This window comes from Symphalangus syndactylus, chromosome 4 (genome assembly GCF_028878055.3).
Source record: "Symphalangus syndactylus isolate Jambi chromosome 4, NHGRI_mSymSyn1-v2.1_pri, whole genome shotgun sequence".
Taxonomy (NCBI): domain Eukaryota; kingdom Metazoa; phylum Chordata; class Mammalia; order Primates; family Hylobatidae; genus Symphalangus; species Symphalangus syndactylus.
The window spans coordinates 80,007,071-80,069,874 of NC_072426.2; the positions used below are offsets into that span (position 1 = coordinate 80,007,071).

At 54.6% G+C, this 62,804-nt stretch overlaps 1 protein-coding gene across 15 annotated transcripts; it reads left to right on the plus strand.

The window, feature by feature from the left end:
• Positions 1–2,097: 2,097 nt before the first annotated feature.
• Positions 2,098–55,472, plus strand: RET (ret proto-oncogene). 15 transcript variants are annotated; one of them, XM_055275219.2, is made up of 20 exons: positions 2,098–2,370; positions 25,523–25,786; positions 27,422–27,709; positions 29,981–30,222; positions 31,432–31,627; positions 34,071–34,270; positions 36,250–36,508; positions 37,195–37,320; positions 37,948–38,058; positions 38,654–38,773; positions 39,578–39,834; positions 41,678–41,825; positions 43,455–43,562; positions 44,608–44,822; positions 45,158–45,280; positions 47,045–47,115; positions 48,831–48,968; positions 50,043–50,142; positions 51,727–51,814; positions 53,222–55,472. In XM_055275219.2, the coding sequence occupies exons 1-20, from the start codon at positions 2,298–2,300 to the stop codon at positions 53,377–53,379; spliced, it is 3,285 nt and encodes a 1,094-aa protein (XP_055131194.1). In that variant the 5' UTR covers positions 2,098–2,297; the 3' UTR covers positions 53,380–55,472. The 15 variants fall into 15 exon arrangements, with proteins under 15 accessions (XP_055131194.1, XP_055131202.1, XP_055131196.1 ...); XM_055275221.2 differs by having other exon boundaries at positions 2,099–2,370; positions 39,713–39,834; positions 51,727–51,874; XM_055275216.2 differs by having other exon boundaries at positions 2,100–2,370; positions 51,727–51,874.
• Positions 55,473–62,804: the final 7,332 nt, after the last annotated feature.

Here is a 62,804-nt window from a genome sequence, read left to right on the forward strand (position 1 = left end):
AGGGGGTGGCCTCGCTTCCCCTCTGCTGGGCGAGGAGCTCCTTCCTGCTGCCTGATGTTCTGGATACTGAGCCTACACCCAGCAGGGCTGAATCTCCTCTCCGCGCAGTCCCTGAGGCCAGCAGGCTCTGGGCCTCACATCTGTCCTCTGCTGAGCGACCCTTTGGTCAGATCCCTGGGCGTACACATGGCAGGGAGGTATGCATCTGTGTGCGTGTGTGTCCACGTATGGGAACACAGGTGTCTGCATGTATGCATGTGTATGGGGTACACCCATGCGAGGGCCCCCCAGACCTTTTTCCAAGGAGTAAATGACACCCTCTCATGGTGTCAGGTGTTCACTCAGGACCCCCAAGGGTGAGGGTGGAGCAAGAGGGTGGAAAGGCCTAAGGTAGGCTAGGCATGAGCACAGCCCCAGATGGCCCCTTAAGATGGCCACACAGAGCCCAGCCAGACATCAATGTCGGCCAAGGGCTGGCCAGGGTGGTCCCCGGGAGGTGCGGGGGTGGGGCTGTTTAAGCCTACCCACTTCTGTCTTCATTCACCTCGGAGGCAATCACAGGAGCTTGTTTGTAGCCAAAAGATGCCCCCAGCCCCTCCCTACCTATCAGGTCCCTTCCCTGGGCACAAGCCTGAGTGTGTAGCCTAGGTAGCCACTGGCACCAGAGATGGAACCTGTCTGCACCCAAGGGAGCCCCTTGTGGCCAACTCCAGCTCCATAAACTGGAAGGGTGTGGCAGGCAGCCGGAGTCCAGTGGCCCAGAGTGGCTCTCCTGGGCTGGCAGGCCTGTGCCCCAGCCACCTACCCCTCAGCAAGCCAGGTCTGGACATCACGGTTGGCTGAGTGCAAGCCAGCCTCTGTCTTGGCAGCTCCCCTTCCTGCCTGTGAGGGTGACTTCACTTTGACTTCATATCTGCAGTGATGTGCAGATCACTTACTCAGCCCTGAGCTCAGCCAGGCAAGAGGGCGGGGTTCTGCACACAGCAAGCAAGGGAGCGGCTGGCTCAAGTGTGCCCTGGGCCCAGGTTCCCAGGCTCTTCCTCCTCAAGGGCCCATGGGCTTCCCTTCTTCCATCCCTCTGCGCCTAGGTGCAGGCCAGACCTCAAAAAGCAGCGGGGGATGGGGCGAGAACAGAGAACTTCCCCACTGAGCCCACATCCAACCTCACCCAGAACCCCTTCTCAGATCCAGTTGCTGCTCCCTATTAGGGGTAAATGTGTTTATGCGCATCATTTCCATCATTTCTTTGGGGGAAAATTGGATTATTTCCTCCTCCTCGCTACTCGCTCTCCGACTCTGCCAGCCCACCTCCTGAGAGTTCTCCTGTGTAAGGGATGCAAGGGCCACCAGCACCAAGTCTCTGAAAGGCGGCCGGAGCCAGTTTCCGGTTTCCAACGGTTGGACCAGTACCGTTGGGGGGAATCACAAACTGCCCTTCCAGGACCTTACCCTCTCTACCACCCCAGGATGTTGAAAAAGGCTATTCTGCCTCTCTTCCCCTGCTCAGCTCTTCCCCGCCTCCTGCCTCGGGCCCCAGCAGAGGCCGCGCTCCCACGGCGCCTCCCGCCTCTGAGAAATGGCGCAGCAAGCGCTCCGCGGAGAGCCTGGAGGCGGGGCGCCCTTCTCTGAGTCCGCGGGGTCGCACCCCGAGCCAGTCGGCCAGACCTGCATCCTGCGTAAAATCCCTGCCCTCTCTGTGCAGCTGAAAGGGCAAAACGGAGGGACTGCAAGCGGGCGCGCACCGGGTAGGAAGAGCGGCTCTGCGTAGGTGCGCGGACCCCGGCTCCTGGCTTCCATCCGCACCGCGTACCTCGGGGTCCGCACCCGGCTCCTGCCGGGCCTTTTTCGGCCGCACCCCGCTCCCGCACCCCGCTCCTCCTCAAGCCCCACCCGGCCCGCGCCGCGCGTCCCGCACTGAGCTCCTACACGCGCCGCGCCCCGGCCGCACCCCGCGCAGCCAGAGCTAAGCACTGGAGCCCCGCCCCTGCCCGCACCCCGCCCGCCTCCGGCCCCGCCTGGCCCACCCCTGGACCGCCCCCGCCCCGCCCCGCCCCGCCCCGCCCCGCCCCTACCCGCTCCTCCGGCGCAGCCGGCGCTTGCCTCGCTTCAGTCCCGCGACCGAAGCAGGGCGCGCAGCAGGGCTGAGTGCCCCGGACGTGCGCCGCGCCCTCAGTGTCAGTCGTGTCCGCCGCGCCCCGGGCGGGGATGGGGCGGCCAGACTGACCGCCGCACCCGCCACCCAGACCCGCTGGCCCCAGCCGCCGTCCCTCCAGCCGCGGCCCCAGCGCGCACGGGCGATGGCGAAGGCGACGTCCGGTGCCGCGGGGCTGCGGTTGCTGTTGCTGCTGCTGCTGCCGCTGCTAGGCAAAGGTGAGTCCTGCTGGCCGCCGGCTCCCGCAGCGGCCAGGGCGAAGTTGGCGCCGAGCAGCGGAGCGGGCGCGTTCAGAAGCGCCTTTCTGTTTGCCGTGGGCAGCGGGCTGTGCGGTCGCCGGCCACCCGGCCTCGGCTGGGAGCGCAGTGGCTGCGGCGGGCGGCGGGCAGGGCGCCTTGGGCTGGGGCTGGGCGGATCTCGGGCGGGAGCGGAGCGCGGGCCGGGCGGCGGGGGTCAGTGCTCAGAACCCTAGTCATCGCTGCAGGTCTCAATCTGGCCGCGCCCTGCGCCAAAGCCGCGTCTTGGAGCAAATGGCACAGCCGTTTCGGGGCCGGCGTGGCAGACGGGTCAGGGAGCTCCGAAAGCCCGCGATTCGTGCGGAGAGTTCTGTTTCGGCAGGAGACGGCTCGGTCCTGGTTTCCTTTTCCCGCTCAGCGTCCGTGCGTTCCTCCCCCAGCTCTGCCGTCCTGGCCAGCCGAGGGATTCGGAGGCTCTTTTGAAAAGATCGCTTTTCCCTCGTGCGTTTTTGCCGCCCTGGTTTTTAAACACCTAAAAACCGTGATTTCTGGGGTGGCTCCCCCCGAGGGGACGCCGTGATTGGCGTCCCACCGGCAGCCCTGGAGTCGTGTGGCGCTGGCTGGCAGAGATGCTGAAGATGCGGCCATAGGAGGCCCACGGCTTGGGGTGGGGAAGGGGTTTGCGCCGCCAGCCAGCGTCGGTGCTGGGCCTGGTGAAACCGCAGGTGCCTTAGGATCCCAGCATTAGGTGTGGCCTTGCAAAGATGGTCATCGACCCCACCCAAACTCTGGCAGAGTGAGCCGCAAGGCTGTAGAATCTTTGACCCCTTGGCGCGCGTTTTGGTGTCCCTCAAACTGGCCCTGACTTGATCCCCTCCAAGTGCTTGTGTATGAACCAAGTTTCCCTCTAAGAGGGAAGGAGCCCTGGCCATCCTCCCTCACTCCTTACAAAGGGCTTTCTCCATAGCCTTTGGGAACAGAAGAAGCCATGGCCCCAGGCCCTGTACAGACTGAGTTTCCAGGCCTGCCTGAGACTTCATGTGTGTGACCTGCGCCTCAGCTCAGCATATGCTGAGGCCAGAGTGGGTCCCCAGTCCACCTAGCGAGGGACAGGGGAGAAGCCCTTGTCCTCCTATCTATTCTGCGTATTAGGACTTTGGGGTCCCAGTGCTGCAGGGGGAAGACACGGGGCAGAAGCAAACAAGGCGCTCTGACGCTGTCTTGGGATTCTGGGCTGTGGCTTTGGCTTTGAGGTTGTGGGCAGGGGGTCAGGTGTGAACAGCTGCTGGTGTGCTGGGCAGGGGACTTCCCCACACCCTTCCACCGCCTTGCGTTTAGTTGGGGTGGCCAGTGAGGCTCTGGGGGCCGGCTTTTGGCACTCAGCAGGCATGCAGGTAGCTTTCCGTGCCCAGACCCCTGGCCCACAGACAACTTCCCCAATCCAGAGATCGTGAGCCCCTAGCCGCTGGGATAACCCGGACACCACAGTTGGTGGCACTGGGAGTGGAGAGGCAGCCCCACTCCCTGGAGTAGACAGCTGGGGCCTTTGAAGAGGCCTGCGGGGCTCCTTCCCAGGAGCCACAGCTCTGGAGGTTCTAGCCGCACTCTTGGAGCTACCAAGGACCGCCCCAGTGAGCCCTGCCGTGCTCCCCAACCACCCCACGGGGACAGCTCGGCCTCAAGCGCCCTCTTGCGGACGCTGCACTTTAGTGGCTGGGCCTGATGACAGGCACAGACCGGGTCTCTAGAGGATGAGAGTCCTTCCCCAGCTCACACACTCACACTCACACTGGATCACCATCAAGACACACTGCTGCCCCTTCTCACAGCACTTGCCCCCAAGGCTGTGAACATGCACAGCGTGGTTCGTTCACACCCTGCCTCACCCAGGTCCACACAGGGACCCCAGCCCCTCTCATCACTCATACACACAGGGACCCCACGTGTGTATATAGGGGCACACACCTCATACCTGCAGGGCATAGCCTGTCAGCCCCAGCTACGCTGGAACCAGAGTGAGAGAACCTCCATCTAAAAGTTACATTCATTTAAAAGTTGCTCTTAAAGGTTTCTGGCATTTCACTGCTCAACACAGATATGGCTGTCCCCGTTGCTTGGATGAGGAAACTGAGTCTCAGCTTCTGGGGTTCCCCCCAGGTCCCAGGCTGACCCTGCACCTCGACCTCCCACAGCTCCTAAGCAAGCCTCTTGTCTCTCATCTTCCTGGCCTGGCCTCTTGGGTCCTGTTTTGCAGCAAGGAAGGACATTTCCTCTCTGCCCCTGGGCCCCGGGGCCTTCTGCTCCCAGCATGGAAGAGCTGGGCACTGTGACTTGGCAGGGCCCCGATCCAAGCTGCCAGACCACCCTCTACAGAGGGCCTAGGCAGCCCACCTCTGCCTGAACCACCAGGTATCAGCGTGGGCAGCTCAGGCCAGGGGTACAGCTCCCCCTGCTTCATCCTTTTCCTCCTCCCCTTTCTCTGGCCAGAGGCTTCACCAGGTTCACCTGGGCCTGGCCTGCTTTCTCCTCCACTCCAGCTCACTGACCCTGTCTGACCTCCAGGAGCTGCCTGCAGCCCTCACTGGTGGGCTGGGCCTGCTGGGGGCCTGCAAGCAGAGAGCAAATGGGGAAGTGCATTGAGCTGATTCACTAAATTGCCTTTATTCTGCAGAATCACTTTAGGGACAGGCTGAGGAAATCACTGTTTCCTTGGTGGTGTGAAGAAAATGGGATGCGTTCACCTAGTGGGGAGCTAATAGCCTTTTAGCCAGGGGAGGAGAAAACCAATTAAAAATTGCGATATCTGTTAAAATGGAACCTGGGGTGCTAAGGGGAAGGGAAGGCCCTGAAGCTGCCATCTCCCCTGAGACCTTCCCCCTCTGCAGCCTGGCCAAGGACCCTCTAGGTCCCCTCCTCTTAACTGGATAAGGCTAATACCAGCAGTAGCACCCCATGGGGGCTCACAGTGCACTGCCCCTGTGCTGTGCCTACTCACTTCATCTTTTCCAACAAGTCTGCAAGGGTCATGGCCTTGGCCCATTTCACAGGTGAGGAAACTGAGGTTCTCATAGCCTATGGACTCGAACCAGTAGAGAGGATGCAGGAGCTCCCCAGCCCTGGCCCTCTGGCTTGCTCCAGCCCGTTCTCTGGGCCAGTGGTGTGGGTCCAGGGTGGGGCTAAGGAGGGCTTCCAGGGAGGTTGCCCTGAGCCTGTCCACCCACTGGTGAGGCCCCCCACCTCGGGCTCCAGGTGCCCTCAGGACATCCCAGCCCAGATCCCAGAGTAATGTGTGGCACCATGCACAGACGCTGAGACACTCTCTGGGTCTCGTCACCTTTAGTTGATGTCTGGGAGTCCTATGGGTCTGGGGACAAGCACCAGGCATGGCTGTGCCAGCAGAAGGGTCGACTGTGTGTGCTCCGTGGATGGCAGGAAGGCATCTTGCTGCCAGTGGCGGTGCAGATGTTCAGCTGGGACACCAGGCTGTGGCCCTTGCAACCAACATATGCCTGAGGCCCTGGCATCGGATGGAAGCTACTGCGCTGAAGACAAGGGTGCAGGGATGGGGGTTGGGCATCGGGGGGGGTACAGCTGTGTTTCCTCATGCAGGACAGGGCCTTCCTCCTCATCTTTCCCATCCTCCACGACAGCCTGGGAGAAGAAAGCCAGGGAATAGGGGCAAAGCGGGGCGCAGCCCCCCCGGCTCCCTGCTCCCCTCCTCCCCTCCTACAGAGGCACTTCCTTTCCACTTCGGGAGCCCCTCCCTGAGAAGTGGGCCCCCTGCCCCCCTCCCTGCTTCAGAGGCTGCTTCCTGGTGCCAGGTTATGCTCCCTCCCCGTTCTCTGCTGTGCCCTCTATCTCTCCACTCCTCTGCAATTATTTTTCAGCAGAGCGACTTAATAGTAACAATAATAGTAACGGTAACAGTAACAATAATAGTAACAACAGCAGCCTGGGAGCACTCCTGAGGGAGCCTGGGCTCCTGCCCTGCTGCTCTAGGGCTGGGGACTCTCCGGAGCTGTCTCATGGCAGGGAGAGACCGTAGTCAAGGAGACCCTGTGTAGTGACTTCCACATGCGTGTGTGGCAGGGGGCGGGGACTGGGCAGTGACCACCAGGCAGGGAGCACACCTCAGTCATGGTCACAGAGAAGGTGATGGCACCGGGGCCGTCTCTCCCTGCCCGTCTGCACCTGGGCCTGCCAGAGCTGTCTTCTGTGCTCCATGGGGTAAGGGAGCACCCCATGGCTCCTGGGAGGCTGCCAGTCAGTAGGACTATGGGGTCAAGTGGGGAGGTCTCTTGGGGTCCATGACCCAGGCACTGCACCCCTCAGGGCTGGAAGGGGAGAAGGCCCCAGGTCCACTAGAGCCCCTCTGGCTCCCCCACTAGAACAGCAGCCAGGGCTGGCTCAGGGATGGAGGCAAAGCCTTGGGGATTGATTCTTTGCCCCTGTGAGGCAGGCTCTACCTCTCATAGGAGAACTTTGGTGGACGGGCCCTCTCCTGACCAAGGCTCTGGGACACTTGGCGGCCCCTGAGGTCCTGCCTTACCTCTCTGCCTCGTCCCCCCTTCCCTGAGCTCTGGGGCCAGGCCTGGGCACATGGATGGGCGCTGAAACAATGAGGCCTGGACCTCCATGGAGCTCTGGTCCCACAGCTGTGTGATTATGGGGGCCTCAGGGACCCCGCTCCCCACCATTCCCCAAGCCTAGAGGCCATGAAGCCCGTGGGTCCCTGAACTGTCCACCCTGAGACCCCAGGCAGGGCAAGGCTGGGCAAGAGCAGGCAGCGAGGCGTCCTTGTTCCCACAGCTCCTCTTGGCTTGGCTCCTGGCCCCTGAAAAGCCTGGGGCAGGGAGACGGTGCCAGCAGGACCTTAAGGACAGCAGTTCAGGTAGCACCTGGCCCTGGAGGGAGCAGGTGGCCAGCTCCGAGCAAACACCTCTGTTTGCTTTTGCCTCAAGGGTGGCTCCACAAAGTACAGCAGCCCAGGCACCACCACAGAAAGGTCACCGCTGCACCTGGAGAGGTGTGCGCCCACCTGGTGGACCAGCGGGCGTAGGCTTTCCTCCCTGATACCAGGGAGGGCCTGGTGCTGGGGCTCTGTGCTCAGGGGAGAGCCTGTGGCCCTACAGCCCCAGGTCCTAGACCCCCTCCCAGATTCGGGTGCCGCAGCTGCGCTTCCACTCCTGGCCCTTGCTCCTCTGTGCTGCTGCTCTCTGTGCCCTGCAGGAGCCAGGGTTCCAGGGAAGCACCTGAGGGGCAGTGTGGCCCTGGGGCAGGAGCAGGACAGTGGCCACCAAGCTGTTTCCAGTTCCTTTGTGTGCCTGTGACTCCAAAGGATTCTTGCCCTTGTGTTCCTGAGAGGGAAAAAGGAAACATGTAATTTCCTAGAATTTAAGTAATGATGGGGGAGATGTGTGCTCTGGGTGCCAGGACGAGGGTGGGTGAGCTGGGGGTGCAGCATGAGTTGGTGCAGCTCCGGAGGGAGGGAGAGGGCTCACTGGGTTTCTTCCTCATACTACTTGCCAGTGCAACCGGCACAGACCCGGCAGCTGTTGCTGGGCTAGGGGCCAGGGGCTTCCTCCTGCTCTGTTCCCCTTCCTGCTCAACCACTATTGCCTGTAGGGCATCTGTCACCCCCGGGAAGCCTAACATTTAGCCCAAGTGGGGCCTGGCCTGGCCCTCTTCACCCAGGGAAACAACGGGGCTCATAGGCACTTGGTGACATGGGCACATTGCTCTGCCATCGTGAGGGGCCAGCCTGGCTATGGGACCCAGCACCAGTGGGCAGCCCACAGGTTGTCTCTGCAGGAGACTCCTCTGGCAGGTCACATACAGGACGTCCCACAGCACCTTGAAAACTTGTGACCCAGGAAAGCCTCAAATTGTCTTTGCTCCCCTAGCCTCCCCACCACCTATATCTGCAGGGGCAGGTGCGACTGTACTTGGTGACAGGAACACCCCCAGTCTCAGGGGCTTAACACCATCTACGTGTTCTGCTTGTGGCATAGCCTGGCATGGCCCTTACCCACTGGGTGGCCACACCTCCCAGCCCGTGTGCCTGGCTGTGTGCACAGGAGGGCACAGAGCTTCGAGAAGCCTGAGGCTTAAGGAGCTTTGAGGCCTGGGAGGGGGCCACCGTCACTTTCCCTGTGTTCCCTGGGATCCTGTCACATGGCCCTTCTCACCCCAGGAGGCTTCAAGTACAGAGGACATGGGGATGGGGGCACTCAGGGGTGTACCTGCACACACTTCTGCCTACTGGCTCTCCAGCCCTTGTTCTCGTCCACATAGCAGGGGCTGGTGGAGGGCCCAGCAGCTGAGGGGGACAGAGGGGGAAACAGGGTAGCGAATAGTTATGGGTTACTCTTTTTTAATTGTGAAATTTATATAACATAAATTTAACCATTTATAAGTGAACCAGTTGGTGGCATTTAGCACATTCACAGCATTGAACAGGCATTGCCTTAGATCCAAAAAATTTGCATCACCCCAAAAGGAAACCCCATACCCATTAAACAGCTGCTTCCTGTCCCCGGGCAACCCCCCGCCTGGGTTCTGTCTCTGTGGCTTGGCCTGTCCTGGAACATTTCATCTGCATGGACTGTTGTCTGGCTTCACTCAGCATAAGGTCTTTAGGGTTCCTCTAGGCTGTGGCATGCGTCAGCCCCTTCCTGTGAGGGGTAAATAGTGTGCCGTCACCCATTCATCTGGGGATGGACACGTGGGTGCTTTCCCCCTTTTGGCCGTTATGAAAAATGCTGCCAGGGACATTCCTGTTATAAATACCTGAGTTCCTGCTTTCAGTTCTTTTGGGTACATACCCGGACATGAAATCGCTAGGTAATTCTGTTTTATTTTTTGTGGAGCTGCCAAACTGTTTTCCACAGTGGTTGAATTGTGTTGCATTCCCAAGGGTTACAGTCTATCCACATCTCACCACCACGCGTTATTCTCTGTTAATCTCTGGTTCATGTCTCACTCTGGCCGTGCAGCCAGTGCACAGTGCTAGCTCGTTGTGGCTTTGGTTTGCCTTTGCCCGCTGATGGTGTGCTGGGCATCTTTTCCTGTGCATGCTGGCCAGTTGCATGTCTCTTTGGAGAAGCGTCTCTTCGAGCCCTCTGCCTGTTGTCTAACTGGGTGGCTGTCTTGCCGTACAGCTGACTTTGCTGTTGCATCTGCATCAAGAGGTGCAGAGAAGCAGCTTCATCCAGGGCTGTCACTGTCAGTGATTGAGCCCCAGGTCCCTTGTGAGGAGAGTGTGGATTTGTCTGATTCCTCACATGGGCATTGAATCACCACTGCCCTCGGGGACCTTGAGGACATTCTCAGAAGACCTGGACTCTGAGGCCTCATTGAGCACAAACATCTGGAAGCCATGGTGTCACTGCTTGTGCATAAGAAGGGGCCTCCCAGGAACCGCCCTGTGAAGGATGGAGGAAGGGGAAGGTGCAAGGAGCCAGCAGACCCCCACCCCACTGACGAGACGAGACTCAGCAGCATGGGAACCCAGGGCCTCCCTCTCTCGCTCACCCTGAACCCTGACTAAAAATAACCAGGCTGATAATCGGATCTGCTGTAAGTTGATTATCATCATTGCCGTGGTGTGATGTCATGCTGCCGGGCCCTGGGGCAGTTTTCTCAGGACAGCGGTGGATGCACCTAGGCAGCTCTGGAGGCCAGCACAGAGCTGGGGGGCTCTGAACCAAGGGTGGCAGGCAGCCTCTGTGAGCTCCTGCGAATCTGCTTGGTGGGGGTGGAACACTGGCATCCATAGGCAGGCACTCTGTGCTCCCAAGGAGGAGTTCCTGTCCCCATTCGCAGCTAGGGACAGAGCCAGGGAAGCCAAGCGCCCAGCCCTGGCACACAGCAGGGAAGCACAGGGGCATGGGCTGGGCCGCTCTGCCCTGCCTTTCTGCTCCCTCCTGCTGCTGAACTCTTTCCTTTGGACTAGGCCTTTGTCTTCTTGCCTCATCGTCGGGGCCTGGGAGGACACTTGCAGTCTTAATCCTGTTTTGGCCCCATGTCCCTCACCCCCCAGGGGCCACCTAGGCCAGAGCCTGTCCCGATTTCCATCTCGGCCACCATCTGCTCCTCGGTCCCTGGTCAGGAGCTCATTCTGTGAATACTCCTGCACAGACATCACATGGACTCAAAGGGCATGAGGACCTCGGCTGAGAGGAGCTTACACATCAGTGCAAACCTCTCATTTTACACATGGAGAAATCGAAGCCCTGAGGGAGGTGTGAGTTGTCACACATGGGGACAGTGTCAAGTGAAGACTTGATACCACTCCCCTGGGCATCCCCTTCCCTGCATGGCATCCCCAGCCTTGGGTTTGGATTCCTCTTCACCCTTGATGTTGAGGTCTTTGCTCCCAGGACCTGGATAACAGCATCCAGATGCACATGGTGCCCCCACATTGGGCTGCCTGGCTGTGACCTGGGGCATCGGGATTGGCGGCTTGTCTGGCCCCAGGTCTGTGCTAGGCTGAAACCTACTGTCTCGGGGGCTCCTGACTCTCTCCGGTGCTCCTGACTCTCTCCCTCCACTCTCCACTGCTCTTGAGAGCAGACCCTCAAGCCTTTTTTGTGTCCTCTCTCCAGGGAGAGCCCAGCTTCTGCTCTGCAGCCCAATGCAGAAGGAGTGGTAACTCACGGTGCCTCGGCTTCTCTGCATGCCTGTCACTGAACAAAGAAGCTCAGGCCAGACTGCAGCTTAATTCCTAGCCTCTGTGTGGCCTCCAGCAGAGTACCTGAGCTAGTGCTGCCTCATTTTCCTCCTGTGTGAGCTGGGAATCCTCATGGTCCCTACCTCTGACAGTTGTTTTGATGCAGTGGGTGATGCAGATGAAGCGCCTGGAGCAGACCTGCTCATGAGGAGCACACCGTGGATTCCCACTGGTTAATGTTGAACAGGAATGAGAAGGGGCTGGGGTAGGGCGAAAATGGGCAAGACCGTCTCAACTTGAGGAACATAAGCTGACAGATTGACTTAAATTAGCACATGGACATGCTCTGAGTCACTGCCTTGCTGAGTGCATGGGGACAGTTGCCCAGGCCAGAGGCACCAGGGTCAAAGCCAGTGGTGATGCCCTGGCCCCGTTGTCCCAGGCCAGGGCCAATGAACAATGTAATCAGCTGGGGCAGACTCTACAGCCCTGCAGCCAAGGGGGCCAGTGACGCTTACACGGTCATCCACAGGCCACTTGGGTGGCCAGTCCTGTTACAGCCAGGCCTTGCCCTAGGAAAGAAATTAATTATAACCTAATTGGCAGTTTCCTTTGCATAGAAGCCGGAAGCAACTGCCAGTGAGGCTGGTGATTAACTCTGCAGCAGCTGGGAAATCGCATTTGGGCAGGAGCGCCCATCATCTTGGCCAGGCCGCTGCAGCTGGTCTGGGTGTGGAAGTGTGGGTGGTGGCCATCGTGCAGCTTAGGGCCTGGGCCCCTCAGAGCAGAAGGCTGGGTCTGTGTGCAGGAGGTAGCCCTGGGCTGCCAGGTCCCCCAGTGCCCAGTTGCGGACCTCCTCCTCCCAAACCTCAGCCATGCCTGGACCCGTTCCCCACTCACGGCAGAAGGCTGCATGGCTTTTAGGGGTGTCAGGAGGCTCATGTCCTGGTTGCAGTTCTACCATGGGTGTGCAGCGGGAATTCTGGGCCTCTGTTTTCTAGCATGGGATGGGATGAGTGATTATCTCTGTTCAACAGCAGGGGCTCAGACCGGGTATGTGAGAAGAGCCTCAGTTAAGGAGGGCCATGCTCATGCATGCAGGGATCGTGGTGCCTTCCAGGCCAGGGCCTGGCCCCATCTCTCCTCCTCAGCTGCTCTTCCAGCTACTGGCCACCCTGCCTGGCTGGAGGTCCAAGAGGAGAGGTATCTCAGGAGATCCTGCACTCCACACCTGGTCTCCTGCCCAGCATTTTGGAAGAACGAATTTTTAAGTCTGGTACTGAGGCTGCACTGCCATGATGATGACTGGTGTCACCAGGACACCAGGGAAGTAGCTGCCCTTGGTGTTTATTGAGCGCCCGGTATATGCCCTGAGCTGTCCATCCATCTGCAGAGGCCAGTGTTTTCTTGATGGTTTTACAGAGAGATGCTTAAACCCGGTGAACTAAGAATGGGACAGGCTGTCAGATTTTTCTCGACAGAGGTATTGGCTTGTTAGTGGGTACAATTCAGCTAAGGAACCAGGGGCTGATGCAGTGTGCTCCCGAAGAGGGGCTTCTATGGACTCCAGTTACCAGAGCCTGCCCCAGGCTTTTCCTTCACACCCGCTCTGTGCCGGGGATCAAGCAGGGTTATAAATACAACAGCGGGCAGGATGAGCCAGTGGTGGCCCTGTGGGTCTTCACAGCCCAAGTTTCCTTCCATGGTTAGTGTAGGTTAAACCTGGCAAAGCTGCTTTCATTTGGAAGTCTCAGGATGCCAGCAAAGTGATGAGAGTGGTGGGGATACAGGTGAGATGGGGGTGGTGCTGGTGATAGTGGTGGTCATGGTGTTGGTGTTGGTAGTGGTGGTATTGGTGATGGTGATAGTGGAGGTAGTGATGATGGTTGTGGTGGAGGTGATGGTAATGTTGATGGTGGAAGTCATGATGGTGAGTGGTGGTGGTGATGGTGATGGTGATGGTGAAGACGGTGGTGGTGGACGTGATGAGGATATTGATGGTGGAGGTCATAATGGTGATGGTGGAGGCGATTGTGGTGGTGAAAGTGCTGGTGGAGGCAATGGTGATGGTGGTAGTGGAGGTCATGATGGTGAAGGTAGGGATGGTGGTGGTAGAGGCAATGGTTGTGATGGTGGTGATGGAGGCGATGGTATTAGTGGAGGTGATGGTGATGGTGATAGTGGTGGTGGAGGTCATGATGGTGAAGATGGGAATGGTGGTGGTGGAAGCAATGGTGGTGGTGATGGTGGTGGTGGAGGCCATGGTATTAGTGAAGGTGATAGTGAAGGTGGTGGTGGAGGTCACGATGGTGAAGGTGGGGATGGTGGTGGTAGAGGCAATGGTTGTGATGGTGGTGATGGAGGCGATGGTATTAGTGGAGGTGATGGTGATGGTGGTGGTGGAGGTCATGATGGTGAAGGTGAGGATGGTGGTGGAGGCAATGGTAGGAGTGGAGGTGATGGTGCTGGTGGTAGTGGTGGAGGCAGTGGTGGGGAAGGTGGAGGTAATGGTGGTGGTAGAGGTGACGGTGATGTTGATGGTCGTGATGCAGCCATCTTCTTGGTGCTTGGTGCCAGCCACTGTTCTGTGAACTTCATGTGCATTAATTCCTTCTAGCTCCCAACACTCCTGTGTGGTGGGAATTCTGAGTCTCGGTGGGTACAGAGGAGAAACTGAGACACAAATGTATGTCCCTTGCCCCAGGCTCATTACCACTGCAACACACACTTTCTCTCCATCACCCAGATGGAGTCCACAGCCTTGCCTGGAATCCACAAGCTTGCCCAACCTTCCTCTTCTTCCTAAGTTCATGCCCTCACGGCCCGAGGAGCTGGCCTCCTGTCTCCAACCAGCATTCGCCTCCGGCCCTGTGCTGTTGCTGCTCATCTGAACTGTCTCTATCTCCTGCTGCTTTTCCCCTCCCTTCACTCTGGCTCGGCCCCCAGCCCTCCTGTCCTGCTGGGCACTGGCTCCTGCTTGTGGCTGCAGCCCAGAGCAGTCCCTTCCCCTTAGCCTCCACTTGCCTGTCTTTGGCTGTCTCTTGGTCAGGCATTTTTTCAGAACAGGCAGCGTGGGGTAGCCCCCTTGGCCGCTCAACCTGGGCTAGGCACTCTCCTCCACCCAGGGCTGGGCCCTTTAAGCAGGTCGGGCAGTGTCAGCTCAGCATAAGGGTGTGGTGACTTCCCCAGCCAGCTGACCTCAGGGAGGGTGCACATGGGTGCCCCAGTCAGCTCTCCTGATGTCCCTGCCGGGGTCAGGTGTCCCAGGGTCTCCAGCCTTAGGGTCTAACACATTTATCTCTCCAAAGGTAAGGATTCCTTGCCAGGGAAAGGGCTGACAAGCTGCCTGTTTTCTTGGCCAGCAAGCATCCTCCCCATGAGCCCAGGGCTATGTGTGACCAGCAAGCCATTAGCATGTGCGTGTCCATCTGTCCTGCCTGGCTTGTGGGCTGCCAGGATAGCCGCTCCTTTTGCTGTCCAAGGAAGTACTCAGGACCCAGTTGCTGTCACCTCTCCCAAGGCGTGCAGGTGGCATGGGGAGTGCGTGTCCGTTCTTTCTGTAGGACACACCTCAGGACCCCAGGGGACATTGTCAAGAGGCAGAACCAGGGTGCTCCTGCTGTGTACCAGGGCCGACAGCATTGTGTCGGGGAGCCCTCCCCCATGTGCAAGGACACGCCACACACTTGGAGTAATGGAGCACGTGTGGCCTGTCCCACCTGCTAACAGGCTGGCCAGCGGGGCCCTCCTCTGGTTCATAGGCAGGGCGTTTGGAGGAAGCCGTCCCTGCCAAGAGCAGGTTGAGTGTGTGGGCACTGTCAGCCTCATACTCTTGTTATCATCAGACAAGAACCGTGAGAGTTAAGGGAGGCAAAGGCCAGCAAGGTCAGGACTTGGGGCAGAGATGGGGGCTGGGACAGGAGCTTGTTCAGGACAGTGGGCAGGACTCCCACAGGTGGAGAGGACAGGCATGGCCATGCACCTGGGAGCCCTGGGCCAGGCTGAGTGAGCGAGCACCAGGGCCCAGAGTGAGGGGCTGATGGCAGGGGCATGCAGGCAGCTGCACATACCAGGCTTTATGTATGAAGGGGAAACTGGACATGTGTGAGTAGGTCCAGGCCTGGCAAATGGCTCAGAGAGACACCTGTGAACAGCTGTGTGTGGTGGCTGCCCTGGGCAGGGGTGAGGCTGAGAGGCCACTGAACCTCCTGAGTCAGAGGTGATGAGAGCCACCCCCAGATGCAGGGAAGACACAGGGAATTGAGGAAGAGAGCAGGACACCAGGCAGGGTGCACTTAATCATCACTTGGAAACCAGTGTCCGGTAGTGGCTGCCCGGGAGGCTCTTGGGTTGGCACTTGGGCTCGGGTGGGGGGGAGGCGTGGCAAAGGGAAGGGCTCTGTGACAGAAGGCAGCTGAGACTGGGCCGCCTCTGGGCGCTGCCTCCTCTGCTGAGGCCTCGGATGGGTCCCTGCCTTGCTCAGGGCTGTGTGCTCCATGCTAAGCCTTGTCCTCCTGGGGGCTCAGGCACAACCAGGTGACTCTCAAGCCAGGACCACATGCGTGCACCATGGGCCCCTCCCACATCCAAAAGCAAAATTGTATTCTGCAACTGTGTTGGTATAAGACAAACACAATCCAGGCCACTTTATTATTATTTATTCCTTATTATATTTATTTCATCCTTTTGATTTTAAAATTAATTAAAACAAAAATATTTTTTGCGCACCCAGGCGCATGCAGCAGTGGTGCCAGTGAGGAGCAGAGGTTCCTGCTCTGCAGGCTCCTGGCCCCCTGGGACCCTGGCACCGAGGGCTGGCCCTCGTGGCCCAGCCCTTGTGAGCCCTCACACCTGCCTAGAGATGGCACACTCCCTAGCCAGTGAGGGCGCTCTCGTGCCTGGCTGCCGTGGTCTTATGAGTGGACAGCAGCTGAAGTGGGAACTGCAGCAGAAACTGGCCGTGCGCAGGTGTGTACCTGCCCCAGTCAGGAGGTGGCCAGGGCAGCAGGGCGATGCCAGATGGAGCCAAAAATTTCATGCTTCTGTTTGACTTTGGTTCTAGCTGAAGATTTAGCTGCGTACACATCTTTAAAACTGGGATCCCCCTATAAAAACCAGATGCACAGGCAGCTGAAGAAAGAATGGATGAATTGGGATACATCAAAATGTAAAACTTTCTGTGAACCAAGGCCTCAATCAGTAGAGTGAAAACACAGCCCATGGAATGGAAGAAAAACTTGTAATTCATAGATCTGATCAGTGTTAATCCAGAATCTGTAGAGAACTCCTCACACTCAACAACAGCAACAAAAAAACCTGATTCCAAAATGAGCACAGGGGGCCGGGCATGGTGGCTCACTCCTGTAATCCTAGCACTTTGGGAGGCTCACGCAGGCAGATCACTTGGGGTCAGGAGTTCGAAAGCAGCCTGGCCAACATGGTGAAACGTTGTCTGTACTGAAAATACAAAAAAATTACCCAGGTGTGGTGGCAGGTGGCTGTAATCCCAGCTACTTGTGAGGCTGAGGCAGGAGAATCGCTTGAACTCAGGAGACGGAGGTTGCAGTTAGCCGAGATCGTGCCACTGCACTCCAGCCTGGGTGACAGAGTGAGACTCCATACAAAAAAAATAAATAAATAAATAAATAACCAACAACAACAACAAAAATGAGCACAGGGCTTGGATGGACATTTCTCCGAATAAGATTTACAGATGGCCAAGAAGCACATGAAAAGATTCTCAGCATTGCCACTCATTAGAGAAATACAAATCAAAATCACAGTGTGATACCACCTCACACCCATTTGGATGTCTACTATCAAAAAAAAAAAAAAAAAGAACCAGTGTTGGTGAGGATGTGAAGAAATTGAACCCTTGCGCACCACTGGAAGGTAAATAGTGTAGCTGCTGTGGAGAACAGCAGGAAGGCTCCTCAAAGGTGAAACCTAGAGCTGACTTCGGCTCCAGCACCTCCACTCTGGATACATACAAGAAAGGAAGCAGGAAGCAGTCAGGATACATTTGTATGTCCCTGTTTTCAGCAGCATTATTCATAGTAACCACAAAGAGGAAGTTACCCAAGTGTCCATTGACCAATGAATGGATAAGCAAAATATAATACAGACATACAATGGAATATTACTTGGCTTTAAAAAGGAAAAAAATTTTGCTGCATCCTACGCCGTGGATGAACCTCGAGGACGTTATGTCACAGAAAGACAAGCACTGTATGATTCTACTTATATGAGGTCCCTGCAGTCGTCAAATTCGTAGAGACAGTAGAATGGAGGATTCCACGAACTGGGAGAGGAGAGGAGGGGGAGTAATTGTCTCATGGGTACAGAATTTCAGTTTTACAGGATAAAAAGAGTGCTGTGGAAGGATGGTTTGCACGGCAGTGTGAACACAATGCCACTGAATTGTACACTTAAAAATTTTAAGATGATAAAGTTCATGTGTATTTTACCACAATTTAAAATAACTTTTTAAAACTAGAATCTCTCTTTATATATACCTCCAAATTTGTTATTTACGGTAGAGCCTCCCTTGATCTGTGTTTTTTTCCTAAAAGCAAAGTTAGATTATAGTCCCAGGCAAAAGCAGCCTCCAGCTGGGACAGAGCCCAGGACCCAGGTCTGTGCAGCATGCTGCAGGTGGTCCTACCCGAGCGAGTCTGGCTGGCAGCTCTGGTGCCCAGGGCTCCTCAGGCACCGACAGATCATTTCCTGAGCTGAAAAGGAGTGGTTTTGTCCACAGCCTCAGGCTTGTTTGCTCAGCACAGTGGATGGCCCCACAAGGCTGCTGGTGTACTAGTGGGCACTGCACGTGTGCACAGGGCGCATCAACACAGCTCTGTCCTGCCACTGACAGCCTGCCCGTGGCTCCAGTGCCCGTGAGACCATGTCACAGTATCTCCCCGTCCCCTTACCCCCTTTCCCTTCCCAAATTCTGACCATTTCCCAAATGTGCTCAGCCCTTTCACACTCCTGTTTATGAAACCATTGTACTGGCTCGTTGATTCATTGATTCATTCATTGGTTCATGAATTTATTCATTCAGCTCACAGAAAGTGAGTTGGCAGATGTGGCAGGAAGGTGGGCACCCTGTAAGAGTGAGGAGGAAGTGATTTGGAGGGCAGAGGGGGCCCTGGGAGCCCTGATGAGAAGCTATGTTTTATTCTGCAAGCAGCGGACAGTTAACACAGGGCTCCACAGAGGGTGCCATGATTCAGTGGACCCTGGCTCCTCTGTGCGAGATTGCCTGTCCTGCCCAGCGTGTGGTCCAGGGTTGGACGGGGGTGGCAGTGGGGACTCGGGAGGTGGGGTGAGGAGTGAAAGAGAAAGGGATCTGGGGACTGAGGTGTGTGACCTGAGCAGTGAGGTGGGGCCATGCCATGACGAGATGGGGAAGAGTTGGGGACAGTTTGGGGTGAGGAGGGGCCAAACTGAGACAAAAGAGTGGAGGGAGCAAGGCATGGAGATGCCCAGGCTGCTGATCAGCATGCTGCACACCAGCATAGAGATGGGATTAACAGCCCAGGGCCTGGATATGGCTGGCGAGTGAGCCGCTGCCACCATCTGGAGGACAGGGTGCAGAGGAGGAAACCAGCCGAGGGGGTGAGCAGCCTCGGTAGCATCCCAGCGATGCTGGACAGCACCAAAGACAGAGGAGGTCCTGGGAGCAGCTGAGAGAAAGTGGGTTACCCAGGAGGGGCCAGCTTGAGCATGGGCCCTCAGCAGCAGCACTGAGGCTGAAAGAAGGGAGCCAGACCTTATGTAGAGTGGAGGAAAATAGCTGTCCACATGGAATTCTCCACCCAGCAAAAATGGGCCTTCCATGAATGACGTCAAAAAATGAGGCAAGAAGAAGGCCAGGCGCAGGCTCCTCCTGTGGGGGGTGGGACACAGTGGCAGGTGGGGAGGCGGGAGGAGCAGCAGTGTGGCCAAGCATCCAGTTCAGCAGGGCCACGGGCTCCTGGGTGTTTGTTCAGCATAAATGTTCTGTGAAATGTATTCGTTGTACATGTCAAATATTTGACTATAGTAAGAGAAAACATGAGTGGGAAGTGGGAGGGAAGTGGTGGGGGGTGGGGGTGGGGTAACAGGTCACATCCTGAGAGGATAACAGTGTTCAGCATGGGGCTGGAGGGACCACCATAGGGACAGCTGGCCTGGGGAGGCGGGGACCGCCTCTTTCCACCCCCAGCCCCCAGGGAGGAGCCCTGGGGCCTGTTTCCCATTCCCAGGAAGATGATTGCATTAGGAAATCGTCTCTTAAGGAGATTCTGCTGGGCCATAATAAAGCTGTCATCTGCATCGTCTGCCACCCATCAAGGGCAGGCGTGGGGCTGGTGTTGCATAAGGGGTTCTGCAGGAAGGGCCTGCTCTACATACATGCCCTGTGCTGCTTCTAATTCATGCAGTTTTTGGATCATATCGTTGTTATTGTTTTCTTTTTTGGAAGTCCCAAATTAAATTTCGGCTCTTGTGCTGCCATCCTAGGGAAGTTTTTCATCGTCTGGAGCTCCATTTGTGTTTCTGTGGCAGGGTCACCATGCCATGGCAAGGGTGACCTCACAGTGCCCCATCAGAGCTGCCGGGTGGTTAGCAGTGGGGGGGTGGGAGACCAAGGGCCATAGCCAGGAGCCTGTGGAGAGCTGGTGAGCCCCCGCCTCCACAGACAGGGCCAGGCCATGCTTAGTATGTGTGCACCGAGGGCACGGGAAAATGTGTGTGCTTGTGTGTGAAAGCGGGTGTATACCAATATGAGCGAATACATGTGCTTGTTAGAGCCATATTGGCAGTGTGATAATGTGTGAGCATATGGGAGAACAAGTGTGTAACAGTGTATGCCCCCATGGTGTGTAATGGTACGCATCTGAGAGAATGAGTTTGTGTGAGAGAAGAAATGCATGTGTGCAATGTGTCCGCCTGAGTCTGACCAGGAGACAGCCCCACATGGTCCCTGAGACAGGAGCAGTAACATCAGAGGCACTAAGCTGTGATGAAAGAGGGATGAATGGGGGTGGGGAGAGCTCTGTGGGGCACCCTCGGCTGCAGGTGGGCTCCAGGGAAGGAACCCCTTCCCAGCTGGGGTCAGAGCCTGAGGGAGGAGCTGGATGCTAGGCTGGGGCCGCTGCGAAGGCTCAGGTCTGGCAGGAACTATCCTCAGGGCACGGGAGCTGAGGCTGGGGGCTGCAGGAAGCTGATGGCTAGGCTCAGGAATGGGCTGCATCAGTGCTGAGGGATTGCATGCTTTGGGTATGCGCTAGGGTGGAGCACATAGCACACCCTATCTCGTGGACTGCCCGGGCAGCAGGACCCAGAAAAGGCAGGTGTAACAACCGGAGACAGGAGCAAGCCCTGGCCTGTCCCAGCATCCCTCCAAAGCCCTCCACCAATGAAGCTTGGCCTTGTGCTGCCTGCAAAGTAGCCTGCTCCAGGCCCGCCTGGGCATGAGAACGTGCACACCTGGATGGAGTGTGTGGACTGACAAGGTGTGTGCGTGCGCACATGTGGGACGAGGGGCCTCAGGACTGGTCCCCTCTGCATCCAAAGATGAATAAATTAAACAGCCCAGCCAAGTGTGGAGCATTGGAAACAGTCTTCACTCTGTCAAACACTAGGGCCGACTCTTTCCTGCTGAGGTGGACAGGGTGGGAGCAGATGGGGTCTTGGGTGGGCGTGCTTCCATCTATTTTTCTGTCTCCTGCATGCCCTGTGCATGCACACATATACACACACTCATGACACACACTACACAGGCCTTGAAGGTTCCTGAGGTCTCTCTGAATGTGAGCAGCAACTTGGGTCTTTGGCAAGTGTGCTGTGAGCAAGCAGGACCTTCCCCCACCCCATCCTGCATGGTGCCAGGGCACAGCCAGCCTGAGGAACCAGAACCATGGTGGGGGGGTCATTGAGGGTTGGTGTGGGAATCCTCTTAGTGTCTCAGACAAGTGACACTGCCATTTGCACTGTCGGTGGGTGTGGTGTGTGCCAGGCCACCACCGTGCTGCAGAAGTACAGGGTGGGCTATGCCCTGGCAATGAAAGCTGTTGAAGCAGACACCTGTGTGCTAGGTGTGGGGGAGGATTCTGTCACCATGTGGCATTTGGGCCTTGAAAGCATGGGGTGGGAAAAGCTTCTTAAGTCCTGCTGGTGACCTTCCCATGGTGCCAGGAGTGGCTCTCACCGGAGGTGGGTCTCGACCCACGGGCCTGGCCTTGGTCCACAGGCCAGGCGGCCCTTCTAGGCAGAAAGGCGGCAGCAGGATGGGAAGCCAACCAGCAGGGCCCTGGGCCTCCTGGCAGGCTCAGCCCCTGCTGGCGCCTGACTTCCACCATCACTTTCTTAGCTGTTATTCTAACCCCCAAGACACAAAGCCTCACAGCGTGTCCAGCTGTTTCACTTGGTCGGGCTTCTCGCCACCCAGCCCCACTGTTCTTATCTGTGAAATGGGCAGTGAAGGGATCTGCACCCAATGGCTGAGTCTGCAGTGAGAGCCTCATGATGATACACCCCTGTGCAGAGGTGTATGCCTGGCTGCACCTGCACTAGCCGTTCCTCCTCTCCTTAGCATGCCTCCCCCACTTCAAAGCTGGGGAAACTGAGGCCCAGAGGAGGCCAGTGTTCTGCAGAGTCTGCACAGCCCGGTGGTGCCTGATGCCAGCAGCTCTTTCCCAGCTCTCCCCCGTGGCTGACCCACCACGATTGGCTGCATCATTTGTGGGCCCCTTGTTCTAGAATTATGAAGAATTTCAAGACTGTAGCAAAGAGCATTAAACCAAGCGTGAAACCTCTGAGCAGGGCCCACTGGGACTGCCCAGGCTGCACTCCGCTGAGGCCAGCCCTGCACCCACCTCCTTCGTTCTCCCACCTTGGACCATGTGTTTTTCCATCTAGAAGTGTCTGTGACAAGCGGGAACCTTAAGACAGCTGTGCCCAGCTGCAGAGACCACCTGGGAGGCATTTTAAGTGCATTTAAGTCTGTTTCTGCTCGCAATCATTGCCTGATCCACAAATCCCTTTTGGCAGCAGGAAGACCAATTGGGATTGGGCCCCCCATGATCCTGTAGGGGTGGGCTCTGCCAGATGGGAGCAGGAAGGCCCGTTCTCCCCTGCACATGTGGGCTTTGTGGTGGGGGCTTTGGGAAGCCCAGGCCTGTCCTACCTCTGGTCCCTGGACCACTAAAGGTGCTTGCACATCATGGAGGCCCCAGAGGAGCACCTGTGGGATTCCCAGACTGGATCTGCTCCTGCGACAGATGGGGTGCCAGGGCCCCACCCACTCTTCTGCAGCCTGGGCATCACCAGAGCCACCCCATGGCCACCCAAGGGCAAATGGTTCTTATTGGGAAGACCAGGGCCAGAGGTGTGGGTCCCAGAGAAAACTAGACCCAGCTGAGCTGCATTGCCTTTCCCTGTCTGAGCTCAGTCAACCCCTAACATCACCTCCGGGGTAAGAACATGGACCCCGCCGCCTGTGTGGATAGCCCAGACATAGGACGCCACATGGGATCGGGAGGGGGTTCATCAGGGCCAGGGCATCTGGACCCTCCTCGCCCTGTGAGGCCGCTGTGAGTTACAATCTCTCACCTTCTTTGTCGCCAGAAATGCAGCACCCCCCTCCCACCCTGAGGGCAGTGTCATGGGAGCAGTGTTCCTGATGTGCAGTGAGCACTTCAAGAGAAGCCTTCTGTTCTATTTTCCCACTGTGGGTCTCCAGACGTCTCACCTGTTCTCTTCCAGGCTCCACTTGGCACTTGATTGTTTCCCCCAGATGTGTCCTGGAGGAGCCCAGCGGCCCTGGGGGCATTCTCAACTGCTGCTGCAGGCCCCGCCCTCCGGACCCCTCTGCGACCTCAAGCAGCAACCGTCTGGGTGGGAGCAAACTGATCAAAAAGAGAGATCGATTACATACAAGTGCAGTATTCCTAATGCCTGCTTTGGATGTTGGTATTGTTTGGGCATTCTGGAGTCTATTTGCAGGTTCTTAATGGATTTTAAGCATTTTTTGCCTATTTATCCATCTTTTTAAAACTTCATACTATTTTTTATTGTGGAAAAATATACACAAAAATGATTTACAATGTAACTATTTTTAAGTATACATTTCAGGGACATGCAGTACATTCACATTGTTGTACAGCCATCACCACCACTGTCCCTGAACTTTTCATCTTCCCAAACTTAAACTCTGTCCCTATCAAACACTAACTCCCCATCCTGTCTCCCCCAAGCCCTAGCAATCACCATCCTATGTTCTGTGTCTGTGAATTTGACTACTCTAGGGATCTCACATAAGTGGAATCATGCAGTGTTCATCCTTTTGCAATGGGCTTATTTCACTTAGCATAATGTGCTCAAGGGTTATCAGTGTTATAGCCTGTGTCAGGATTTCCCACACCCCCGCCCGCCACAGGCAGCCAGTCTGATCCATTTTTATTTTTTATTTTTTGAGACAGGTCTTGCTCTGTTGTCCAGGCTGGAGTGCAATGGCACAATCTCAGCTCACTACAACTTCCGCCTCGCGGGTTCAAGCCATTCTCCTGGCTTAGCCTCTCAAGTAGCTGAGATTATAGGCGCCCGCCACCACGCCCAGCTAATTTTTGTATTTTTAGTAGAGACGGGGTTTCACCATGTTGGCTAGGCTGGTCTTTAACTCCCGACCTCAAGTGATCCGCCCACCTAGGCCTCCGAAAGTATTAGGATTACAGGCGTGAGCTACTGTGCCCAGCCAGATTCCCCTCCTTGCTAAGACTGAATATTCCATTGTATGTATAGACCACGTTTTGTTCATCCATTCATCCATTGATGGCCACTGGGGTTGCTTCCACCTTTTGTCTATCGTGAATAGTGCTGTTGTGAACATGGGTGTGTAAATATCTATTTGAGACCTGGCTTTCAATTCTTTTGCGTATGTACCCAGAAGTGGGATTGCTGGATCATGTGGTAATTCAATTTTTAAGTTTTTGGGAACTACCTTCTTGTTTTTCATGATAACTGTATATTATTTTCCATTCTCACCGACAACGTACATGAGTTCCAAAAACTATTTTAAAAGCTTTCCACTGTGGGAAATGTTGGCCACACACAGTCAGCAGCACAGTGCACTGCTCCCCTGCTTGGGCTCACTCGGCCACAGCCGATGCCAGCATCCTGCCTTCTTCGAGGAAGCTACGCCTCTGTCCGCAGCGCCCTCAGTGATTCGTTTTTCAGTTATTTAGGTAAAAATCACATAGATAGGCCGGGCACGGTGGCTCATACCTGTAATCCCAGCACTTTGGGAGGCCGAGGCGGGCGGGTCACCTGAGGTCAAGAGTTCGAGACTGCCCTGGCTAACATGGAGAAACCCCATCTCTACTAAGAAAATACAAAATTATCTGGGCATGGTGGTGCATGCCTGTAATCCTATCTACTGGGGAGGCTGAGGCAGGAGAATCACTTGAACCCAGGAGGTGGAGGTTGTGGTGAGCCAAGATTGCACCATTGCATTCCAGCCTGGGCAACAAGAGCAAAACTCCATCTCAAAAATAAATAAATAAATAAATAAATAAATAAATAAATAAAAATTACATAGATAAGATGCATGGACCTTAGCTGTACAATACTGACAAATGAATATGCCCACGTGATCTGCGCGCCTCTCAGGATATGGGACCTTCACATTCCCCAGAACGTGCCCTGTGACCCTTCCCAATCTGTCCACCTCCCCCACACCCCCTCCCGCCACAGGCAGCCAGTCTGATCCATTGCCTAATATCCGTCCAGAATCGTGCCATGTGCACTCTCCTCTGCCTGGCCTCCTCACCTTGGCATGGTTTGTGTGTGTGACCTATCCAGGTGTTTGCATGTATCCATAGTTCATCCTTTTTCATTGCTTGGCAGCATTCTGTGGCGTGGCTGGACCACGGTCTGCCCATCCATCCACCTGCTGAAGGGCCTCTAGGCTCTTGGCTTCTGTGAATCATCCTTCCAATTTCAACTATGGCATTTGATAGACATATGTTTTCATTTTTCTTGGATGAATGGAGTGGAATTCCAGGGTCATATGGTAGGCGTATGTTTAGATAAAGATTTATGACTTTCCTATAAAGTGCTTTCTTCATTTTTTGGCAACTGTTGCCTGCCCCGCGTGGCTGGCAGTGTCTCCTGCCCTTGAACACTCTGGCTCTGGGTGACTGTTGAGAAATCTGTATGATTCAGGTGCCCTTCCAGCTTGGATGATTGAGAATAGGCCTGTCACTGAGGATACTGCTTCCCCTGTTTCCTTTTCTTTTTCTATTTTAAAGCAGTTCTTTTCTAGCCCATGTGTAACTATACAAATAATTGAGTGTTCATGTTCTCAGGAACAGAGATGAAAAACTCCTGCCAAGATCGGAATTTTAAATTAATGATTTTTTTTTTTGTCCTTGAAGAAGCCTTATCCTCACCATCTCTCACTCACTTCCCTACTTCCCACAGTGGCATTGGGCCTCTACTTCTCAAGGGATGCTTACTGGGAGAAGCTGTATGTGGACCAGCCGGCTGGCACGCCCTTGCTGTACGTCCATGCCCTGCGGGACGCCCCTGAGGAGGTGCCCAGCTTCCGCCTGGGCCAGCATCTCTACGGCACGTACCGCACACGGCTGCATGAGAACAACTGGATCTGCATCCAGGAGGACACCGGCCTCCTCTACCTTAACCAGAGCCTGGACCACAGCTCCTGGGAGAAGCTCAGTGTCCGCAGTAAGGGAGCCGCCCCAACACCCGCCCCGTGTCCCACCCCACCCCTTCCTCAAGCCGCCCTCATCACAGCCGCTGACACTGAGGCTCAGGGTGGCTTCCCCACCACCCCTGGTGTGGAAGGCGTCAGGGGTTAGGTGAGGCTGGCCTGCCTCTGTGTCCAGCCTGGAGAGAAGCCAGGACAAGCTTCAGGGCTGCGTGAGGCTGTAGGAGTTTGGAGACACACAGGAATCATCCGGGTACACTCTTCTGCCGGACTCCAATCCCTCTTCCAGTGGGGCTAAAAAGGATTAGGAGGTTTCAAGAGAGGGAGTAAGCGGGGCTGGAAAAATCCCAAGGTTTTGATTTAGCAAATGACCTGCAACTCTCTGGAGAAGGGGCAGTTCCCAAGGAAAGCCTGACTTCTTATCGGCAGCTGGCTGCCCTTGTACCCGGCAGGGACTTGGGCCTGTCCCATGTGTCCAGGGAGGAAAGAGGAGCAGTCAGAGCCGGAGTCACAGCCACATGTGACATTGGTAATGGGAGGGGTGGGGGGGAAGCAGAGGCCCTGTGACAGGAAACGGTGATGCTGCACCTGGTAGCTCCCGTCCCTAGCACCCCTCCAGGGCCACGGCTCGTGCAGCCCTCACAACCACCGTGAGCCCTGTCTGCTGGTGAGAGGCAAGCCTCAGACTGTGAATGCAAAGCAGGCATCCCGGCCCTACCCAGGCAGAGTGACTGGCCTATCTGCCAGGGACAGCCAGGGTGCAGGGGAGGGAGGGGGCTTGGGTGGGCAGCTCCCTCCGGCGCAGCCCAGGCAGTTCCTGGAGGAGGCAGCATCTGAGGTGGGTCGTGGTTCTACGCAGTTAGTTGCTGCCCTCTTCATCCTGAGCCTCCAGGGTGGAGCTTGAGGAATGGGAGTCCCTGGGTGGGGGCCAGCGTGGAATTTGCCCTGGGCCTGCATTTCTTAGGAGGCCTAAGCCCTCCAAGGTGGGGAGAGGCTTCATGCACAGCCAGTTCCTGTCGAGGAAGAAACCACAGGGTAATTTAACAGGGAAAGTTTGTGTAAAGAATTAATTACAACAGGGGATTGGAGCAATGAGGGACAGGCTAGTAAAAAGCAAAGAGAATGCCAGAGAATATGGGAAGAGCAGCTCTGAGGAGCAGCTGCCCACCTAGGGCTGAGATGGAGGCTGGGAAAGCCCTTGCAGCCCAGCTGAAATGGCTATGGCACATTGGTGATGGAACTTGCCGGAAATGCCCCCTCTAGGCATTGGGGAAGTATGTCTGCGGCCATTCCAAACCTCCTGAGGAGGGTGTGGCAGGCAGGGGTGCTGGTCACCCCTTACTGGAGAAGTTGCCACCATCAGAGTTGGGGAGCCTTAGACCCAGTGCTCAGCACACCTCCCTGAGGAAGGGGCCTCTAAGCCAAGAACTGAATGATGAGAGCTAGGCCTGTGAGACACTGGTGCTCTGGGCCGCAGGGCTGTGCAGCAGAGGTAAGGAGGTGGCAGGCGGAGCTGGAACACCAGTCTGAGCTTTGTGGACCTTGGTGGGGACCAGGGTTTACACCAGCCCTGGAGCTCCTGCCTCCTCCCCATTCCCAACTGCCTGGCAGGTGTGGCTGATGCCCCCCACAGACCTGACTTCTCTCTGCAGACCGCGGCTTTCCCCTGCTCACCGTCTACCTCAAGGTCTTCCTGTCACCCACATCCCTTGGTGAGGGCGAGTGCCAGTGGCCAGGCTGTGCCCGCGTGTACTTCTCCTTCTTCAACACCTCCTTTCCAGCCTGCAGCTCCCTCAAGCCCCGGGAGCTCTGCTTCCCAGAGACAAGGCCCTCCTTCCGCATTCGAGAGAACAGACCCCCAGGCATCTTCCACCAGTTCCGCCTGCTGCCTGTGCAGTTCTTGTGCCCCAACATCAGCGTGGCCTACAGGCTCCTGGAGGGTGAGTGCCGACCTTGTGGGGCCGCCCCGCAGTGCCTGCTACTGCTGGGCTTGCTCTGCGAGCCCTTGACACAAACCATCTGGTTTATTCTTCACCTCCGTGCCATCAGTTCATTCAATATTCCAGAAGTACCTCTTGCACACCTGCCAGGGGCCAGGTACAGTTCTAGGAGCTAAGGATATAACAATGAACACAACAGGTTGGAATCTTGCCTGCCTGCAGCTTTCATTCTGGTGGGGCAGACAGAGCGTCTGAGCATGCCAAGGAAATTGTGTGGCTTCTGGAAGGAGCTAGCTGGGGAGGAAACTGGGAAGAGGGAAATGCTGAGGAGGAAGGGAACAGACGAGGAGACCTCCATTCCTCCATCATAAATTGGGTGATCAGGGTGGGGGCTAGCAGAGCAAAGGTGGGAGGGTGCCGGGTAGGCAGGCCTAGCCCCTTGGAGGGCACCACAGTGTGACCCTCGTGTGCCTGGAGTGCACTGAGCGACAGGGAAGAGCTGAGGCTGATGGGGCAGAATAGTTCCTGGGGCAGGGGGCAGGTCTGGGAGCGGCTTGCAGGGCTTTCTCCAGAGGAACATGGGGAGCTACGGAAGACTTTGGAGGGAGGGAGTGCTGGCAGGACCTGACTTAGTTTTAAAAGGATTAGTCAGACTACTGTGTTAGGAATGGTTTGGGGTGGGAAGGTTCAGGGGTGAAGCTGGGAGACAATCAGAAGGCTACAGGAGAAACCTCTGAACAGGAGGATGTGGGCCGTGATGCCGGGATACAGGTGGAAGCCGAGGCATGGCGAGAAGCAGACAGCTGCAGCCAGTCGGGGCGGGATGAGCTGGATCCCAGTGGAGAGGAGAGAAGGCAGCTGACCAGGTGCAGGGAGGCCCCATTTGATCATCTGAAAGTCAGGAAGTGGGGCTCAACCAGGTCACAGAGGCTGCACCGCTGGCAAGTGTGTCCTAAATTCACACTAACTTTATCACAAACATGGCAAGAATATTAAAATCTCAGTAAAGGAAGAAAAGCCATCACTCATGCTTCCCCAGATTCCTTTCATTCTCTGGGGCAGGGATAGATGTCTTTGAACCAGATGGTTGATGGAGCACTTGGTTTTTTGCATGCTGCCCTTTTTCACTAAAAATTACGTAATTAAATTTAGTTTAGTGGGAGGTTTTTTGTAATCACACTCAACAGAGGAAAGCATTATATGATAAGCATTTCCCACATACGTAATTCATGCGCAAGGCATGGTTCTGCCTGGGAGGCTTGTGGAGTTGCCCCTGCCTCCTTGGGGTGGGTTGTGGGGTCTTCAGCGGTGACCTTCCGCCTTCAGCATGCCCCCTTTTCTGGATTATTTCTGGAGGACGGATCCGAGGTCAGGCTCGTTGAAGAGTGTGTTGAGGTTCCTGGCCCTGCTTCAGGGGCGATGTAGTCTAGCGCGAGCTGCCGTGCAGGGCACGGAGCATGCGCTTTTGTCTCGACATCCGCCCTTCAGAGGATGACCAGCCTGGCGACGCACTGGACAAGGAGGTGTAGAGTGGAGATGCACACTAGGCGGTCGGAAATCATTATGCGTTAATGTCACATCATACCCCAGATGTCCACTGTGTTTGTTTTCAAGTGGTAGAATCGTGGCTTTATTTCTCACGTTCTCTAAAATGAACACATATTGCTTCCATAATTGAAAAAAAAAACAAACATTTTTTAAAAAGCAGCCAAGGTCACCAATATGGTGAAACCCGTCCCTACTAAAAATACAAAAATTAGCCAGGCATGGTGGCGGACGCCTCTAGTCCCAGCTGCTCTGGAGGCTGAGGCAGGAGAATCGCCTGAACCCGGGAGTTGGAGGTTGCAGTGAGCCAAGATCGCGCCGCTGCACTCCAGCCTGGGCAACACAGCAAGACTCCATCAAAAAAAAAAAAAAAAAAAAGCAGCCAAGGCCAGTAGCTGGCTCTCTAGGGCTGCAGTGCAGCTTGGGCTGAGCCAAAGCTACCCTTCCCCACACAAGGCCACTCCTGATCAAGGCCAGGTGGGCGGAGGGGTGTCCCAGTCCCTACTGGTTGATCAGGGTGCCTGGTCCCGGCTCTTCCCCACCAGCAGGAGTGAGGACGCAGCTGCAGCAGGACGTAAGCACAGTCATCGCTGGAGCGGAGGAAGGGAGGCCTGGGGCCACAGCGGTGTGCGCCCCGCTCTGACCGCAGAGCCCCCTTCCCGAGGAAGGCGGCTGGCCCAGTCCTGGCTGGCGATCACGCGGGGCCCCTGTCTGTTTGGTGCGCAGGTGAGGGTCTGCCCTTCCGCTGCGCCCCGGACAGCTTGGAGGTGAGCACGCGCTGGGCCCTGGACCGCGAGCAGCGGGAGAAGTACGAGCTGGTGGCCGTGTGCACCGTGCACGCCGGCGCGCGCGAGGAGGTGGTGATGGTGCCCTTCCCGGTGACCGTGTATGACGAGGACGACTCGGCGCCCACCTTCCCAGCGGGCGTCGACACCGCCAGCGCCGTGGTGGAGTTCAAGCGGAAGGAGGTGCTTGTCCGCGCGTGCTGTGGTCTACCCAGTGTCTGTCTCCGGCCGCAGTTCGTTTCTCGGTCGGTTTAGTGTCCGTGTAGCCACCCAACCGTGTGGCCGACCATTCACGCTTTCATTTGTCCTTCGTCTCCGTCGGCTCCGTCTGTCCTAGGGAGAGGGGAAGGGGGAGTCCTGCCAGCACCCAGCGGGGCCTTGCCTCGGGAGGCTGAGACCTCTGGGTGCCCAGTCTGGGACTGACCAGGACGAGGCCCGAGGGCTCGCGTCTGGGGCACACTTGTGCCGCTGCAAGCGGGCGCGTCGCGCTGCCCGGGCGGGGAGCATCTGCCGGGAGGGCACTCCCTCCCACCAGCAGTTGGCCCCCAGCGGGAGGGTCCTTGAGTGACCAGGAGCAGTGCCGGGGATTGGAGAGGGCTGGGAAGGCGGATCACCGCCCGCCCCGACCTTCTCCGGCTCGCGCTGGTGGAACGCGACTGCCACCTGCTGGGCCTCAGGCCTTCCTGCAGCCGGCCCACCCCGCAGGGGCCGTGGGAGAGCAGGCGTGGGGACTGAGGTAGTGCGTTGCCTTGTCCTGCTTCTCTGGGCACACCACGTGCAGATTTGGCAGGGAAAGGAGGTCTGGCCGAAAGCACACCTTGTGAGTGAAGGCTGTGTGGGCCTCCCTGGGCCGTCTTGGGGTGACAGCAGAGGCCTGGTGGGCAGAGCCATCCCAGGTGCCCAGCGGCTTTCCTCACAACCCCCTCCAGCCTGGGGTAGGAGGATGCTTGGAGCAGAGCGCTCTGATGTACACCTGGACTCGGATCTCGGCTCTGCAGTCTGTTCCTGTGTGACCTTGACCTGACCTTCACTCTGTGGGGCCCAGCTTCCTCAGGGGAGAGTGGAGGTGCTCATCCTGCTCTCTGGGGACCTGGATGGGACCTGCCAGCAGGGTGCCTGGGCATCGGCTGTGATTCTCCTTATAAGAGGTCTGCATTGCACCTGTTACACAGGCGAGGCTCAGTGGCTCAGGAAAGGTGACTGGGCCAGGCTGGCCAGTGACCCCGTGGGAACTTGAACCCAGGTCAGACTGTCCCCAGACCTGGCTCTGACAACACACACCTGGTCCACCTATGGGCTGTGCGGGATGTGCAGCATCCTGAGGTCTCTGGTTTTGGGGGGTCTGAGGGGCCCCTCTCGCCTGCACTGACCAACGCCTTCTGCATCCTGCAGGACACCGTGGTGGCCACGCTGCGTGTCTTCGATGCAGACGTGGTACCTGCATCAGGGGAGCTGGTGAGACGGTACACAAGCACGCTGCTCCCTGGGGACACCTGGGCCCAGCAGACCTTCCGGGTGGAGCACTGGCCCAACGAGACCTCGGTCCAGGCCAACGGCAGCTTCGTGCGGGCGACCGTACATGACTATAGTAAGAGGGGCTGGTGGCATGGCCTGGCTAGGCCCCCAGGAAATGAGGTGCTCGCTCTTCATGGGCAAGCAGCACCCTACACACATGCACACCTGGCATGGCCCTCTGTGGCCCAAGCCACTTCCCCTCCACCCTCTGCCCAGCACTTCCTGTGTCTCTGCCAGGCCTGCCCTCCAGCCACCAGCAGGGCTTTCACCATGGGTCCTCTCTCCCTGAGCTGCTCCACGGCCGACCCTGGCAGGGCCCCACCACACCCCCTTCCTGACCTCACCAGGGCTCACCACCGACTGCAAACACACATGTCACCTGTGGCTTTCCTCCAGCCCCTGGCACTCCATCATTGCCCCTGAGGCATCCCAAATGCTTATGGATTGTTGCTCCAGCCTCAGCAGCTCTCTGCTAAACAGGCTGGTGTACAGAAGCAGCCCCGAGCCAGGTCAGGGCTTCTGAGCCCATTGTCCTGCCTGACTGCTGACATGCCACCATGCTCACCTGCTTTCAGGGGACCTTTCAGCAGCTGCCTTGCTTCCTGCCTCCCTCTCCCACCTCCTGCTGATTTCTCCTGGGATCGCCTTCCAAATAAACCACCTGCATTTGGGGTCTGTGTCTGGTGGAACCCCAGGCCATGGGTCCTTCGCCCCTTTCTGCCTGGCCTGGTCCTATTCATTCCTCAGTCCTCCCCACCTCACCAAGCCTATGGAGGCCCCACCTGTCAGAGGGGAGACAGCCTTCTTGCCCTGGCACTGAATACCCTGTGTGCCAGAGTGCCCCTCCCATCATTGTTTCCACCACATGAGAACCACAGCGGCAGCACGCGGCAGGTACAGGGACGGCATGACTTCCAGGGCTTGGCCTGCGGGGTCATTGGGTCTGCTGAAGGTTCCTGCAGTGGAGGGGAGTTCTGCCATGCTCTGGGGGAGCTGTCTGGAGGGCTCTAGTGTGTTCTTCCCAGGGCCTTGGTAATGTAGACCTTTAACCCCCCATGTCTCACACACACACACACACACACACACACACACACCTGTTACCCAAAAAACGAAACTCTGTAAAACATTTTAAAGAGGTTTATTTTGAGCCAAGATGAGTGACCACAGCCTGGAGAAAACACAAACCCAAGAAGCCTTGAGTAAGTGGTCCCCAGGTCCAAGGTGGTGGAGTTACAGTTTGCTTTTATACATTTTAGGGAGACAGGAGTTACAAGCAAGGACATAAATCAACACATGGAAGGTATACATTGGTTTGGCCCCAAAATGCAGGGTATCTTAAAGCAGGGGCTTACAGGTTAGAGGTAGATGCAGAGATTCTTTAATTTACAGTTGGTTGAAAGAGTTAAGCTTTGCCTAAAGACTTCAGGTCAGTACAAAGGAATGTTAAGGAAGCCTGCTATGTGTCCCTGATGCTATACAAGGTCAGGATGGAAAGTAAACCGCGTTATACCTGCGTAATTAAAAAAAAAAAAAAGGTTTTTAACAAGATTTTATGGGCCAGGCATAGTGACTCACGCCTGTAATCTCAGCACTTTAGGGAGACCGAGGCAGGTGGATTGTTTGAGTCCAGGAGTTCGAGACCAGCCTGGGCAACGTGGTGAAACCCTGTCTCTACAAAAAAAATATGAAAAATTAGCCTGGCGTGGTGGCACACACCTGGATTCCAGGAACCTGGGAGGCTGAGGTGGGAGGATGGCTGGAGCCTGGGAGGTCAGGGCTGCAATGAGATGCAACAGAGCAAGACTCTGTCTCAAAAAAGAAAACCAATGTTATGGTTTGTAGGGTGTTACTTAACCCTTGCCTGGCATGGCCTTAGGTCCTGTTTATAATTTGGTATCTTACTGCCACAAAGAGTCTGTTCTGCCAGTCTTATGATCTCTGTTTTAATGTTAATGCCTGTCAGTTGTGTCCAAAGTCCAGAAGGAAGAGGGCCTAATAAGGCAAGTCCACCCTGCCTTCCTGTCATGGCCCAGAATTCCGTTTTTAAGGTTTTTCTGGTGTCTCCTTGGCCAAGAGGGGATCTATTCAGTTGGTCTGGGGACTTAAGATTTTAGTTTTAGTTTACAACTCTATACACAAACACCCCATACACACAGGCACAAATACCCTATGCACAGACACCACACACATGCATACTACACACTTACACATACCACACACACGCATACCACAAAAGCATATCATACACACAGACACCCCATACAATGCGTGCACATGCATACACACACAGGCTGCCTCAAATTGAGAAGGGTTCCCTGGACTTTCAGTTCAGCAAATCCCAACATTTGAACATTGGTGCCAACTTAGGACCAGCCCCAGGCCTGTCGCATGGCACTGTACATGTGAAAGTATGTGTTTGCACCAGTGTGTGTGCAGGGCTGTCTGGGAAGACGTGTGCTACACATGAGGAAACAGCCAGAGCAGCTCAGTGGTCATTGTTGTGCCCCTACCTGTAGGGCTGGTTCTCAACCGGAACCTCTCCATCTCGGAGAACCGCACCATGCAGCTGGCCGTGCTAGTCAATGACTCGGACTTCCAGGGCCCAGGAGCGGGCGTCCTCTTGCTCCACTTCAACGTGTCGGTGCTGCCGGTCAGCCTGCACCTGCCCAGTACCTACTCCCTCTCCGTGAGCAGGAGGGCTCGCCGATTTGCCCAGGTGAGCCCATACCTATTGCCTGTCTGGGGAAGATTGAAGGGCCAAGGGACATGGGGGCACAGGGAGGCAGGTGACACTGCCTCTTGGCCCAACCAGCACAGAGTAGACTGGGTGGAGTCCTGAGCCCAGGGCCAGGAGGTATAGCTGGGTGCGCAGAAGAGGCCTGGGAGAGCTCACAGTGAGCAGGGCTGGGGGCTCCTTGGGCCTCTCTTTTTTTCCCCTTTCCATTCTTGGTATCTTTAAAATGTATTTTCAAAAATGCAAGAGCAATGCTGGGTAAATCTACATATGGTGACTTGGAAGAATCTTCCTGGTGGATTGGTGAGAGTGGCTTGCAGAGATGTTGGTCCCACGCGACTCCCTTTGTGCAAAAGCAGATCTTCCCTGACAGGGATCTGCAAGTGTGCAGAGATCACAGTGCTGTCCACAGTGGTGCCCTCAGGGGGAGGCTGGAAACGCTTCCACTTTTTACTTTTTGTAACTAGGTTTGCTAGAAAGCATATATTTATATTTGTCTTTGGAAAATAATGATTAGAAATAGAAGAAATAAAAGTAATAAATATTCATGAAAGAAGATGAGGCATGGGGTGTGATCCCTTCTGCCCATAGGCGGCAGTGTTGCACATCATGGCGTTCTTTCCGGGATGTTTCTCGTAAGCACTTATTAAGTTGACTTGAAACTGCAGCATGCATGTTTTCACATGCCGCTCTCCCTCGCAGAGCAGCCCGTGGCGCCTCCTCTTCAGGGGCCATCTGCCAGTTCTTTCGGGTGGTTCTGTGCCCCCATCAGCTCCTGGCAGCCACCCGTGTCCAGCCCACGAAGGAGCTCACCCTTGGACATATCCAAGCTCCCCGACCACCCCCTTGGCCTTTAATGGGAGAGGGATCAGAGACGGAGGGGCGACAAGGCAGAGGGCCCTGAGGGGTCTCACAGGCGGTGGGGCAAGAGCAGGCATTGCTGAAGTTGGGTCACCTGCCCTCTGTCAGGCTCAGGAGCAACGGGGCCTGAATCCCAGTCCAGCCTCAGCCTCACTGTGGTCTCACCCTTCTCCCCAGTTTATGAAGCTGTGAATTAGGGACAGGAACCCTGGACTATTTTGAGAGTCACGTGAGAATTTGGAAGTGGGCTTTGTAGGGGAAAGTGAGGAGACCCAGGAGGCTGGTTTTTGCTGTGGTCACGTGTGGGCCTGGGAGAGCCCAGCCCTGCTCTGGCCCTCCCCCATCTCACCATCTGTGGAACTTTTGGTTTCAAGCAACTGCAAGAGTTGCCAAGAGGTTGAAAGAATTCAGCTGCCTGACTCCAGGACCTGGCATCCCCAGGAGAGGCCCCTCTTTCCCAGGGGCTCTAGTCAAAGTCCCAGAGCCTGGCATCCCCAGGAGAAGAGGCTCCTCTTTCCCAGAGGCTCCGGTCAAAGTCCCAGGGAGGCCCCCTTGGTCCTGCATGGGCTGGGGCAACCATGCTCCCGAGTCTTGCGGCTGGGGTTCAGTGCTCTGACCAGGGGACACCAGGGCAGGGTGGACCTCTAAACCCTGTGCACTGAGGGAGGAGCGAGGGGTCCCCAGAGCACTGCTGGGGCAGCTGGGAGCAGCCAGGGAGGAGCCTGGGAGACATTCCGGCGGCCTTGGTGTCTGAGTGAGGGAGTAAAGGAGAGTAAAGGGTTGAGTCAGGGCCTGTCTGGGGATTTTCCTGCCACCAAACTGAACCTTCTTGAGGCCCTGGGTTGCCTTGACCTCCGGCTCCCAGGAATAGGGGCAACTCGTAACATGTGGCCTGAGTGGAGCTGGGCAGGGCAGGGCCGGGGCAAGTGGGTGGGTATGCAGGCTCTGAGGGGATGGAGGACAGGATGCTCATGGGGGGCTGCTGTCTCCAGGCCCAGTTGGGGGCGTTCCCGGACTTAGGCTATGTGGGAACCTCTACCCTCAGGCTATTGCAGGCCGGTCCAGCTGCCTGGCTAAGGTGTTCCCCTGTGCCCCCCTAGATCGGGAAAGTCTGTGTGGAAAACTGCCAGGCGTTCAGTGGCATCAATGTCCAGTATGAGCTGCATTCCTCCGGCGCCAACTGCAGCATGCTAGGGGTGGTCACCTCAGCTGAGGACACCTCGGGGATGCTGTTTGTGAATGACACCAAGGCCCTGCGGCGGCCCAAGTGTGCCGAACTTCACTACATGGTGGTGGCCACCGACCAGCAGACCTCCAGGCAGGCCCAGGCCCAGCTGCTTGTAATGGTGGAGGGGTCATGTGAGTGCCTGCTCCAGGGAGGGATGGGTTGGGGGCCTGGGGGCTTCCGGAGCCTGGGCCTCCTACCCTTTGAGAAAAACAGCTGCAAGGCTTAGCTGGGGAGTGGGGAAGGCATGGACCAGCTTCACCCTGAGTGACCCAGCAGTAAATGGTTGCCCCTTCCAGATAACATACAGGACTTTCGTTAAATTTGAATTTGGGGTAAACAACAAGCAATTTTTTGGTATAGGTGTGTTCCATGCAACCTTTGCAGCTTCTCGAAAGACACACCTCCAGGTCCATCCATGCCCTCTTAGGAACATGCTGACACAGCTGCCATTCATGCCATTCATTGTGTATCTGAAATGCAGGTCCCACAGGGCATCCTGGGCGTCGTTGGCCAAATCTGGCTGCCCTCACATCCTTCCTCCCGTACTTACCCCAGCCCAGGTGACCCCTGCTTTGTGACCATGATGTCCTGTACCCTGCCCTGCGCTCTGTGCTCCTGGCACTGTCCATGATGTCCTGTACCCTGCCCTGCGCTCTGTGCTCCTGGCACTGTCTTTGCTGCCCTGGGTCTGTCACTCCGGTCCTCTTGGGCTCCATCCGTGGGGCAACTCAGCTGGTGCTGTTCCCTGTCCTTGGGCACTAGCTGGATGCTGGGCCCAGGCCAGCCCCCTGTGACCCTGCTTGTCTGCCACCTGCAGATGTGGCCGAGGAGGCGGGCTGCCCCCTGTCCTGTGCAGTCAGCAAGAGACGGCCGGAGTGTGAGGAGTGTGGCGGCCTGGGCTCCCCAACAGGCAGGTGTGAGTGGAGGCAAGGAGATGGCAAAGGTAGGCCCTGGAAACGCCTGAGGGAGGCCTGCGGGGGCGACGGCACCGGTGGAAACGGGGTCCTGGGGCCCTGGCAGCCTGGGGTAGCTCTCCCTGCTCCAGGTCTGCTTCTGGCACCTCATCCCCCATGTGGCTCTCGATGCCAGCATAGCGGGCAGCAGTGCAGGGCTGGGGAAGGGGCTTGTGAGTACAGTGAATGGTCCCTAGGCCGGATTCACTCTGGACTTGGGAAGGTCTGAACAAAAGTTGGGATGTGCTGGGGACAGAATGGCCTTTTCTGGGAGGTCCTCGTCCAGGGGATGTGGTGTGGGCAGGGGACTCATTGTCTGCATCAGCCAGAGGCCAGCCTGGGTATGCCCACCACCATGAGGGGCCCTCACCATGCAGCCCTGAAAGGGTCCCGGCCTCTTTGCTGTAAGGGCCACCTGTGTGAGGAACCCCCCATACCTCCTCTCCCATAAGCCATGGCTCCCCAGGATGCTTCCACTGGCAAGGCTCTGTATGTGGTGTTTCCCTACTCAGGCCTCCGATTGCTCCTCCCTAGAGGGGCAGGATCTGCTTAGGAGGTGGTGGGGGTGTGTAGCGGGGCCCCCACATGGGTGACAGCCTGCTGTGTGTCCTGTGCAGGGATCACCAGGAACTTCTCCACCTGCTCTCCCAGCACCAAGACCTGCCCCGATGGCCACTGCGATGTTGTGGAGACCCAAGACATCAACATTTGCCCTCAGGACTGCCTCCGTAAGCAGGGTTTAATCAGGGCATGGGAACAGGTAGGAGACAGTAGGGGAAACCTGGATCCCACAGGCACTTCAGCCAGAGTTGCCAGGGCTGTCAGTTTTATGCATCAAGCTGAGCCTCCTGTGCATTTCAGCGTCCCCTAGCCATGGGGAGGGAGGGAGCAGGTGCGGTCAGGGACAGGGGGAAGGCAGGGACCCACAGACTGTCCAGGCCCCTGCTGAGGTCCCAGAAGTCGGCACACACAGATTTCAGAAGCGGAGAATGGTCAGTAGGGACACTGACAGGGAAAGTGCGGCCCTGAGCCAGACGAGGGACACTGCAATGTGCGGGTCAGGCCACCAGGCTCCAGTTTTGGAGGTAGAGTCCTTTGTTCAGATGAAATGTTAGGAGGGGGCCTGGCTTCACCCATGGCTTCAGAAAGGCACTGTGACCGAGCCCTGCCCAGCTGAGCCAAGCTGCTGGGCCCCTGGCCTCCCTGGGCCTGTGCTTGTGACACCAGTTGGGGAGGGGGCTCTTTGGGACACTGCCCTCGAAATATGGGGGCCTGGGGTGGTCAGGTGCCCCAGGAGGCTGAGTGGGCTACGTCTGCCCTCAGGGGGCAGCATTGTCGGGGGGCACGAGCCCGGGGAGCCCCGGGGAATTAAAGCTGGCTATGGCACCTGCAACTGCTTCCCTGAGGAGGAGAAGTGCTTCTGCGAGCCCGAAGACATCCAGGGTGAGTGGGCGGCGGCTGGGACCACCACCACCTCCCAGCCCCATGGAGGTCTCAACAGCACATCTGAGGTCCCAACAAGGGAGGAAATTGCTGGGAGGCAAGTGGGCCCCATGAAACTTCCCTCCCTCCCTCTGGGCCTCTGTTACTCCACCCAGGAGAGGGGCCAGGGCTCCTATAAAGTGTCTTCTGGCCATAAGTTCTATGATGGACAGGCCAGAAAGGCAGTTCTTCCACCAAACAACTTGTCAGCCTGACAAGTCACTGTCCCTGTGACCATGCAGCTGGGACCCACCCAGGAACACATTTCAAGGTCAGCAGGTATGGTGGGTGGCACAGCCACACCGACTACACTCAGGGGTGCTGTTCTGCCTGAGCACAGGGACACGTTTCTGTCATTGAGTTTTCCGGTGTTATATAGCCCTACGTCCCCAGCCGCTTAGCATTTTCATAAAGAAAATGCCAAAGACATTTGGAACAGAGGAAAATTTTGACCTCCCCTGCCAGCCCTCCAGTGCCAGCTGGTGTGGTGAGCATAGCCTCTGCTGTGTGACCTTGGCAGGCTGCTCAGCTTCTCTGAGCCTCTGTCTCCATCTGTAAGAGGGCAATAGTGTTCTAGTAGGGGGCAGTAAATGGCAGTACCCATGCCCGATGGGGTGTTCTCAGGCCTTCCCACACCTCCACGGCCACTTCCCCGCTGGCGCGGACACGGGGGGCTAGAGAGCCATGAGGCAGAGCATGCGCGGCCTATACCCAGTGGTGCCAAGCCTCTGGCGGTGCCGAGCCTCACATCGCCCCCACCCACAGATCCACTGTGCGACGAGCTGTGCCGCACGGTGATTGCGGCCGCCGTCCTCTTCTCCTTCATCGTCTCAGTGCTGCTATCTGCCTTCTGCATCCACCGCTACCACAAGTTTGCCCACAAGCCACCCATCCCCTCAGCTGAGATGACCTTCCGGAGGCCCGCCCAGGCCTTCCCAGTCAGCTACTCCTCTTCCGGCGCCCGCCGGCCCTCGCTCGACTCCATGGAGAACCAGGTCTCCGTGGATGCCTTCAAGATCCCGGTGAGGGTCCCCGCGGGGCAGGGAAGATCCCCTGCCCTCCCCAGCTGCCTTCCAGGGAGGGAGGCCAGCAGGGGAGATGGAGGCCATCCCGTGAGGAGCTGCCAACGCTGGGCAGACGAGGCCCGTGTTCTGCCCCCATTTCCGTAGGGCGCTGTGTGGGGACAGTCTGTGGGGTGGGACTATGATGAGGTGCTGTTCCCATCCAGGTGAGAGGCAGTGGTCAGGGTCGCAGCATCAGGCAGGGGAGCAGCAGTGTGGATGGAGGGGCACTGAAGTCAGAGGGGGGTGCCTCTCTGGGGAGCCTGACCTGCAGGTCTGCATGTGCTACTCAGAGCCTCCAGGCTGTACCGAGTATCCTGGAGCCTCCTTGTCCCGGCCAGGCCTGCTGTGTGGTGCCTCTGCCCTCTTCTGGTGGTGGCCTGCCCCTTCAGTGTCCCTACTAGCACTGTCCAGGGCACTGGAAGCTAAGCCCAGTTCTGGGAGGCACAGAGGCTCAGAGCCAAGGGTGTGAGTGAACGGTGAGCCACGCAGCTTATGGTGGCGTGAATAGCTCCTCGGCAGGAGCCTCCAGGGAGGAAGCTAAGCACCCAGTGGCCACAGGGCCCTGGCACTTCCCATCTCAGGCTGGGAGGTGGCCTGGGATTCCTGGGAGGGGCCACATCCCACAGTGCAGCTCAGCCTGAGGCCTCGTCTCTGGAGCCTCCATTCAGGCAACACCCAGCCCTCGGTAAGGGTGTGGGCCAAGGAAGCCTTCCCAGATGTGGCCACTGCTGCTTCCCCACCAGCTTTCCTAGTTGGTGGTCCCCATCCTGGCCTGGCTGCAGCTTAGCCTCATGGCAGGGCTCTAGGATGAGCCACGAGAGTCCTTCATAAACCCAGCAGGTTTGTGTGAGGCTGCCCAGGGAGGCCACACTGGCCTGGGCTGCTGCTGGCAGAGACTACCACCCTAACCCCAGTCAGCTCCAGAGTCACACTCATCAGCACCAGGTCTTGGACCCATGACTCAACCTCAATATTTGAGAGGATCAGGTTGATGTCGCCCTCATGTGCTTACTGCAGTCTCTGGAGTTTCCAGTGCCAGCTGTGGGGGTGACAGCGCAGGGAAGCCATGGCAATGTCAACACTGACCTTGACTGTGGGTTCCCAGGGAACGTGGGGCCAGACCAGGACAGCCCAGGAGCAGGAGACCTGGGGTGATGGATGCCCAGAGCTGGCACATCAGGGGAGGGTTCCTGGATCGTGGCAGGCTTTGGCCTCCCTGGTCAGAGTTCAAGTACTGGGGGCCAGGGTAGGGGTCTGGGAAGGCATCCAGAGCAGTCCCAAGTGGGCCCAATGTGTGGATAGAACTTTGGTGGGAGGGCAGGGTGGTGGTGCCAGCAGGCAGGGTGAGCGGGTGCGTGAGGGCCCGTGGCAGCCCTGGAGGAGCAGTGCTTCCACACTTTGAGGCGGAACATGGTGGCGCCTTTCTTTGCAGGGGTGGCTATGTAGAGAAGTTCCCCTGGACACTTCCACTGTAGCCGGAGGTCCTAGTCTGGGCCTGGTGCTCATTTAGTCCTGGGGCAGGGGTCAGGGGAGACAGTAGAGCAGGAACCAGAGAGGGTCGGATTACTGAGTCCAAGCCGTGCTGTGACCACACCTGTCATGTAGCAGCTCTCAGGGGCCTGGCTGTGGGGTCCTGCCCTGGGCAGAGACAGGCAGCATTGCCACTGGCTCAGATGACAGCTGGTTCTCTGCACATTGGAACTTGTCCATGGGGCCTCCTTTAAGGGTCTTGCCTTCTTCCTCCCCTGTCATCCTCTCACTTTTCTCCCCTCTTCTCCCCCTTCCCTCATTTCCAACATAGGAGGATCCAAAGTGGGAATTCCCTCGGAAGAACTTGGTTCTTGGAAAAACTCTAGGAGAAGGCGAATTTGGAAAAGTGGTCAAGGCAACGGCCTTCCGTCTCAAAGGCAGAGCAGGGTACACCACGGTGGCCGTGAAGATGCTGAAAGGTACCTGCCGGGCACAGGCACAGTGCCCCTGAGGGAGTCTCCAGGGCGGGGGGTGGGTGAGGCCCCTCCTGACCAGCATGGGACCCTGAAGAGCCCCCATTGCTGATCTAGAGTGGCTGCAGTTGGGGGAACCCTACCATGGGCCACTTGGGCCTAGAGAAGCAGAAAGAGGACTTTGCTCTCCCTGGAAGGCTCTAGAGGTGCTGCTGTGCCAGTGCCACTGAAGATCTAAGCTTTAAACATTTAAAAAGCCCTTTGATTTTGAGCTGACAGCTGTCTTCACTCCAGTCTGCCCCATTTATTCCTCTCAGCCCAGTGTCTCCTGGGGTCCTGGTGAAGAGACCACCAGTAAGGACTGGCCCTCAATCTCAAGAGACCCCCATGGGCCTGTCTCACCTGCATGCCCAGTCATGCCACAAGTTTGGCACATGCACGTACCCACACAGGCATGCGACTGCACTGAGTGGCCCCCTCTTCTGTGGCCAGGCCCCAGGTCTGTGGACAGCCAGGCTGAATGGTGGTGAGGGAGAGTGGTTGGTGTACACAACAGTTATTTGTAGTAGTCGGGGGCTGCACAGCACAGGGTGCTTCCAGATGCCTACCCAGCCCCTCAGACTGGGTTCACCTCCAAGCCAGTAAAACCCCAGACTCTCCAGGGGCACAGGGAGACCCTTGGATTTCCATTGCAGCCATGCACAGCCCCAGGCTGCCCACACCTGGTCCAAGGGGTCCTGGGGCCCCAACTCCCAACTGTCCTCTCCCTTCCAGACAACCCTTCAGGGCAGAGGAGGTGGCACGGCATAGCTGGGCAGTGGGACAGCTGACCTGGGAGGGATGGCTTAGCCACGTGTTCTGACTCTTGGAATACCTTCAGGCCCAGGCACCTGCTGGGCATTCCAGCACAGCTCTGGCCACCATCGGGACATGTGTGCTGGGCAGGTGATCCCTGTGGTGCCTCGTTCTCTTTCCATCATGCCTCTACAGTTAGACTCTCTGGGGAGTCATTCTGTTCATTAAGAATAAGCCAGAATGTCAGGTGTGCAGTGCACTGGTAACACTGCTTTATCTCAGGTGCTAATGGGGGTCTTCTTGGTAACTAACGGAGTGTGAGCTGCTGACGTGTGTGTGATGGATAGATCAGCAGCACGGGAGATGCCTGGGCTCCAGGCTGGCCATCTCAGACGGGAGCAGGAAATGGGGAGCCTGGTCGCGGTGTGTGGACCTCTTTCATAGCTCTCCACCTTCTCCAGGGCCTCTCCCCACAAGTGGGTGTGTGGGTACCCCTCACCTTTCCAGAAGGATTAATGCGGGGAATTTCTGTGGACCACTGTCTTCTAAAGACAACGACTACAGGAACATAATGCCACATACACAGGCCAAGCCCTGGGACACTCTGAGGAAAGATCCGGCATGTGTGGATGCTGGCTCCTCAGGGCGCTTCTTCCTCAGGGCAGATGAGGCCCCTGTCCACTGACCCCAAAGGCTGGGAGAAGCCTTAAGCAGCATCGTCTTTGCAGGCCTCTCTGTCTGAACTTGGGCAAGGTGATGCGGGTCCATCCTGACCCGGTATGGTCATGGAAGGGGCTTCCAGGAGGGATCATTTGCAACCTGCTCTGTGCTGCATTTCAGAGAACGCCTCCCCGAGTGAGCTGCGAGACCTGCTGTCAGAGTTCAACCTCCTGAAGCAGGTCAACCACCCACATGTCATCAAATTGTATGGGGCCTGCAGCCAGGATGGTAAGGCCAGCTGCAGGGTGAGGTGGGCAACCACTGCACCCAGGCTGGGGGCTCCATACAGCCCTGTTCTCCCTCTTTCTCCCTTTCCCGACTGCTCCTGCCCTGTTTCCTGTTCTCCCTCTTTCTGGAAGCCTGGCTCAGGCCCCAGCCTGGAGCTTGTGTCTAGCTGAGTCCATGGGCTTGAGTGGTCACTTTCCATCAGAGGGGCCCCATGCTAGCGGCACTCCCTGGGCCCACAGGGCTACTCAGAGGTCTCTGGTGTGACATTGCCATGTGTCCTCACCCAGTTTGTGGCTGGGCCCACGGGGCAGGGAGCTCTAGGGATGGACAGTGCATCCCGGGTACTAGGGTACCCTGGGTACCACAGGGCACTAGGTGTGCTGTGACCTCAGGTGACCCCAGCCCCGCCCTGCATGGCAGGAGCATTGTCACCATTTCTCAGATAAAGACCCAGGAGACCAGCCTGGTTTGTTAGTTTTACAAACCACCGTGCTGCTCAGGGGCTTCCCAGCATGCGTGTGCGGGTGTGTGCGAGAGGAATAGGGAAACACCGGGAGCACGCAGCAGGCACTCTGGTCGGCACCAGTAGAGTTGGAGGCTGGGCTTGGGGCCGGACAGGCGGGAACAGGGAGCAGGCTGCATGCAGAGCCTAGCGCCAGGCAGGAACCCTTGCATCTGCGCAGGCCTCTGCCTCCATCAGCACCCCCAGCCTGCACTGGGGCAGGACCCAGGAGGCAAAAAGGCATGGAGTCCTAGCATCAGGGAGGGGTGCCTCCCAGGGCAGTGTCGCCTGCCTCAGGCACCTCGAGAAGGAGGCGCCCACACGAGCAGCAGGAGGCAGAGAGCAAGTGGTTCAAGAGAGAGCTGAGACTTCGAGGTCTCCACTCTCCACAGAGCTGCAGCGGTGCTGCCTGAGGCAGGGCTGTGTCTGCCCCCTTACTCATTGGGTGGCCGGGCCTGGGGGCCCTGCGGCCTCCCACCCTGGTTCCTGGAAGACCGGAGCTGCCTGACCCGCGCGCCCAGGGCCCCTTCTCTCTGCCCCCAGGCCCGCTCCTCCTCATCGTGGAGTACGCCAAATACGGCTCCCTGCGGGGCTTCCTACGCGAAAGCCGCAAAGTGGGGCCTGGCTACCTGGGCAGCGGAGGCAGCCGCAACTCCAGCTCCCTGGACCACCCAGATGAGCGGGCCCTCACCATGGGCGACCTCATCTCATTTGCCTGGCAGATCTCACGGGGGATGCAGTATCTGGCCGAGATGAAGGTGCGTGCATATGGCTCTGCACCCAGCTAGCCCCGGCCAGGCCACAACCTGACCCACCACGCCCCTGCCACCCACATGCTGGCCTGCCACGCCCCCACCATGCCACGCTCTAGCCCACCACACCCCTGCCATGGCTTGCCACACCATGGCTCACCATGCCCCTGCCATGCCACACCTTGACTCCACCACGCCCCTGCCATGCCACACCCCCAGCCCAGGTCTCACCAGGCCGCTATCCGGGCCACACACCACCCCTCCGCTGGTCACACCAGGCTGAGCCAGTGACCGCTGCTGCCTGGCCATGGCCTGAGGGCTCGTGCTATTTTTCCTCGCAGCTCGTTCATCGGGACTTGGCAGCCAGAAACATCCTGGTAGCTGAGGGGCGGAAAATGAAGATTTCGGATTTCGGCTTGTCCCGAGATGTTTATGAAGAGGATTCCTACGTGAAGAGGAGCAAGGTGCCCAGTCCTGGGGATGAGACGGGGCTCCCAGGGATCCCAGGTGCACCACAGGGCAGGCAGTGCCCTTGGGATGCCTAGGAAAGATACCGAACATTAGTGGAGCTCTAAGCTTTTTATAGCCCTCACCCCAAATCTTTCTGACCCTGGGTCCCCAAGGACCCAATTAGAACTCCACTGAGCCTCTGCCATGTCCTTCTCCTCCAGGGCCTCCAGGGCACCCCTCCCCTGCAGCACACTGACCCGAGGCCCTTGCCGCACTTTTCAGAGGCCACCTCATGCTGTGGAACTAACAGTCCTCTTCTGCAGAATAAAGATCACCGTTCTGATGTGACCTTAGCTCTTTTCTCAGAGAAGGGTGGGATGAAATTAGCAGGATCGTCCTTCTTTGCAAAAAGGAATGAACTGCTTTACAAGTGAGGCTTCTCCTGCACAGGGGCCTTGGACGCTGGGCTGGGTGAGTTTAGAGGCATAGGAATCCCCTGGACAGGATCCAGCAACGCAGCCCAGCTTTGTCCAAGTCTATGAAACAGGTAGTGGGCACCCTTGGGGACACCTGGTTCCCTACCATGGTCCTAGTCCCAGGACAACTGCCTTGGCCCTCTTAGTTTTTCTGCCCATGTCAGCCCCTCTCCTGCAGCCTCCCAGTGGCAGCCCAGGCAGGGCAAGTTCAGGGGGCGCTGCTCAAAGGCCATGCCGCCCAGACGTTCAGAGCAGACTCTGCTCAAAAAAGAAGAAGAAGAAGAAGAAGAAGAAGAGGAAGAAGAAAAAAAAAACACAAAAGGCAACTTCTATGATTCAGCTTTGCTCTGAGGGGTCTGGAGAAGCCATTTGTGTTGCCAGGGGTTGTGAGCTGTTCTGTTTCTTGTGGGGTTTCCCTTGTGACAGCAGATCTCAGAACTGCTGTGGGGGAAGTGGTAGGGGCTGGCCCCTGCCCTGTGGAGGGTGTGGACAGAGCCTTCCTGTTGATGCACTGGTCCTCCAGGGAGAGAAGCTGAAGGCATTCCTATACAAGGCGTGCAGGCTGCACTGTCACACACTGCTGCCAAGACAGCCACACTGCACTAAGGACATAAATCCCTAATGTGTTTAAGTAAAAGAAGTGACAGTAATGTTGTGTTACAACCCAAGGCACACATTTTAAAAATGGACTTGCACCTTCAGGCTTGTCTGTGGAGAAGCTGTTTCTCAAGTCACCCTGGAAAGGATTTGTTAGGTCAGACCCCAGCACTGATGAGGGATGTAGGGGGCTGGGGGCACTCATTCAGAGATACTAAAAGCACCCTGCAATACAATAAGAGAGAAAAAACAGCCTCCCCCAAGGCACACAGACAAATCCCTTCCCTCAAGGCTCCTTCAGTGTGGTAGCTGCTGGCAAAGTGCCCAACATGAAAACGCTAGATGTTGGTTTCCCAAACACATTGGCCCTCAGAACCCCAGGAGAGATCTTGCTGGGGGAGTTCCAGGCCCATGCATAGGGAAGCACTGCTCTGCACCACCAGCAGGCCTGTGGCACGTGACAAGCTGGCCCTGTGTGGCTGTGGGCGGGCAACTGACTCTCGCCAGCATCTCAGCAATCCCCAGGAGGTTCAGGCTGGAGCTCCAGCCCCTTCAAAGCTGTGTGTGGCCAGCTCTGTGCCCAGGAGTGTCTACAGCACTCCTCTGGTTACTGAAAGCTCAGGGATAGGGCCTGGCCTTCTCCTTCACCCCTCCTTCTTAGAGAGTTAGAATAACTTCAATGTCTTTCTTCCATCCCCTCTTTAGGGTCGGATTCCAGTTAAATGGATGGCAATTGAGTCCCTTTTTGATCATATCTACACCACCCAAAGTGATGTGTAAGTGTGGGTGTTGCTCTCTTGGGGTGGGGGTTACAGAAACACCCTTATACGTGTAGTGGGGCCACGACGCCCATCCATGCAGCTTGGCCAGGGAATTGCACTGGCCCTGAGCACCTGTCTGCAGTGCCAGCCCTCCGCAATGACCCCCTCACTGAGGGGCCTTCATGATGTATTCATGAGGAAAATGGCTGGGCCAGGCCGGGCTGCAGTTCTGAAAGCTCCAGTGGAGCATGAGAGCAGAGCAGGTGGCCAGTAACCCAGCCTCCCCCGCCCTTGCCAGCCCCATGCTTCCCTCTGGGTCCCTTGGTGACTCACAGGCCCAGCCCAGCAGTTACCCTCCTGTGGTCCTGAGTAGGGCTTTGGGCTCAGGCAGAGCACCCAGTGACTTGCCCCCACCCGCAAATGGAGCTTGGGGACTCCACCTGAAGATGGCCTTGTGTGAGTTTATAGATTTGTGTGCCCCAAACTGCTCAAAGGTGGAAGCCAAAATCTCATTCGTCCAGGTCCAATGACGAGAGCTGATCACTTTTAAAACACAGGATTCTTGCTTCTAAAGTGTTCTACAGTCAGCAGAGGTGTGATGTGCATCTCTTTTTTTGAGGGGGGAGGGGATAGGGTCTCACTCTGTCACCCAGGTTGGAGTGCAGTGGCGCAATCCTTGCTCACTGCAACCTCCACCTCCTGGGTTCAAGCGATTCCTGTGCCTCAGCCTCCTGAGTAGCTGGGATTACAGGCACGCGCCACCTCGCCTGGCTCATTTTTTTGTGTTTTTTAGTAGGGACAGGGTTTCACCATGTTGGTCACACTGGTCTTGAATCCTGACCTCAAATGATCCGCCTACCTCAGCCTCCCAAAGTGCTGGGATTACAGGCGTGAGCCACCACACCTGGCCAACATGTGCATCTTAAATACTGTGGGCTGTGAATAAGCAATTGGACAACAGCTTTCCGATTACATAAGCTGACTGTAGGCTAGTTGGAAAAGGCAGAGAAAAGCATAAAGAAGAGACTGAATGTCACTGGACCACACTGCCCAGTGACCTCTGGCTGCCCTCTGGTGTGCTCTGTGATGTGCACATGTATACTTTTTATTGCCCTAACTGGGCTCATGCGATGCTGTTTTGTGATATGATTTTGTTCCCATTGCAAAGCAAGTTTCCTTCACAGTTAAAATGTTTTCCTATAGCTTTTTTTCCTTCTAAGATTTTATGAAACTTTCCAAGCACATAGAAATGGTAAAAGAACTATACAAGGCACTCTGAGTCTGGTGGTCTGCATTCTCACCCCTTTAAGTGTGAGAATCTTAAGAATGATTAAGATTAATTCATGAAATTAATTAATGTCTCATTAATTCATGACATTAATTAATGTCTCATTAATTCATGACATTAATTAATTAATGTCTCATTAATTCATTAGTCATGAATTCATCTTAAGCTTCATGTGTCCCTCGTGGGTGTGGCTGCTCTGATGGGAGTGGCTTGGGCAGGGACTTCAGCTTCATGGAGTAGGGGCCAGGCAGGCAGGCAGCCCTTCCCCACCTTCATGCTACGTCTATCTGAGCAGCCAGACCCAGGCTGACATCTGTGAGCATCTGTGCTTGGAGCCGACAGGGTCAGCAGGTGCTTGGTGGTGGCGGTGGATATCTGGGCCCCCCGGAGGGCGCTGTGAGGGCCAGATGGAGCCACTCGCTGGTCCTCTCACTCTCTGCAGATGGTCTTTTGGTGTCCTGCTGTGGGAGATCGTGACCCTAGGGGGAAACCCCTATCCTGGGATTCCTCCTGAGCGGCTCTTCAACCTTCTGAAGACCGGCCACCGGATGGAGAGGCCAGACAACTGCAGCGAGGAGATGTGAGCAGGGACCGGCTTTGGCCCAGCCTCACTTGGGAAGGGAGGGGACACCTGTGTGCATTCCCTCCCCATCCAGAGCAGCCCCAGGAGAAACCAGGAGAAGTAGGGGGTGGGGAGTGGGCAGGGCAGAGGTTAGAGAGCCATCCTTGGGTGTGGCAGTAGATGCTGGGGGTCCTACCCCACTGAGGGCTGGTGGGCTTCCTAGAGGGTCTTATAAAAATGAGCGAGAGCAGAGACTGGTGCAATACAAGCTCGAGGGCTAAGAGCTGTCCCAGCAGGACACTTGGGGAGGAGCTGGTAATTCCAGATGGCCCAGGGGCACATGTTAAGGGGTGTCTGAGTGGAGGTGCAGAGCCAGGCAGGGGTAGTCTGGGCTGCAACATGAGAGGTTGAAGCCTTTACACTCTCGGGGGAGATGGTCTTAGAAACTAGGCTGAGAACAGATGAGAAAGGGCTGCCCAGAGGCAGAGATGCATGGTACATGCATTCCACAGAGTGTGCACACTGCTGGGGCGTGGAGGGGTCATGCTGGGCCAAGAAGCCAGGTACCGCCTCCCTGGGCCCCCAGCTGGTGGCCAGCTGGAGCGCTGTGGTCTGCCTGGGCACCCAGGCAAGCAAGGACGGTGCAGGACAGACGTGTGATTGCCAAAGGTTCTTGTTTGTCTGTCTCCACACCTAAAAGCCCTCAATCAATTCATCCTTCTTGAGAGTTTTAAGGACTGGCACTTCTCACTTAGCTGCCAGAGCAGGCATAGTATCCAGTGAGCTGTTTACCAGTGTCTTTGCAAGGGAAGTAAAAATGAATCTCCCTTGGAGGGAAGGGAAGCCTGTAGGATTCTGGACCACAGCTCTGGGAGACCTGAGCACAGTGGCCCACGGGCTGGGATCCTGCAGACAGGCCCTGCCCCAGTCCCACGAGGCTCAGAGATGTCAGCAATGAAGAAATAGCTTTGGGGTTGGAGACAGAGCACACTGGGCCCAGGATACAGGGCAGGGTGCGGTGGCTGTGGTGGGCTGTCCTTCTGAGACCTGGCCCTGCTTGGATCATATTGGCCTGTCTGCTCTTCCCACCAGGTACCGCCTGATGCTGCAATGCTGGAAGCAGGAGCCAGACAAAAGGCCGGTGTTTGCGGACATCAGCAAAGACCTGGAGAAGATGATGGTTAAGAGCAGAGTGAGTGCCTGGGGTCAATTCCCACAAGCTGAAAGTGGCATGGGGAGACTCCAGTCTCACCCCAGGGCAGTAGTTTTAGCCCTCAGAGTTCCCAGTGCAGGGCCACAGTGGAATTGTGCAGAGAGAGACAGTCATGCTCTCCCCTGTGTGCAGACAGCAGATTGAACCCTTCTCAGGCCAGGCCGCTTGGGCTTCTTTTCAAGTCATGAAGAAACCAAGATTCTTGACATTTAGGAAGAGCTCTCTACAGGCAGGCATGGGAGGAAAATATTCCAAAGCCAAAAAAATAGTTTTCCATAATGGAAAATGAGAAAGTTGAGTTAAAGCAAGTGCCCAAAATTCAGATGCCCAGAAGGGAGTCCGGCTCGGGGAGGGCAGTGAGTAAGGAGCAGTGGAGACTGTGGCAAACAGCCAGCCCCCTCCAAAGGGTTCCTTGCTGGAGTACCTGTGGCCTGCAGAAAAAGGAGCCAGGAATGGGCCAGGTCTTCTGAATTTTACGAGGTTTATGTTGTCTCCCAGTTTTTATTGTTAACAATTCATTTAAATTTCCCAGAGCCGAACGTAGGCCAAACAAACCATATTGGGGGGTGGCCAGAGTCAGCCTGTGTGCCTGGAAGTACAGTTTGTGAGGTCTAAACATTTTCAGCCAGTATTCATCAGGCAGCTGATAGGACCCATACTGTGTCTCAGAGGCCAGGAATGCAAAGAAATAAGACCAGCACAGCCCTGCCCTCACGGGGTTTACACACAGGCCTTGTCTTAACATTGGCACATTTACTGAGTTGTCACTTCTTCAGACTTGGATAGTGGGATGCAGGACCTAGGACCCCGTAGGAGAACTTCACATCACTGTCTCGCTTGGATGAAAACTCCAAGTCCTGAGAATGCAGGGTTGTTCAAAACAGAAGTGATCACTGGTGCTGGCCTTCCTAGAACAGTGCTGAGAAACAGCCAGGAAAACCCTGGGCCCCTCTGCACATTCAAGCTAGGCATTGAAAGGAGCAGATGCCAGTGGCCCCTCGTGCTGGGGAGCCCGTGCCTGTAGCAGGGTCCTGTGCACCCTGACAGTGCTGTCAGATTTCAGAACTCAGCCCTGACATGACATTCTAGATGGCAGGGGTCCTTGGGGAAAGCTGGAAAACATCCTGCAGGCTGGGGCTGCGTCCTGGCATGTGGCTGCAGTGGGCTCCCCCAGAGCCCAAGGGTTTGTCAGCGGGCTGGTTTCCTGCTGCCCGTCTCCAGGTTGGGCCAGGGGCAGCTGGATGAGGTGTCCCCCAGGGCTGCCCTCCAGGCCCTGGAGATAAGACGCTGAGGGAGCACATTTCTGTCCCCAGGGAGGTGACTTTCCAGGGGAAGAGACAGAATAGACAACACCCAGGGGAGCGATGGGGACCTCAGAGCAGGACCAGGCAAGCCAGGAGTCCTGGGAATCAGCGCAGCCTGGCCCTGGTCTCTTGGAGAGGCCAGGAGATTGGTGCCAGGTGGAGACACAGCCAGAGCCTCTGCCCTGGGGGTGGCGGGGGGCCTGAGTTGTGTCTAGTCGTGGCGCATGGCTTGGAGTGACCGGCCATCTCTTTCTTCCAGGACTACTTGGACCTTGCGGCGTCCACGCCGTCTGACTCCCTGCTTTATGATGACGGCCTCTCAGAGGAGGAGACACCGCTGGTGGACTGTAATAATGCCCCCCTCCCTCGAGCCCTCCCTTCCACATGGATTGAAAACAAACTCTATGGTAGAATTTCCCATGCATTTACTAGATTCTAGCACCGCTGTCCCCTCTGCACTATCCTTCCTCTCTGTGATGCTTTTTAAAAATGTTTCTGGTCTGAACAAAACCAAAGTCTGCTCTGAACCTTTTTATTTGTAAATGTCTGACTTTGCATCCAGTTTACATTTAGGCATTTTTGCAACTATGTTTTTCTAAAAGGATGTGAAAATAAGTGTAATTACCACACTGCCCAGCGACTTAGGATGGTAGAGGAAAAAACAGATCAGGGCGGAACTCTCAGGTGAGACCAAGAACAGGCTGAATAAGGCATTTCTGGGGTGGGAATCAAGTCATAGTACTTCTACTTTAACTAAGTGGATAAATTTACAAATCTGGGGAGGTATTCAGTTGAGAAAGGAGCCACCAGCACCACTCAGCCTGCACTGGGAGCACAGCCAGGTTCCCCCAGACCCCTCCTGGGCGGGCGAGTGCCTCTCAGAGGCCACCTGGGACTGGCGAGCAGCCACTGGCCAAGCCTCAGCCCCATTCCCAGCCGCATGTCCTCCATCAGGGGCAGCAAGGTTGCAGGAGCTGGCCGGCCCTGGGAGGACGCACCCCCACTGCTGTTTTCACATCCTTTGCCTTACCCACCTTCAGGACGGTTGTCACTTATGAAGTCAGTGCTAAAGCTGGAACAGTTGCTTTTTGAAAGAACATAGTCTGTGGTGCTGTGGTCTTGCAATGGACAGTAAATATGGTTCTTGCCAAAACTCCTTCTTTTGTCTTCGATTAAATACTTGAAATTTTTTTCTGTTTCCTAACTTCATCATTGATTGTTTGAAATCTTGGAGTTTCAAGCATTTTTTCAAGCTGAGACGGTTCCTTTTGCATGCCTCCTGACTCACTGACTCCTCACTGGCTTTGTGTCTAGTGCCACACTCCATTTGTGCTGACGACGCTATGAGGCTGGCCCGCGTGCGCCCTCGATTTGGAAGGTCCTCTTCTCCGTTGTAGGCTCAGACAACAGACGAGTGCCTCCTTTATGTTAGAGAATGTTTTGTAGAACGTTCCCGCTGCAGTAAGCCATTGAGTGCAGCAGTTTGACAAATATACATCAGATTTGAGAGTCTCAAGCTCATAAAAGTCAAAATTGGCAGTGTCTGTTAAGTTACATTTACCAAGAGAGCACATGATATTTCCCCTAACTATAACAGTGTTTTTGGAAACCTGGAGCACAAAACCATTAATATAATTGGCATAGAAACTACGAGTTTGGTTTGAACATCAAAGGGAGTTTTGCCAAGGCCTTACTGTCTGCACTTGAAGTTTTGGTTCTTCAGTGCAGAACAAATGATCTGTTTTCATTTTTAGGCATGTCAGACCCGAACTGGCCTGGAGAGAGTCCTGTACCACTCACGAGAGCTGATGGCACTAACACTGGGTTTCCAAGATATGCAAATGATAGTGTATATGCTAACTGGATGCTTTCACCCTCAGCGGCAAAATTAATGGACACGTTTGATAGTTAACATTTCTTTGTAAAAGGTAATGGACTCACAAGGGGAAGAAACATGCTGAGAATGGAAAGTCTACCGGCCCTTTCTTTGTGAACGTCACATTGGCCGAGCCATGTTCAGTTCCCAGGTGGCAGACTTGTTTTTGGTAGTTTGTTTTAACTTCCAAGGTGGTTTTACTTCTGATAGCCGGTGATTTTCCCTCCTAGCAGACATGCCACACCGGGTAAGAGCTCTGAGTCTTAGTGGTTAAGCATTCCTTTCTCTTCAGTGCCCAGCAGCACCCAGTGTTGGTCTGTGTCCATCAGTGACCGCCAACATTCTGTGTTCACACATGTGGATCCACCACTTACTACCTGGTGTATGAAACTGGACCTGAACTGTTGGATTTTTCTAGTTGCGGCCAAACAAGGCAAAAAAATTTAAACATGAAGCACACACACAAAAAAGGCAGTAGGAAAAACACTGGCCCAGATGACCTGTCCTTATTCAGAATGAGAGCCTGGGGGGATCCTGGGGATAGTGTCAATGCCCCTCCAGGGCTGGAGGGGAAGAGGGGACTCGAGGATGGGCCTGGGCTCAGTATTCGAGATCTTGAGAATGATTTTTTTAAATCATGCAACCTTTCCTTAGGAAGACATTTGGTTTTCATCATGATTAAGATGATTCCTAGATTTAGCACAATGGAGAGATTCGATGCCATCTTTACTATGTGGATGGTGGTATCAGGGAAGAGGGCTCACAAGACACATTTGTCCCCCGGGCCCACCACATCTTCCTCATGTGTTCGGTACTGAGCAACCACTACCCCTGATGAGAACAGTATGAAGAAAGGGGGCTGTTGGAGTCCCAGAAATGCTGACAGCAGAGGCTTTGCTGCTGTGAATCCCACCTGCCACCAGCCTGCAGCACACCCCACAGCCAAGTAGAGGCGAAAGCAGTGGCTCATCTTACCTGTTAGGAGCAGGTACGGCTTGTACTCACTTTAATTTGAATCTTATCAAATTTGATTAATTTGAATCTTATCAAAGGGACAGGCTAGCTAGCTGTGTTAGAAGTAGCAATGACAATGACCAAGGACTGCTACACCTCTGATTACAATTCTGATATGAAAAAGATAGTGTTTGGCTCTTATAGAGCCTGTGTGAAAGGCCCATGGATCAGCTCTTCCTGTATTTGTAATTTAACGCTGCTACAAGACGTTTCTGTTTCTTAGATTCTGACCATGACTCATAAGCTTCTTGTCATTCTTCATTGCTTGTTTGTGGTCACAGATGCACAACGCTCCTCCAGTCTTGTGGGGGCAGCTTTTGGGAAGTCTCAGCAGCTCTTCTGGCTGTGTTGTCAGCACTGTAACTTCGCAGAAAAGAGTCGGATTACCAAAACACTGCCTGCTCTTCAGACTTAAAGCACTGATAGGACTTAAAATAGTCTCATTCAAATACTGTATTTTATATAGGCATTTCACAAAAACAGCAAAATTATGGCATTTTGTGAGGCCAAGGCTTGGATGCGTGTGCAATAGAGCCTTATGGTGTGTGTGCACACACCCAGAGGGAGAGTTTGAAAAATGCTTATTGGACACGTAACCTGGCTCTAATTTGAGCTGTTTTTCAGATACACTGTGATAAGTTCTTTTACAAATATTTATAGACATGGTAAACTTTTGGTTTTCAGATATGCTTAATGATAGTCTCACTAAATGCAGAAATAAGAATAAACTCTCTCAAATTATTAAAAATGCCTACACAGTAAGTGTGAATTGCTGCAACAGGTTTGTTCTCAGGAGGGTAAGAATTCCAGGTCTAAACAGCTGACCCAGTGATGGGGAATTTATCCTTGACCAATTTATCCTTGACCAATAACCTAATTGTCTATTCCTGAGTTATAAAAGTCCCCATCCTTATTAGCTCTATTGGAATTTTCATACACGTATATGCAGAAGTTACTAAGTATTAAGTATTACTGAGTATTAAGTAGTAATCTGTCAGTTATTAAAATTTGTAAAATCTATTTATGAAAGGTCATTAAACCAGACCGTGTTCCTTTTTTTGTAATCAAGGTGACTAAGAAAATCAGTTGTGTAAATAAAATCATGTATCATAAAATGTGTAAACTTTTTTTTCTTTTTAACATTCTAGTTGGAAACAACAGATTTCTGATTTTGTAGTTTCCAAACAATATTTAAAACATCACAAAGAATTCTATCACGATAACCACTGAGGCATCAATAGTGGTCGAGGACTAGGGGCTACGGTGACATCGCTGGTTTATCTGGTACATTTGCATGTGAATAGACACATTGATAGAAACTGAAAAACTCAGCTAACTCCACTGTTCAAGGAATCCCTTCCTTAAAGGTGTCCATCTCTAGAACAAAGCAGCAGCCAGTGTCAAGTTTAGGTCTTCACAGTTCTCTAGTAATTTGCTTGTTGCTGATCTTTTGAAGTTGGCCTTAGAGCTGTGGGAGACAGAATATAAAATGCCGAGTCCTGAGGAAAGCCATTAGAAGTGTGAGGGAAAATGCTGTCCTGAACCACCATGAAGCCTGACATACTCACTGCTTCTGTTTATGTACCCCGAGGAATTCTCTGGGCTTCTCATGCCGGGCTTGGAGCTGGTGGGTCAGTGGGCAAACGGGAGTTGTTGTCAACATCAGTCTCATCTGCGATTGCATTGTGTCAGATGCCAGGGGCCTGTGTCACACGCATACAAGTGTGTACACGTGGGCCTTTGCATGCCTCATCAGGTGGTGTACACGCAGGCCTTTGCACGCCTCGCCCAGTGCCCGCCCCAGGCCCACGAGGCCCCACCTCCCAGCCGTGGGTGCCTGTGTCTGCTCACGGCTTCCTCCTTCAACCTGGACGACAGGGGCTGGAAGTGAACATAATCTCCAGAGCCAGCTGTTTGCTGTAGCCTTTACCTCTGAAAGTAGAAATCTACGCCAAGAAAAGTTAATACTAAAAGCCACCCCTAATGTAGACTCTACATTAGGACTATTTGTGTGTGTATGTTTGCTGTTTTATTTTCCCCTAAAAACACATTTTCTGCCAACCTTCACGAAGGATTTCTTCCCACCACAAGGCCAGCTTATGTGGGCAGAAATCTAGTTGAATGTGCCTGAGAACAGGGCTTGAACAAATACTTCATATACAAAAGAAATTTTGAAGGGAAAGCATAGTTTCTAACATAAAGAAAGCCTCTCCCACAGGCAGGCGGAGCAGTTAGCGGTGCCTCTCCCTGCCTGGGGTGCGTTCACGCATAGTGTCTGGCACACCTTGTTTTACTGCTCTTTGCTTTATTGCGTTTTTCACAAATTGAAGTTTTGTGGCAATGCTGAGTCATCAAGAAAGTCTATCAGGGCCATTCTTCCAACAGCCCACACTCACTTTATGTCTCTCTATCAGTACTGTTAAGCAATAAAGTATCTTTAAACCAAGGTACGTACGTTGTTTATTAGACATAGTGCTGTCACACACTTAACAGACTCCAGTACAGTGTGAGTGTAACTTTTATATGCACTAGGAAACCAAGAGACTTGTGTGGCTCACTTATTTGGGATCTTCAATCTTTGCTTTACTGGGGTGGTCTGGAACAGTATCTCTGAGGTTCACCTGTGTTTAGTGGTCCTCACAACTGGGGGGTGGTTCTAGGAAGTCCTAGGGAATCCTAACCTCTGTGGCCCTGAAAAAGGTGGAAACGTGGGTCTGCAGGGTGCATGCAGCAGTGTGCGTGGCCCCTCGCGTCTTCCAAGTGAAGATGCTCCAGGTGCATGTCCTAGGCTTGTGCACCTGCAGGGAAAGCACCCGCTCTGCCAGGGCTGCCGGCTGTGGCCCTGTCCCTTCTCCATGGCAGCAGCCTTGACCAAAACTGTGTAGAGTCTCCCACCTCTTCAGGGAGCTGGGACTCAGGAAGGATCGTCTTAGCTGAGGTCATAAGAACCTGCATGTAGAGAACTTTTCTGCGTGGGGCCACTACCGTGTCCTGCTGCTGAGGCCAGGTAGTGGCCGTCTGAGGTCTGCAAGGGCAGGCTGCTCCCAGGAGTTAAGGAGGCAAACACTCTGAACACCCTGGAGAAATCACAGTTTATCTTTGCAACTACAAATTTGAGTGCTGTGTCAAGTGACCAGGTATTTTTGCAGATGTCTCTGAGGTGTTAAATCACAGGACCTGGCCAAGCGAGATCTCTCAGCTGGACCCTGGGCAGGGGATCCTTTATGGAGGCACATCTCACTGTGGGGGCTGCAGAAATGTGAAGGTCAGCATGGAGGGAGCTTGTGGTCTGAAACTACCCCAGCCACTGTGACTACCACACTAGGAGAGATCATAAACCTGCATCCTCTCAGATGACAGTGAGCAGTTCAAGCTAAAAATGTGCTGGTAAGCAAGGTAAGTGAATTCTAAAGCTAAAAAAAATCATTTTTCATTTTTTGAGAAGGAAACAAGTTTGATATTTCATACACAGACAATATTTACCATGCAGACTGTCGATTTCTTGAATAAAAATATGAAATTCATTTAAAACATTGAAGTTTTTGTGTATTTTTGTCAATGTAAACAGAAAAGCAACCTATTTCTTTGCTGCTCGATTTTCTCACCTGCACATCAATCCTTTTCTGCACTCTCCCATGGAAGAAGGGGTCTCTGGGGGCAAGAGACTTTGGTCAGAGGACTGCAGGGAGCCAGGCAGCACCCATGTCTTGGAGCCTCCACTCTCCCTAGGGCATGTGCCTTGTTCCATATTTTGTGTCTTTCATCTGGGAGTTTTCAAGAGCTTGAGAATTTTCCTGGAGACTCTGGCCACAGGGCCTGAAGCTCTTAGATTGCTCAGAACCCCATGGTAAAGGAGCACACTGAGGGTTTGGGGGACTTCAGTGTCTGGGAAGAAAAGTAAGATCATAGCAAATGATTTCTAAAAATAAGAATGACACCAAGGATGGAAGAGCTCTAGTGTTTCACAAGACAGTCACTGGAAAAAGTACAGGAAGTGTGGTTGGACACTATTTTTAAAGAGATATTCACACAATTACCTATAATCTTTAACTTTGTAGAAATAAGCAAAGGCTACCCATATAAGAACCCATAGGAGCCATTGGTTCTGAACTTGCTATAGCAAGAGAGTCAACCAGCATCACTTACTTTTGGCAGACACTCAAAGGCAGGCAGAGGAGTGGTAAAGCCGTATAGTAAAAAATAAAAGGTGGGGAGGGTGAGGAGAAGCCTTCAGGGATGCTGCGATTGGGGCCTGTTGGCCTGGGGAAGCTGGAGGCAGCTAACCAGGAGGAGGGCCTCTTATGTGATTGGTTTGGGGGACACAGGTGGCTTTCTCTGGTTAGTTCAGCAGGCAAAAAATAGGGAAGCTTGCAGTTCCTGACCAAGTCCTAACCATTCTGGGATAATTGTTGCAGAGGCTGTGGTTTGGCTTTCTGGCTAGTTCTGCAGAGAATCTGATTCAAATCTTCTGGCCATATGTGGTCTGGCCATTGTCTGTTTGCATGTTCAGTCTCTTAGTCCCCCTTGTGGGTCATTTTCTTGTTTGTAAAAGGTTGGCCAACTCAAGGAAGTCTAGAGATCCAGCTCTTCACTGCTCAGAGATTATTCAGTTGTCTCTCTGGTCAACTGTATTGTGAGATCTTGATCCTTCTGTTGTTGTAGCATCATAGTGCTCATTTGACAAGAATGGGATGCAGTGGAACATCAGGACCACTATGACAGAAACAAGAGCAACTGTCCCTTTGAGACGCTTTGAACGCAAACCTCAACTGACCAATGCAGGCCAAGAGCAAATCCCATACAGGCCATGAGGATCAACCTTAGAAAGCCAAATAGCTTTTGCCTCAAGTTGATGTGTGACCTGTTCTACCTTCTCTGTTTCACTGATCCAGGTGCAGTATTAGCAGTGGCAGAGGCCATCACCAACCAACAAGAAATCTACAGCAATGAGACTGTCCATCACTACTCATGCCAATGAGTTGAGACTGATAGGTGCCCCATCTAGGGAAGAAGTGGCATTGCTAATGACTTCTGCCAGGGTTAATGATAAGTTTATGACACCAGGATTCCCACAGATGAGAACATTGCTCTGATTGTTTGCATAAACAATGAGTAACTCTCCAGTTAGAGTGCTGAATAACCAAGGGTGATGTTACGGTTTTTGTAGTTTTACACCAACCGGTTTGTGGTAAATCGTTACAGCAACCCTAGGAAAACCAACGCACCATTTGTATGTATGGTTAATGCATGGCAGATGTTTAAAGGTATTGCAGGATATTGGTGCTTTTCCTTTCCCCAGTGCACCTCATTGATCTGAAGTGAGGGATTTTTCTTTTTGTCTTGATTTTTGTTTTCTAAGATTGAACAATCTTTTTTTCCCAGTGTCCCTTCTGTTTACAGTATCTATAAGTGCCCTTGTCAGTAGCTGACTGGTTGGGGAGGGGCCACCCAGCTGTTTGATCAGCAGGGCCACAAGTTAATTTTGGGTCCTGTCTTATTTTTGTTCTAAAGCACTTTTAAAATGTCTGGCAGGTGTTGTAGTTCAGGTTAAGGGGCTATTTCCCATTCTCATTTCTGTTTTTGATTAGGTCTCCGATTTCAGATTTAGCTCCTTGACAACAAGCAATGAAAAGGCCACTTTCTAGACTCCCAAATGGTACAATGTATTTTCTAGCCTATCCCAAAAAAACCTCCTGCAGGTTTTTTTTTTTTTATTATACTTTAGGGTTTTAGGGTACATGTGCACAATGTGCAGGTTTGTTACATATGTATCCATGTGCCATGTTGATTTCCTGCACCCATTAACTCGTCATTTAGCATTAGGTATATCTCCTAATGCTGTCCCTCCCCCCTCCCCCCACCCCACAACAGTCCCCGGAGTGTGATGTTCCCCTTCCTGTGTCCATGAGTTCTCATTGTTCAATTCCCACCTATGAGTGAGAACATGCGGTGTTTGGTTTTTTGTCCTTGCGATAGTTTACTGAGAATGATGTTTTCCAGTTTCATCCGTGTCCCTACAAAGGACACGAACTCATCATTTTTTATGGCTGCATAGTTTTTTTTTGTTTTTTTGTTTTTTTTGTTTTTTTGGCATGACACTGGATTATGGTCTAATCTTTTTTTGGGGGGGAATGTTTGCGGTATGGCTTTTAGAAGACTTTGCCCTATGTTTTGAGCCTCTTTGTTAACTCTTCAATTTTATTGTGGACAGTAGGATCCTAGGATCCCTTTTGGGGGAGTCTAGTCAACTTTTGCCATTCAGGATTTAGCATGCAAGGTTCTGGTCAATGTGTACAAGTTGATATGGGTTAGGTAACACTGGGTCACATGCTTCTCCCCGCCGCTTTGCGATAGGGTCTTGCTCTGCCACCAAGGCTACAGTGCAGTGGTGCAATCATGGCTCACTGCAGCCTCGACCTCCTGGGCTCAAGTGATCCTCCCATCTGAGCCTCTTGAGTAGCTAGGACTACAGGCACGCACCACCATGCCTGGGTTTTTTTTTTCCATAGAGATGGAGATCTCACTATGTTGCTCAGGCTGGTCTCAAACTTGTAGGCTCAGGCAGTCCTCACTGATTCACCTTCCAAAATGATGGGATTACAGGTGTGAGCCATAGTGCCTGGCCAAAGTATTCTTATTTTATGAATAGTTGCTGATCTTGCCTGGGTTTGGGGAAATCCTTAATTATGGTTATTAATTTAGCTTGGGTCTAAGGTTTAAATTCCACAGTTGTCTGTATATGGGGCTCATGGAGGAACAGGCCTTCAGAGAGGCAGCTGGCATCCTGGGGTCATAGGAGGGTTGTTGTTGTGAAAGGGCAGGGATCTGGACAAGAGGAAGAGAAGGGAAGTGTGGACAGATGTGTGGAAGGGAAGAGATCAGGATAAGGGGGAGAAGAGGGAGAGCTGTATTAGGGAAGCAAATGGATGATAAGCAGGAGAAGGATTTACTAGGAAAATGAGTCTAGGTTGTTGCTGCTTAAATTTGCCTAATCGCTCATTAGCTTTAGCCAAAGAGTCTTTCAGGGAAGCACTTTTTGAATCAGAATATCATTTGGAGACCTCTGACTACCAATCAAAAAAGGCTGCTCATTGGGCCTGAGAAATCTTATTCTCTTTCATTTCTAAGGCGTCTCTCAAATGAGCAATTTTGTTCAAGTTAGATGTTCTCCAAACAAGATCTTCACCAAATCAACCTTGGTGAAGTTAATGCTTTTCAGAGATGGGCCTAAGAATTAGAATTATTAAGAGAGTATATGTAAGAAGCAGGAGTTTTTCCTGGAGGAGGAGAAGATTTAAACTTAGACAACACCATGAATGCTAGCTGGTGAGGCTGGCGAGAAATGGAATGTTTGTGTCTCTCAGGACATGAAAGCGAGATGGAAGCAGAACCTCATTCAGTTTTACTGGAAACCCACAGCAAAGTTTGTCCAAGTAGAGGCCAGTGTGATGAGAACTGCTAACTCAAGGGCTGCGAGGCTGGCTCAAATAAGAGGCTTATGAGCCCCATGCCTGTGTCCTTTCCTATGGTTTTCCTTCTTATGATAAGCAGCACTTTTTGACAGCACAACACTAAACACTAACACAAAATACAGTGAAAAGGGATAAAAAGAAGGGCCTGATTCCACTAGAGATGCCAGACAAATGAGAATCAATAACAAAACCAGAGTACCAAACTGAGAATAAATAGCCAGAGACCTCCACGCAGAGTGAGGTGAGCCCTAGTGCTGACCATATCGGCGCACCTGATAGGCCAAGAACATGGAGGCATGAGGGGCCTCTGGGTGGCACAATGGGTGGAAGCCTGGGGACCTCAGGGACAGGCAGTACAGACTTACCATGGGATCACCAGGAAAACTGTGGAAACCAGCAAAGGCTATTTATTCACAACTTGCTATAGCAGGGGAATCAGCCAGCGTCCCTTGCTTTTGGTAGAAATTTAAAACGCCCGAAAGAGATGGGAAACTTTTATAGTTTTGTTTTGTTTTGTTTTAAGTATCAGATTGGAAGTTGTTGGCGGGAAATGTTTTTAATTACATTTTTCTGATATTAAACCCAACACAGTTGTACTTTAATATTTTCCCTAGGAGAACTACTTATTTTACAACTATATCCCAGTGTATCACCCATGATCAGCCACATAATTTGAATCATGCATTATCTTCTCTCCACATTCAAATTACATACATTTAGTATTTGGCTACTTAAAAAAAATCATTAAAAAGTAACAATTTAAATCCATTGATGGGAGAACCACAGTTAGTTTAAAACCAACAATTCTTGCCAGGCGGGGTGACTCATGCCTGTAATGCCAGCACTTTGGCAGGCCAAAGCTGGAAGATCGCTTGAGCCCAGGAGTTCAAGGCCAGCCTAGGCAACACAGGGAGGCGCCATCTCTACCAAAAATAATATTAACAATTAGCCGGGCGTGGTGGCATGCACCTGTGG

Bases quoted from the DNA above. Each gene is read 5' to 3' on its own strand.
- RET (XM_055275216.2), top strand. From the start codon at position 2,298: ATGGCGAAGGCGACGTCCGGTGCCGCGGGGCTGCGGTTGCTGTTGCTG. The intron at 39,835-41,677 runs GTGAGGGTCCCC...TTTCCAACATAG, and splicing joins TGGATGCCTTCAAGATCCCG to GAGGATCCAAAGTGGGAATT. The intron at 45,281-47,044 runs GTGCCCAGTCCT...TCCCCTCTTTAG, and splicing joins CCTACGTGAAGAGGAGCAAG to GGTCGGATTCCAGTTAAATG.